The sequence below is a fragment of the Parambassis ranga genome, chromosome 14 (genome assembly GCF_900634625.1).
Source record: "Parambassis ranga chromosome 14, fParRan2.1, whole genome shotgun sequence".
Classification (NCBI taxonomy): Eukaryota; Metazoa; Chordata; class Actinopteri; family Ambassidae; genus Parambassis; species Parambassis ranga.
This window is the reverse complement of record NC_041034.1, coordinates 20,532,167-20,602,067: the sequence shown is the minus strand read 5'-3', so window position 1 is coordinate 20,602,067 and position 69,901 is coordinate 20,532,167. Positions and strand designations below refer to the sequence as shown.

General features: G+C 40.7%; 8 protein-coding genes, 1 long non-coding RNA gene and 1 other non-coding gene across 10 annotated transcripts; 5 read left to right on the top strand and 5 right to left on the bottom strand.

The window, feature by feature from the left end:
- Positions 1-21,287: 21,287 nt before the first annotated feature.
- Positions 21,288-24,162, top strand: lim2.1 (lens intrinsic membrane protein 2.1). The gene is made up of 4 exons (XM_028421873.1): positions 21,288-21,462; positions 22,631-22,780; positions 23,155-23,289; positions 24,101-24,162. Exons 1-4 carry the CDS (start codon positions 21,288-21,290, stop codon positions 24,160-24,162), a joined length of 522 nt encoding a protein of 173 aa, XP_028277674.1.
- Positions 24,163-26,291: 2,129 nt separating this feature from the next.
- On the top strand, positions 26,292-27,683 carry bsx (brain-specific homeobox). The gene is made up of 3 exons (XM_028422115.1): positions 26,292-26,535; positions 26,932-27,122; positions 27,441-27,683. Exons 1-3 carry the CDS (start codon positions 26,292-26,294, stop codon positions 27,681-27,683), a joined length of 678 nt encoding a protein of 225 aa, XP_028277916.1.
- A 3,859-nt stretch (positions 27,684-31,542) lies between these two features.
- Positions 31,543-45,059, bottom strand: jhy (junctional cadherin complex regulator). The gene is made up of 7 exons (XM_028422253.1): positions 44,710-45,059; positions 41,957-42,626; positions 36,314-36,711; positions 35,935-36,234; positions 33,406-33,484; positions 32,277-32,384; positions 31,543-31,810 (listed from the first exon to the last, which is right to left on the bottom strand). The coding sequence occupies exons 1-7, from the start codon at positions 45,057-45,059 to the stop codon at positions 31,601-31,603; spliced, it is 2,115 nt and encodes a 704-aa protein (XP_028278054.1). The 3' UTR covers positions 31,543-31,600.
- Positions 45,060-47,168: 2,109 nt separating this feature from the next.
- Positions 47,169-51,314, bottom strand: LOC114445644 (heat shock cognate 71 kDa protein). The gene is made up of 9 exons (XM_028420717.1): positions 51,189-51,314; positions 50,142-50,351; positions 49,630-49,835; positions 49,402-49,554; positions 48,757-49,312; positions 48,444-48,646; positions 48,055-48,253; positions 47,740-47,972; positions 47,169-47,613 (listed from the first exon to the last, which is right to left on the bottom strand). The coding sequence occupies exons 2-9, from the start codon at positions 50,344-50,346 to the stop codon at positions 47,416-47,418; spliced, it is 1,953 nt and encodes a 650-aa protein (XP_028276518.1). The 5' UTR covers positions 50,347-50,351; positions 51,189-51,314; the 3' UTR covers positions 47,169-47,415.
- On the bottom strand, positions 48,316-48,408 carry LOC114446766 (small nucleolar RNA SNORD14). The gene has a single exon (XR_003671782.1). It is a non-coding gene; the product is annotated as a small nucleolar RNA SNORD14 (small nucleolar RNA).
- On the top strand, positions 49,933-60,192 carry LOC114445647 (uncharacterized). Its single transcript, XR_003671696.1, has 3 exons — positions 49,933-49,998; positions 52,410-52,412; positions 60,181-60,192. It is a non-coding gene; the product is annotated as an uncharacterized LOC114445647 (long non-coding RNA).
- Positions 52,325-58,107, bottom strand: crtam (cytotoxic and regulatory T cell molecule). Its single transcript, XM_028420719.1, has 11 exons — positions 58,045-58,107; positions 56,638-56,778; positions 56,387-56,539; positions 56,160-56,279; positions 55,432-55,590; positions 54,866-55,069; positions 54,288-54,365; positions 54,082-54,147; positions 53,826-53,972; positions 53,561-53,647; positions 52,325-53,149 (listed from the first exon to the last, which is right to left on the bottom strand). Exons 1-11 carry the CDS (start codon positions 58,088-58,090, stop codon positions 52,974-52,976), a joined length of 1,377 nt encoding a protein of 458 aa, XP_028276520.1. The 5' UTR covers positions 58,091-58,107; the 3' UTR covers positions 52,325-52,973.
- Positions 60,193-62,726: 2,534 nt separating the features above from the next.
- LOC114445645 (heat shock cognate 71 kDa protein) lies at positions 62,727-65,374 on the top strand. Its single transcript, XM_028420718.1, has 8 exons — positions 62,727-62,938; positions 63,029-63,234; positions 63,356-63,508; positions 63,594-64,149; positions 64,229-64,431; positions 64,546-64,744; positions 64,809-65,041; positions 65,162-65,374. The coding sequence occupies exons 1-8, from the start codon at positions 62,734-62,736 to the stop codon at positions 65,357-65,359; spliced, it is 1,953 nt and encodes a 650-aa protein (XP_028276519.1). The 5' UTR covers positions 62,727-62,733; the 3' UTR covers positions 65,360-65,374.
- Positions 65,375-67,455: 2,081 nt separating this feature from the next.
- h2ax1 (H2A.X variant histone family member 1) lies at positions 67,456-68,366 on the bottom strand. Its single transcript, XM_028420715.1, has one exon. It carries the CDS (start codon positions 68,239-68,241, stop codon positions 67,855-67,857), a length of 387 nt encoding a protein of 128 aa, XP_028276516.1. The 5' UTR covers positions 68,242-68,366; the 3' UTR covers positions 67,456-67,854.
- Positions 68,367-68,493: 127 nt separating this feature from the next.
- On the top strand, positions 68,494-69,228 carry hist2h2l (histone 2, H2, like). The gene has a single exon (XM_028420716.1). The coding sequence runs from the start codon at positions 68,573-68,575 to the stop codon at positions 68,951-68,953; it is 381 nt and encodes a 126-aa protein (XP_028276517.1). The 5' UTR covers positions 68,494-68,572; the 3' UTR covers positions 68,954-69,228.
- The last annotated feature ends 673 nt before the right edge of the window (positions 69,229-69,901 follow it).

Here is a 69,901-nt window from a genome sequence, read left to right as displayed (position 1 = left end):
TTTGAGTATGATCATCTGTATACACAGAGTAAAATAGGCTGTTCTGAACTATTCAGCACGATGATCTTCACAGAAAATCCTTATAGAAAAATATTAATTGAAACTAACTGATGTAACTGATGTTATCAAGAAAGCTAAGAGTGTAGAGTGTAGTTTGATGAGTTTTAAACTAATATCTAAAAGCAGTGATGTCTGTTTTATCTACTTTGTTTACTGTCTATGCCCATATGTTGGCAAGCGCCCGATTTCAATGAGTGTGAAAAATATTGTTATATCTAGTTTGTCATTGAATGTGCCTGTAACACAACTATTCAATATAGGCATCATTTAGTCTTTTCCACAGAAAGTATGGTAACACCAAAACTCACGACTGACACTCAACATGATGGGGATGACAACCACTACTCATGTTCTGTTCATTGTGTGTCTTGTCATATGTCAATTTATAGCCTTATATTTAGATTACATTGTTTTACTTTTATCTTATTTATTTTATTTTATCTCATTTTATTTTAACCCATGCATGCTTCATATTGCATGTTAATTGTTTTATGTTTTATGTATGCACTGATCACAGTAATGTGACACCTCTTCACTTACATGGCAATAAACACAATTCTGATTCTGATGATGTAATGTCGATAAAATCTTACATATTTCTTATTCACAATAAATGCTAAAGAAAATTGTTATATCTACACTGAATAATTATTCTGAAGATTATTTTATTACATTTGGATCATGTAATTTGCAATTTCATTAATAATTAAAAATGGTATTATTATTAATATTGATAATAATAATAATAATAATAATAATAATAATAATAATAATAATAATAATAATAATAATAATAATAATAATAATAATAATAATGCAGGTCAGATTCAGGAGTTGAGCAACAGTAATTAGTCATAACATTGATTCTGCCCTTTGTTGGTTAAGAAATAGCCTACACTAACACTATGAGTTGGTATGTCGGTTTAATAGTACAGTTACAACTGTTGACTTGTGTACAACACACATTTTTTTTTTTTTTTTTTTTTTTTTTTTTTTTTTTTTTTTAGATATTGTATTAATCCCCAGAGGGAAATTCGTTACGGCTGCTGCACAAGCAGTGTCATACAATGACAATGAATGAACAATGAAATGAAAAATATTTAAATTCAAAACACAGCTGAATGTATTTTTTGTTTTGGAAAAGTAAGTGATTTTTGTCTAAATCTAGTCAAAAGCTTCTGTCATGCTTCTTTATTTTGCCTTAACGCTCTGTGTCCCTGTAGGGTAGGAGGCACAGAGCTGATTGGATGTCTGTGTGAAAGGGATAAGTCTGCAGGATGAGACGCCACCATAAACACATACTGTGTTGCAAGTCGCTGCTCCGATTTCAACAACCCTCTCTGTGTGACAGAGGCCAGAGTGTGTGTAAACATGCATTTAATAATAATGCCAGTAAGCTGTCCAGCCCTATAAAGCCTTGTTGTTGTTATTGTACTCATAAAGGAGCTAAATTAATGTATTTATGAAACAGCTGTATTTTCACTGAAGTAGTTTTTACATATTGTAGTATGTACCATCAGTGAATAGCTTGAATGGGCCCACTGCTTTCTCTCAACTGTGTAGCAGGTTGTCAGAGGACCATAGCAACCTATCTGCATCCTCCTTCAAAGCAAGAAACAATACATGCAAAAAGAAGCTGTGTTGTGAAGCGGAGGCAGACGGGGCTATGGTGGTGGAAGGGGGTCGTCTATGGTTTCGGTGGTGGGTTAGAGGTGCATTAGAGCAGACTAAGAGAGCACTTAACATTGCTGAGGGGGGCCAGTCTGAGTGAGGGCACAAAACTGTCTCAGAATAATAGCACGAAAGCAGGAGAAATGGTGTTTCAGTGCTGTTCCCTACCCTCCATGGTAAGACTTACAGGGCTTTTTTGTGAGATGGATGACATAAAATGATCTGTATCCAATGGGACCCATATGGACAAAGACATTTAAGGTGGAGGCAGGCTGTGTGTAGCCACAGTTAGCAGCACAGGTTTTAATCTCTGGCTTTTCCAGTGTACACCTATATCCCTTGGCCTCGCTCAAGGTGAGCATGGCTGAAGCTTCTTGGCCGAGCCACTCCAGTTTGTCCCATGACGGACAGCTCTGCTCATCCCCATCTGAGTGTCTGCTGCCTGTATTGACTCCCCTCCAATGCATAATTCCATTAATCAGTCCAATTTCCCTGTGGGCAGTGGTTTATTTCCGTCATCAAATGCCTGATGAAATCTTTAGACGCTGCGTATTAGGGAACAATCCCCACAAATAGCTGATAGTGTTAACCAGTCACAAGCTGCGCCGAGGCATCGCTCAGCTCTAATTTGAAAGGGAGTGAGGTGATAATGCGATGTGTCATCCTTTTGTGGGCGTGCATTAATGGCGCCAGCCAAGATGGCAATTGATGGCAAATCAACTTCTTCCAGCGGGAAGGGAACAGAGGAGGGAGGGGGCCTCGGGTTGGAGGAGAGCGAAAGAACATTGACTGGCAAACTGCAGAGCCACAGCGGCCTTTAATCCATTACTTCTCCTGATGGGGAAGGTTTAATGCATCTCAGCCGTAGATGGCATGTGCATTTAGTCTCTCTTTTCCCTCCAGCTCTCTCTCTTTCTCTGACTGAGCTGCCTGTTACTACAGTTACAGGGCTGTCTAGTATCCAGATAAATGCTCTTAATTCATTCTTGACTTGCTCATTTGATGTTTTTCTTAGTGCAGAGCTGCAGAAACCTCCAGACACAAACATTAAAGATGTATTCAGTTGGAAAATACTTCATTTTTTACGATACGTAAACAAATTTTGATATTTTTTTCAGTTTAAAAAAGTCAACAGATAAACCTACTAGAACCTTAATGTACAATTTCAACAATCAAACACAGACCCTCTAAAAGTATTAGAACAGTGAGGCTAATTCCTTTTTGCTATAGACTGAAAACATTTGGGTTTGGCATCTAAAGATGAATATAAGGCAAATGTTCAGCTTTTATTTCCAGGTATTTACATCTGGATCTGATGCACAGCTTAGAAGATAGCACCTTTTGTTTAAACCACACAGTTTTTATGGGAGCAAAAGTATTGGAACATGTGATTACATCGATTACTCAAACTCTCACTGAATGTCTACACCCAGTTTAAATGCTGTCGGACTGTCTATGGGTGAAAAACAAGCCGTTGTGAGGTGTGGAGGGGACTGTATCACTGCAAATGATTTGCATCATCAGACAGCTTCAGTGCCTGTCAGTACATACTGTCAATATGTCATTTGAACAAAATTCCAACACTGGTAACATCGTTGCAGCCGCAAACTGCATCAACATGACGGGTCAATAAATCAATATGAGTGATAACAGCATTGACCTGCTTCAGTACAGCAGAGTAACAAGAACCTGGATCTTGATTCTACTTGTAACTAACCAAGTGCTGCATTGTGCTAAACACTCATAGATTGCCTGTTATGTTTCACGATGGTCATTTTTAGAAGCCTAAATGAATGGCTTGGAATATTAAATTATGGAACATAGTGTACATGTTTATTTATATCTTACTTAATTTTTTTTTAACCCAACCAAATATACATTAGAAGACATAAGATTTCACATCCTTGACCCGCATTGCACCTCCATATATCAGCCACGTGTTTACACCATGAAACAATGTATTGTTGTTCCTTTGGTCTACAACAGCCCTCTAAAAGCTGGATTTCATCTCACACTGTGTAAACAATCACTAGTGATCTATGAAAGAGATTCCCTGATACTACCTGAGGCCGACATCTGTCAGCTCAGGGATACATTCAGTGTTTTGTTGTGTGGGCAGCATATCATTTTAAGTGATTCATACCTCTCCAAAGGCTCCTTATCTGCCAGCCACCCCCAAACACCCTCAATGGTGTTTTCATCATAACTCCTGGAGCAGCTGCCATCTGTCTGCTCAGTGTATCCCACTCCCAGCTGGGTCATCACACAGCGGGCGCACAGCAGTGACAGCGCATAGATAACAAATGGCTACATTTCTCGTCAGAAGCTATTGCCCTTGTTTCAACTGAAGTGAACCTGTTCATTACCTGATGATCTCCACTTTTGTCTTAATGTTGTACTACATTCATTTGCCATATTTTAAGCAATGCTATACATCGCTGGATCAGTGTGCTACAGGATAACTTGATGTAAAATGTTTGTATTCATAATTATTATTTACAATTATTATTGTTATTGTTGCCGCCCTTATGCTGTTTGACGCATTCAAAATATTTAATATGCCTGGAGTCTTAACTCTACTATTGTTTGCATAACCAAGTGGATAACAAGCAAAAAAAATCCAGGTCAATCCAATACATTTATTGTAGTTGGTGAAAAGTGGGCAGGGAGAGGCTGACGTCAACTGAAGCTGGATTTTCACCAAAGACAACATACAACATTTAACAGAAATGTGATTAATCTTTCTATTAATCTAACTTACATGCATTAAGGCATTCAGCAATGCATGTAAATGCAAAACAACAAGTCACTCATATACACAGACAAACAGCTGATGTCAGTAGAGCTGTGTGATGTGCTGCAGGTGAGTGGAGGAGAGGAGCTCACACCTGCAATGGATCCTGTACATACAGACTTGGTCAGACCAAGCTCCTCCTTCCTCCACAGCGAACTCCTGGTCTGGGCCCGCTCTTCATAACACTGTTTGTTACTGTGAATGGAGAGTTGACCACCTTTCTTTTGTCTCTGTCTGATCATTCTCACTGACCATTCCTCCAGCACACACAGCAAAGCAATGCACATAGCACTGAATACACAAAAAAACTGTAGACATGCAATAGGAAATATAAAATGTAAAGTTTAAAAGGCAAATGCCAATTGTCAATATTGCTTAACTCCACTATAATAATGCTCAAATATTCATTTTCTTAATTACAGAGACTATAAAAAGTTTGCTGTAGTAAAATAAGTAATTAAATTGGAGCGTTTTCAACTGTACTGTTAAAGAACTGCAGATAACAAGCATACAACAAGCATACTAGCATTGTTAAAATAACATTGCAACATTTTAAAGACTTCCACATACGTAACAAGCAAGTCTCCTCTGTTATGCTCATTTCAGGCTAATATCAGCCAATACTGCTTTGAAACTTGTGTTATCACATAAAACCTTTTGTAATGTGAAGACAATGCAATAAAAATAAACATCAAATCCTCACAAAAACAAACAAGCAAACAAACCCACATTTGGTAATTAATCTATGCCCCAGTTGTGACAAATGGATACCTTCATGCTTACAGAGCATTGGGATGTATTGGCCCATATGCAATGCTTACGGCACATATGATTGTTTTGTTAATGTTATGCAGTCATGGGAACAATGCAGCCACAAATGTCTGTGTGAGGTTATAGTAGGGTAGAGTTGTGGACGGTGTGGGGGACACACAACTTGGTAGGAGTTCCCACCCCTGACACAGTGAGCCGTTTCAGTTAAGTTTTGTTTCTTTTGAGTTACGGTACATTTTAAACTATTGGATTTGGCATTAGAAATACTAATTAGGATTACACATGTATTCATAACATTTAAACACATTTTACAAGCAAAACCGTTGGCATCCATTTTCAGCTACCATTGTAACAAAACCCCACCACCGTGAACAGGCAGATGCTGCAATGACATATGCACACATTATGTTTTAAAGGACTGAAATACCAACGTCATGTCACATTGTCCTGGTGAGGACGGGCTGAACATAAAACTCAATTCAATTCCTTACCTCTGAAATTAGATATTAGTTAAAGCACAACTATAAATTGTCAATACGTAAGGATTCTCCACAAGTTCTTATGTGATACTAATCTGTACTGAATTAAAAAACTAAAGAGATTAACAACAAGCTTGATAATACATGCAATAGGCCAATGCCTGTCACAGCTCAGTTACAAAGTACTTGCTCATTAATAACTGTAGGCACCCAGAGTCGATATAATACTAGATGCTATACAAATTTTCAGCATGCTTGGTTACAAAATACTTGACATGGCTGCCAGTGTGCTGATGAAATGAAGTATCATACATCTGTTCTTTGTGATTAGAATAGGACGAGTCCAATCACTGAGGAATGGGACAACAAACTCTCACTGCATCCAACGATTGGACCCTAATATCTGCATTAATGCATATACGTCGTCTTATCACTAGGCCCGCACTTCACACTGCTGTCTCCAGCCCTTCCAATGTATACACTGCCATCTTATTTCCCTACGAGAGCCGTCTTTATAATAGCCAATTGTTTCTCCATCACAACAAATTCACAAACCTCAGTCAATAAAGGAATCTATGAGTAACCCATGCACATTTCATCACACAGCTGCACTGAGTGTTCCACAGTATACCATCCCTGATAGGCAGGGTTCTGAGATGAAGAATGAAAGTAATATGCACAGGTCCTGCCCCTAATTTGTACATACATTCTTTTGCGTTTACACAAAAAGCAGGTGGGAGGAGGTGGGGTGGGGGCTTTGCTAAGATTCTCTTCTTTGCCAGCTCTACACTGAGAAAGGCAACAGCTGTTCATTTGATGCCGCCTGCACCTTTGTTGACCCCATTTCCGTCTGTGCGGTGGCTGAGACAGTGGAGAAATTAGTTGCATTATCCGCTCCCTACTGCAGCAGGTCTAGCTGTGATTCTGCCCAGATTCTGTCCATTACAGTGGCCCCTCTGTCTGATTAGCCCCAACACACTCACTAACATGCCAAATCACTGCTTCATTCAGCCACCACAAACCTCCACTCACCAGCAAACAGACGTAGAAAAACGGTGACTGAAGGCTGGCAGTGGTGCGGATGACAAATGTTCTTACTTAGAGCTCGCAGACAGAAAAATGAAGTCGCTTTGTCTTTTTGATTTGTTCTAGGAAAATGTCTGGAACACAATGAAAACAGATACATCTGAGGTTTAATTGACAGTATATTTGCAAATAAAAGAACATATTAAGACATTATTGTTTGTGGAATCTAACAGCTGCATCTCTTCTTTCAGGGTTTGAATTTTTATTATATAAAAAACTATTTCCACATCGTGAAAACTTGGCACCCAGAGATGTCACGAATCAACAAAACCAGATACATTAGAGTTTATTTATTCAGCACATCACAGGCACTGACAATGTAATATGAAATATTACGTTTACCTAGTTCCAACATAGCATACTGAACAATAAAGTGGGAACTGTTTATGTTTAGTGACTGAAACAATGCCATTAGACACCTTAAATGTATGTTCAGATTAACTCCAAGTCCTTTAATTAGTCACTCATTTCTTCAATTTTGAAGTCTCTTCATTAGCTCCCTGTAAACCTGGAAATAGACTTTAGAATTCTCTACATATACCAGGCCCTCAGTGATTACATGTCATTGTGTCTGAAGGACCTGATAGCACAGTGCTATCCCATAAGGGATGCTTCAATCTCAGAGTGCTGCTTTACTTACGGCTCCAGAATGGGAATTAAATAGTCATAATGTTAAATTGTCACGTACATTTAAATCACTTCATGCATGTGACACATTGTGTGTGTGTGTGAGTCATATTGTCATATTGTTTTGACAGCCAGCAGTTTGTAATGCCTAATGCCAAGTGGAGTGAAACATGTTACAGTTGCAACAGACATGAAGCTGGGTGGACGTGAACCTGGGATTCCTGAATAAAGGTCTGATGAAACAAAAGATTACATTACATGACTATTTCACATAAGATGAGACTGTTCTAATGTCTCTACTTTTAAAATGAGGTGTAAAACCTTTGTCTTCCTATGTAAGCTTACAGTTGTGTGGATAATTATTACATCCAAAGCTTTAGAACTAATATAGAACTGGTTATGCTTCTGTAAGTCTTGGATGCTGGAGGACTTTATGTGACCCACTAAGCATTTCTCCTCTAATTCTCCTCAACTGCAGATAACTGAGCAGTTCTTGTATCATGCTGCTATCATGCTCTCCAAATGTGCCTGCTGTATTTGCCCCATGTGTACTGTGTCCTGCTAGCTCCTGATCCTCTCCTCATCTATCATTCTCCCTCTTTTTTCTATGTATAGCTTTAAATATATCATATGAGTCTTGGCCTGCTAAATGTTTCTTGTCTCTGTCTCTCTCTTGTTTCTGTAAAATGTTTTCCTTGTCATTATTTTAGAGCTATGGAAATAAAATGTAATAAATAAGCTGTAACAACAACCAGACCGTTCGAACAGTACGTTACATTGTCAGTTCTGTTCCGTACTAGTCCAGTTAAAACAAAGGAAAGATATATATATATATATATATATATATATATATATATATATATATGTGTGTGTGTGTGTGTGTAGTCTTACTTTTTTACATTAGTTGTAACAGAAACGCACACACACACAAAGTGCACTGAGGTTGTCTCCACCATTGCAGCACGCTCTCCCAGTCAGTAATTTTGCATTTTCTGTGCAAAAAGAAAGAACACAAAGAAAAAAAAAAGAGACAAACATTGATAGAAAAGGTTGTGGGGATGTAGGAGGCATCATGCTGACTGCACATTATAAAAGCAGTTGTCATATTGTTCCTCGGTTGACATTATTCATACTACATTAATACCATTATTTCACCTCTTTTCACAAAACCTCACACAGATTCTGAAACTCACACAGGCCTGCAGCACAGAGTGCACACTTTCCAAGTCCGAGTCAACCCCCTATCCATTTTTATTGACTTTATGCACAGGAGACATTTTAACTGAAATACCCTTTTTAATATTCACTCCTAACACAACGGCAGCCAAGTCATATCGATTGTAGTTGAATTAAAAGTACCTGATGCAGGGCGTCTCTAATCCGCAGGGTCTTTTAAGAGTCACCTGGTCTGACAAATGGGCCCTTTTAAAGGAGTATAATGTGTTCTTAAATTATTTTATTGATGGGAGGGGGACAGCCACTCCAGGTACCCATACAAACTGACTTAACACGCTGTGAAAGGGTCAATTTGGCCTCCATTTTCCTTTTCTTCCTTATCTGCATTTAGCGCCATGCTGAGAGGCTCAACGTGAGCCGAGATAGGCTTTGAGAAGGTTTGGCAAATTTCAGCATTTGCTCGTATTTAATAAATTGTTCCATTGCATTTGATATTTAGTAACAGCTTGGGCTTTACCTCTGTTGTGGTTTATAGATGTTATGATTGCTTTGACTTCACATAATTGTCCCCTGCATGAATATATATCCATCTACGCATTATGTTTTCAAAAGGAAGGATAGGAAACATGTTTTGGCCTCAGTGCATATATGTAATGTTTGTTCTCTATGTTGGTTTCTAAATTATTTAAATGAGTCAATAAAAAGATAAATGGCACCTGTGACTTTTAAAGTCTTTCTTGACCTATTCAATAATGGCCCTCTTCATACAGCAGGCTAACACATGACACAAAGCTTTCAGCTCTCCACATGTACGTCCAACTAAATCCTCTCAAAGAAGGAGCCTCATGCAGCGACAGGCCAGAATGACATTTTGTCTTTCATAAGCCTGGCAATTTCCCCTGAAAATGACTGATTAACGTTGAATGGTGGAGAAAAGGTGTGTAACGCTTTTCAAACGAAGCAGGCTCTGTAAGTCGGAGAGTGCTAATTACATCGCTGTTTGTATGACCTCTGCTTAAGTGCATGAAAGCCTGCTGCAAACGTCAGGTGAAATTGCATTTTCAAGTAACATTTTAAAGGTCTGTGTGGGCCCTCTGCCTAATAAAGCCATTTGTAAATGACTCCTCTTTTAGACTCCATTAGGAAGTGGAGCGAGGCATATTTCGTCATAGGATTCAGAGTCAATAAGCATGTAATCAGGACGTCCAGAGCATGCAGCAACCAGTGAAGGGGATAATTAATAAGATTGCCTTATGAACTGCTTAATTACCAACTACTGGCCTCTTCAATTGTCCCTCCAAGTGCTGCATTTGTTCCCTTGTTGCCATTACGCCCCCTGACTGACAGAGGTGGCAACCATGGGACAGATTCAAGAAATCTAAGGGAGCATTAAGTGGCTATCTACAAATGGAAACTGGGCTGGTAATTACTGACAACAGTGATTAATACGTGTGAAGAATGAAGGTCAGGTTGCGGCAAAAAAGCTCTGCAGAGTAAACATGATGTAGGTGGACAATCATTTAATGAAACATCAACTTATGTGCAATTGATCTCACTCAGTGTAATGTTAGGATGTATTTAGTAGCTGCTAGGCAGGTTTTAAGAAAATGCAGCATGTTTAAATCTATTCCTCGATTATAAATATCTTGACAATATAACAAAATAAAATAATATAAGCAATTAGTAAATTTGAAAAGAAAAAATTACTAGACCTAAAGATGTATTAAAAATGTAAATTCATATAGTATCTTTGTTTATGAATAGGAAAACAAGCATATAGAGTAAGTGAACAATATAAATATAAAACAAAAAAAAATCAATGTAAATCCTTTAGTGACCTGACATATAGTGTATATGGTATAGTTTATGTAGTCTATATATTAAAGAGAAACAACTGTATGATTAGTGTATTATGATACAAATGATCAAAAGTCCTGTAATTAATATTACAGTAACATTGTATTGATGTATGGTGATATTACTAATCTAATGTAGATTATAAACTTGTTGATTTGGCATAACTCCCAGTAGGTAATGTTAAAAAAAATACACTGCATAATCAAAGGTATCACAATGTCCTCACACACACACACACACACACACACACACACACTTTCCTTCTTGTTGGGTTCTTGCTTAATACCCAGGGAAGGCTGTAAGACTTATCAGAGGGGTTAAAGGGGCTAAAAGCTTGTGAGAGTCAGAGGGGAAAACCACTCCCAGGTTTTAGAGTGTGAGTGCATTTGCAATGTGGATTTGGGGGGGGACCTGGGTTTCCGAACCACATAAGACCCCACACCTCCGGGGTTTACATCTAGTCCCCCTCCTTCTTACAGAAAGAAGAAAAAGACTGAAGATCACACTCTGCAGGGGAGAGAATCCCCCCCGCCCAACTCAACCATCAACGCACATGCACTGCTTGTTAACGGGTGTGTGTGTCCACTGACCCGTTATGACCTGTCCTTTCTGAAGGCAACAAAGGTGGGAGTGAAAGAGATGTGAGATCACACACATTTAAATCAACTGGATGAGTGCTCTTATTCATGCGATACCCACTGGGACAAATGCAGACAATGTCCTGCTTGTTCACTGCTCTGTATTGGTCCAGGACTGCTGAAGTGGCTGCAGTTACGGCCACACTGCTCATTAGATTAACTCATTGTTTTTACAATGCGGCCAGTCTCAGTATATAATTAGTTCAATACCTGTTGTGTACACTCAAATATTGACTAATGACCAGTACAGCTGTCCACCTCTTAAAATGAAAACTCTACATAATTACACATGGTGTTAAATGCAGAACAGGAAGTTAAAACTGTCCATTCAGAACTGGAGCTGTAGGTTATCAAGTGTTATATGCACGTTGAAGTTTTTTTACCTGTGTTTATATATATATATATATATATTTGTATATATAAAATATATATACATAACATATATTGTATTTAGGTTCAGTTATGAATTGTATTCTTGTATGTGTTACAATCAAAATAATCTCAAGGCACTTATAAATCCATTGTTATGCATATTAAATGTGTTAATTTAATGACAAATAAATGTAATAAATAAGTAAATAACTAAAATGATCAAAAGTAAATTGTAAATTGTTTTATCTTTTTTCATAAAATGAAAAAGGCAATTTTTTTTTTCAAATGCCTTAAAACTTCTAAGAATTATGAATACGGAGTATGATGCCATTATTGGATGACCTGTTTCTACAGTCTGCTGAAGGAACATATAGCCATATTCACCCTGGTCATATACATAAACATAGTCTATAGCATCATTTTCTAAACACTGGGTCAGGACCCACATCTCTGAGCCACAAAAAACTGTTTTGTACCAGTATATATGCTGTAAAGTTTAAAATTTGGTCTTTTGGGATTGACTCACTTTTGGACCCAGCCCCTATTGGACATTTGAGGAACTGTGATTTTACACTCAGCTACAGAACTGTCTGACTGGATTCCGGTCACATGATTGGATGTACACAACCACACATAGGCCTGTCAGAAGTTCAGGCGCTAGTGTCCACTCAGCAGTTTAACTGAATAAAAACAAACTTTACTGTACAAAGCTGCATCATTGTGGTATGACTTTAGTAAATATGTTCTTCCGAGTATACAGTAGTTATTACAGTAGTAATACAGTAATAACAATAATACAGTAGTACAGTAGTTATTATATATTTTCAACTCCTTGCCATCTTTGATTTTTGATTCTTGGTTCGATCTGCATGTTCAACAAAAATGTATTTCCACTCGGGGATAATTAAAGAAATTCTGATTCTGATGATGCCTCTAACACATTTGAATCGCTCACATTACCCACTATTGATATTTGCACTTGTCATAATAGCATTTATAAGATGATGAAGGTGATAATATAATATGACATCATTCCTAGTTATTCCAAGCATCTTTTTACTGTCTCAGTCTTTAGTACAGTAACGTTGTTTGTTTGTTTGTTTGTGTGTTTGTGTGTTTGTTTGTTTGCTTTAACTCATTTGGTACCTTTTTTGTCCAACTTGTTTGAAGATTGTAAACAGAACCAATTATTCATACAGTAGTTATTGTATGTAAACACGGTAACTTAATAATTGACCTGCTTTTACCGGTGTATCCATCAAATCTCCTGAAAGTCTGTTTAAATCTAGATAGGCACAAAGCACAGAGAACAAGATGTATTTTCACATTTATCCATATGACCGTGAACATTGCCTTATTTCTACTCTCCTAGTTTCAGAGGCAACCTTCCCAGAGACAGGAAGTGTCGGGACTCAGGGGGTGGTGTGATGCATGAATAGGAGCGTTTGCTCTTGGAGTTGCTGCCTGCATCCCCGCTGGAGCAGGGGAGCAGGCCTAAGCCCTTCTTTTCTTATTGCCTTCCCTGTGGATTAAATGGCTTTCGTTCGCCTCTTATTTCCTTCTCTTGCTGCCGACCCGAGTGGCATTTCACTTCCTCCCATGGCCTCAGCAGATGAGGCAGCAGTTTTCTGTTTTTATTCTTGTTCACTTGCAAGGAGCAAATGACCAGCAAGAACTCAATTAGCAACATGTCCCACCCAGTCAGGGGTCTTACTCACCGCTTGTTCATCCTACAGCAGAGCTCAAGCTGGCCTAACCTAAGTGAAGTGACAGCAAGTGAGAGAAAAGGGTAAACCAAGTGTGTGTGTGTCTGTGGGTGGGAGGGTGGATTGGGTGGCACCTGCCCCCATACAGATTTGCTTAATTGGGTTTGACTCCTACAATTACAGGGTAATAATGGCCTTTTCAGCCCAGCCACGTCGAAGTGAAAGGCAGTTGCTCCGCACACCCACATGCTGTCAGATGGTTTATAGCAGACAGCTAGCAGAAAGAGAGGGGAGACAGAGATGGGGGGAATTGGCAATGGACTTTGGTTAAGCAGTGGTTATTGAGTCTTTGATAGGACTCCAGGAGGCCAGGGCAGCAACAATGACAGAATTAATGGGCAAGGCACGATGAGAATGTCAGCTCAGTGGGGGGCTGCTGTGGCCTTTGAGCTGCCTTCTGATGCCTCTGTGATTGTGCTCTCCACAACACTGTGAAAAGCCTTGACCTGTATGTTGGTGGATCTGGTCTTGAATGCATTTTTTTTTACCAGCTATTGTGCTTATCTTGGCAAAAACCCTTGGAGCTGTCTCTGAACGAGTGAGGTCATGATCAAGTGGGGATGATTTTGCTAATGTGTGCACATACAGTTGTCAGGTAATTGCATGTTGTTACAGGTGGAATGGACTCAAGCAGTCCATGTTCTCAAACACTATTAAACAAACTGCTGCAAGAAGAGGTGGAACAGTAAACTAGTAAGGATTTAAGAGTGTATAGTCACTATACTATAGCATAATCACTGAAAAATATATTATCATAGTGTTATCATCAACCAGACATTTCTAAAATAACAGTGCAGTGCTATTTTATTTTATATTATTTATTTATTTTCAATTTCAATTATTATTATTATAATAATAATTTATTTATTTGGATTAATTAAATTGAATTAATTTATTTTATTTGGAGGTTTAAATGGAGGTAAACACAAGAAATATCTGGGGACTATCCCTGGCAGCTGGTGCTCCCAACAACTACAACTTCCCTTTGTATGCCACTGTATTTATTTAACTGCAACATAGCCACACATGTAGCACCTATAGCTAAAGGTGTTATTAACATCCTCATATTTTTTTTCATAGAAACTGGGATAGAAATATGAGTTGTTTTGATGTCATGTCCAGTTGTTAAAATGTAAAGCCAAAAAGTGGATCCATGTTATATATGAGGGATACAAAGATTCACTCCTCCCTGGAGCCTCAGTGAGTTTGTAACAGCACAGGAATAAAAACAAAATCCACAGCTCTGACACATGCACACACACAAAAAGTTTCCAGTGTGGGCCAACTTGTATGGACTTTAAAGCACCCTGCTGTCAGTCATGATTAGCCGTAACGATGGGCCCATTTTGACACTTCAGAATCAAGTCTTGGCAAATAGCCCTGGGAAGAGGAGCCACATGCTACGAGATGGCTTTTCCCTGATATAATTTGTGGCTGCAAATTACAAAACAGAGGCAGAAATAATGTGTAAAGTCAAGTTTGGTGAGGGAGAAAATGGAAAAATTTAGGGCTGTGTGCCACTCTAATGGATATCCTTGTGGCTGGGAGAAAATGGGACTCAATAATGTGTCCTTAATGTCTGCCAGCGCTGTTTCAGGGAACGTATCAGAAGAAATGTCCCCTGCCATTTCTGCAAGCAATCACTTAATGGGACGGGCAAATCTCAACAAAATGGATGCACTGATCTATTTCTGGGCTTGACAGATGGAGCGAATGTGTGGCTCTTCGAAGACAAAAAAGAAAAAGGTAGAAGGCGAAGAAAAGAACAAGCACAGATAACAACAAGCCTTTCAGCATTCATTCAGTTATGCAGCATGCCTGCAATGTTTGTGTGCGGCTTAAGTGCAGACACTGACAGGAATTTCAATTATTTAATTAGGGAGGGAAAATGAAAAGACTTAAGTGTTGTGATTTCTGCAGCCTTTCATAGATCAATCTAATGTGCGCTCACATTGGAAATCAACCAAGATGGAAGAGGGGCAAGTGAAGTAGCGTCTTCCTAAATCATGCAATTAAAATGGCAAATTAGTTTCTTGATATATTCATTTAAGTGGTTAAGTGGAAAGGTTTCTCTCCCCGTCCACACGGCTGTCTCATGGGTGGGTGTGGAGAGGCTCCACCATCCACATGCTCTTATGATTAGAGCCACCGTTCATTTGCTGAGAAAACGCTGAAAGCACTTGCTGCACAAATTAGCCATTTGAAGGCTTAAAAATTCAATTCCGAGGAGTTGATTTAAGCATTTAGGCAAAGCGTGCCTGGAACCTAAAGATTCAGAAACATTTTGCCCACTAATGCTGCTAACTTTCAGGGGCCATTACAGGTTGTTTGGTTTTTTTTGACCTTGTGCTTTGTGAACAGCACAGCTGGTGAGCAGCGTTCCTCACTTTTTGCCTTGTTTCCACCACCTTTTACTCATCTGTTCCTACACAATCTATAGGCTTGTTCCATTAGCGCAGAGAGAGATCGAAGCTCCTGATTGATGGGATGCGAGTGTGGCATTGAATTTAATGAATGTGTGGATATGTAGGTGAAATTTTGCTGGTACAATTTTCCAACAGTACATATTTCCAAGTCTTTGAAAAAACAAATGTTGGCAGTTTTCAGAAAAATAAATCACGATCATGCTTCCTCTTCAATCTGCAATCACAAAAGACTGTTCAACATGACATGATTGCATTCTTCTTTTATGAGTTTTGTTCATATTATTTTTCATATGTTGTTATACTGGCAATATCACAATATATAAACAGTCTGAATAAAAATGAGGTGCTGTAGTTTAACTTGCAATACTAAATTGCAACACCCGTATTTTATCTAATTATTTCTATTTTTGCTTTTTTGTATAAGTACTTGAAGGCCTTCCGTTGTTATCACATTTGAGCCTCATAAAGCCACATGACTGAAATGGTGTAAGCCATTCTAAGACACTGTATCCTTAGGTATTTAAAATCATGCATTGTCTGCACACATTGAAAACATGCAATACAATGCAATTATAAGCCATTGGTACATTGTGGCACTATATGAGTTATGTTGATGTTTTAAACTTGCCGTGATTGTTAAAGCACAAAGTTGGGCAGGTGAACTTTAATTTAAATGAACATAAGGGGGGTGATATTGGATACAGTTATTTCTGTGCTGATACATAATCAATCAGACTGTTATACCATAAAAGTATTCTTTTTGATCAGACCAGTGTTCTGTGTTTTTACCTTGACATGTTTCGACTGCTTCCTGCATACTCATGGTAAGAAGAATAAAAAGGTGAAGACCAAATGAATCTTCTTGAAATAATCAGACTGTTACCTGAGGATGTTCACATTACAAACTCTTAAGTAGCCTTTGTGCTATTGTGCATTTTTTTATTATCAATATATGATTTTACCAGTTATCTATATCCATAAATAATGATGACTTTCTACTGACACTCCATTAAAATTCTGTCTCTCCTGTGTTTTCTTCTGATCACCAATGTCTTTATAACATGAGTGCCACCCTTGTTAAGGGGATATAATTAATAGATTGTTGACTTAAATATACACATATAACATGACGTCAGTATTATTAACAATGGTTTTATTGTTACTAAAATGATCAAATACACCACAGAAACACATCCATTAATTTAATTTCTACATTTTAAATGGCATGGTAATGTTTTTGTTTGGTGTAATTCATGGATATCATTCCCTTTTTTTTACATCCTTTCCTTCTGTCCAATCTGCCTCCTCCTCCTCCTCCTCCTTCTCCTCCTCCTCCTCCTCCTCCTCCTCCTCCTCCTACCCAGCCAGCCATCAGCAGGAGGGCCTAAAAGCTTCTTCACTGTCACCCTATTGGCTTGTCAAGTTTGTGTAAAGTCTCAAGTTGTATCAAAAATACAGAATGTAAAGAAACTTTGAGCCGTAGGAGTCCCAGGGTCTGTGAGGAGGTCATCAGAAAAAACGTGCTTGTAAATTCCAGAATTTTTCTGCAATTTGTTAAATGTTATGAATTTATATTAAACTAAGCATTTGCATCATTGTTTTATATGTTTTTCTTTTTGAGTGTTTGCCTTTGAAAAGTGGAGTGACTTTCCATCTATAGGCACATTTTCAGGAATAAATAAGTGATCTTTTTTTGCTCACCTCACATAATTTAATATAGCAGTAGAGCCTTTAATCCTGTAAGCATGAAATGGAATGATGCTCTGTGAAACAAAGCTTTAAAGCAGCTCACAATGCAAAGACAGACCAGGTCATCGCGCTCGGACAGCAGGTGCACATGAACGAGGCCGTGTGCTGGAGGATTGCAGCCATGCCCATGAGGTTAGTGACTTTACCACAACAATGCGAGGACGTCAGGCACACACACTCTTTGTAATTACTTTTGTCACATTACCTTCCCTCCTTACCCAGAGATGATACCACATAAATGTAGACTTTCCATAACAAAATTAATCTCTCAAAAGCTGGATGGATTCAAGAAAACATGGATTTGCTCTTCTGTCACAGAGGCATATTGTCCACTTTGATGGTGCATGGGAGGATATCAAATGCCCTCCTGGCTGCCACACTCCAGATGGAAGAAAATAGGCTGTGGTCTATAAAAATGAAGTTAGATGTAAGTACAGCACTCAAATCTCGGGGAGAAAAAATGCTTTTTCTGGGGCATTTTGTTGTTGTCAATTGGTCTGAGCAACTTGCTGTAATGCAGGTAATGGAGCTACTCTTCTCCTTTCATCTTCGGGGTTTGTGTGCGTGTGTGTCAAAGCAAAAGGGAGGGTGTGTGTGTGTGTGGTGGTTGATGCTGCTGGATATGGGAAAGAGGCACAACAGGAGCAAATTCAGCCAGATGATGGTCAGAATGAAGGAAACATCATGACAGAGCACAGCGACAGGAGCCGAGCTGGTGTGAGACCCTGTTTTTTTTCAAACATCTGTCGGCTCCACTTACTAACAGAGCTGCCAACACTGAGAGGAGTTTCTATCAATTCTGAGGATTTCAGCAGGAGAACACAGTAGTAACATGAATGGGCTTCATTTGGAAGTCATCAGTGACAGCGACATGCATCTCATCACATTCATATTCTGTCCACTTACAGTGTTTACACTCGAGGGGGACTTCACCTTATTGCAACATTGTTCCAATACAGACGTGTCTGTTAACACATCCACACATACTCACTCTGTCTGAGAAAACCAGTGGAATGTAACCCTTATATATATATATTCTCACTTCTAACTAACTCTTAAAATATCTTGCTTTTTACACCTCCATGTATTTTTTTTTTTTTTTTTTTTTTTTTTAGATACTGTATTAATCCCCAGAGGGAAATTCGTTACGGCTGCTGCACAAGCAGTGTCATACAATGACTAGCAAGGCGCGCCACAGGCTAGGGTGAAGTGTCTTGCCCATGAACACACAACAGTGACTAGGGAGGAGTTGGGATCGAACCACCAACCTTCCGGTTATTGGACAACCCTGGACAACCCTGCTATCCCACTGTTGCCCCACGTGCTAGTCTCTGCTGTCTGCTGCTGACCAGGTAGATTAATAACTGTGGCTAATGAGACGAAAAATGACCTCTGGTTGTAACGGGAGTCAGGATCATCCAAAAGGTTCCAGGGCATCTCAGACAGAAGTGTGAAGGGTCAGAGATGTCAGGCTCTGTCCAATAAAGGCAAAAAGACAAAATAAAAACAAAAATAACAAAGGCACACATACCTAACTGCAGCTGCCCTTACTTACATACTTAAATGTTCAAACTGACAGACATCTCTCACTGTGAACTTTTACACATATGGAGCAATCAGCATAGAACACTCACTGTCTGCAGACCTGACAAAGGTCTGCATCACCAGGCAGCATGCAAACTGTTATATCTCATATCTACTTGCTTATTGTTTTTGTATATTTTGTACGAGTTCCTCCGTATGCAATTCATGTGTATATATCCAAACATTCCAGCGTTTATGGCACTTTAAATTATTGTAAACGTTTCCCATTTTGACAAAGATAAACTGGCCTAAAATGTGCTGTACATAGTAGAATATAATATTAATATTGAGCATTAACTCATACAAAGAAAGAAAGAGAAATAAAATGGAACTTCATAAAACACATGATCATGTGTTTTATGAAGTTCCATCTGCATCTATAAGTTGACTGAAAAACAGTACATATAATAGCAAAGAATATACATTCTCGGTAAAAACTCATATCTCATGCCAATGCAACTCTGCTGCAATAATGAACTCCTCTGAAATCACTTTAAATGAAATGCACAAATGAAAGTTAATAGGCATATTAAGAACAATGTGGCAATAATTACAGGTATAATTAAGCAAATATCAGAAGCTATGCAGCCAAAGATTGATTAAATGCCTGGCCTGTCCTGCACTAAAGCCAGTTCAGCCCTCTACTTTCAATTGAAACCATGCAGTCATCAGTATTACTTCAGCCTGCCAAGCTTTGGTCGTTTCTGTTTTTTCAGCAGATTCCCAAACCACAAAACTAGTGGGTGCTGATTGGCCCGTGGTCGGCCTCACCTATTGTCTCAGCACAGTGTTTGTTGTAGCACCAGTTTCCCTCTATTCACCCCTTCAAACGCTAGCACTATTAGCCAGCTGGAAACCTGCCTGTCCCGGCATTATAGGATCTTGTTGTATTTTGTCAGGCAGCCCTGTCTTCATAAGCGTCTTCATAAAAAGGGCTGATTAAGGTAAGATAAAACTACATGTCATCCAACAACTGTTTGCTGTTTGTTTGCTTGTTTTTTTATGTTATTTATTTATTTCTGTCATTGTGGAGATTCCACTGTGGGTCTGAGAGATCTGTGGACAATAGTTTTTTATTCTCTCTGTTAAAATGTCTTTATATAGAAGAGTCATGTGAGTTCAGGGGAGACAAATGTTTTCAATCACAACCAATTAGGAACAAATGAACAGCTTATGTGTGGATGTGTCTGCAGCGTGGAGAATAAAAACACAATAAGACCTGTCTTCTCTAGAGGCCCCCCCGCCCCGTCCCCCCCACTGGGTAACAAATGCAGAGAGAAAATGTGAATTCTAAAAGAAAAAGGGTTTGCATTAGGGAATGGTGAAACTCCGGATTTTTTTTAACTTGTCAGGTCAGTTTTCTAAGGTGTTTTACAGGAAGTGACTGCTGAGAAATCTCTGTTGAAAGTTTGAGCGATGTGATTGAGAGGAAAGAGTCAGCCTTGAGGTCAGTGCTATGCTCACTCAAGGCCTCCCCTGAATGAAAGGAAAATTAGCTTAACAGCTGGTTTTAGATGTGCTATCCTTTAAATCTGCCGGTCTGTCTTGTCTGATTTCTAAATCAAATATTACAATTTTCTAAAAGCCACATAACATTGACATTCTGAGACTATTTTCCTGTTTTATTTTTTTTTGCATGCTGGAGATCAAATGGATTTTAAAAGTGTTTTGATTTAGATTGAGACAGCTGCTGGAACTTGCCAAAGAGGATGCTCAGGAGGAAATGTGATCCAACAGAAATACAGAGCTCTTCAATGAATACACAGAGCTCTTCAATGAGCATCCCGTTCAGGTTTCAGACATAACAAGATATATCTATCTATCATCCTTTCCCCCCCCCCAAAAAAACCCATGACAGCTCTTCATGAGACAGAGAGGAGGGCTGCAGGATATTGCATCCAGGTGGAACAATGAGCAATAGATGTATCAAGTATCAAAGCTGGTCTCGATAGAGGCTGGACATGTGTGTGTGTGTGTGTGCTTTGGGGGTAGGGGTGTATGTAAAGTCCATCTTCAGGGACTGATCTCCTAGAGAACGAAGTGGAGCGTACACACATAGGTGACCCCACAGCTCAATCCAGCAGAAATAATATGTTCATTACAACGCAATTACTGACACTTAGACCCTCTCTCCCTGAAGTGGTGTGTGGTGTGAGGTGGAGAGAGGAAGGGGCCTCCTGCCTCTGACTGCTGATGCAAAGTGACCTTATGTTTCTGTCTGCAGGTGCAGGATGTACAGCTTTATGGGAGGAGGGTTGTTCTGTGCAGGCATGGGGAACATCCTCCTGATTGTTTCCACAGCAACCGATTACTGGATGCAATATCGGCAATCCAGCAACTACATGCACCAGGGCCTGTGGCGCTACTGTATGCCGGGGAAATGCTTCCCACACAATGACAGCATCGGTAGGTGTCAAGAGAGGATCTGCGGTGACTAGCTGGATTGCAGTTGTTAAGGGATCATTTAATGAACCTACTGACTGGTGAAGGTTTCAAAGGTGTAGCTGCATCATTCCAAAGGCTTTTACCTAGTGGCTATCAGTTGTAACTGCAGTTAACATTTCTTTGCTACGGATCATGGAAGGATTTCCATTATCAAACCTAATGGAATGATATTGTTTAATTTAAACAAAAGAAGTATGAAGAAGTTTTGATCAATGATGCATCCACGAAACCTAATGTTACCATCACCAGCTGTATTTATATCAGCTTTAGGTGCTGTTTTAAGAAAACGTTTGTATTGTATTTTTGAAGTTTATTTATGTTCTCATTTTGTACATTTTGTACTGGAAAACTCTACTTACTTCAGCATTTTTCGGAGTTTCACCATGTTTGGTAAATTTTGTAGAGATTTTGTGCAGATCAATTTTATGTATGACTTCTCCCCAGATTTTCTAAAATGTTTGTAGATTTACTGCAGATTATGTATCAGTTCCACTGATATTTATGGCTCAGTTACATTAAATTGTGTAAGATATTTTGTAGAGCTTTTTTCAGATTAGGACTGTACTGTGTTTTACCATATTTAGTAAAGATTTACTGCAGGTATATAAATATATACAAATCTGGTGCAAGTTAATTCAATATATGCACCACCATATGTGGTAAAATTGTATCAGTCTGTGTGAGCACATTTACCATCTTTATAATCATATTTTGTATTTAAAAAAAAAATATTTATTGCAGATTTCTTGTTCTCATGCACTGCAGTACAGAATGAGAAGCCTGGACGCTGGTGGAATTTAATGACGATGATAGTGACTGATTGACTATAGCTACCAAAACAGAAGGCAAAGGGATGTGGAAGTGTCTTTTCCTAATGCTACACAGACATTTTTCAAGAATACAAAAACATACGTACCTTACACCCTAAAAATAAGAATGCTATTTTCATACTGAACTGCAAATCACATTGAGGGTCAAACTGCTAACATCTTTGTCAGAATTAGTAGTTGATGTTTCCTCCTATTGGCTTGTTAACACGACCTGATGAGGGCAACTTTGGATCATCCACCTCTGCTGACCTGCACCAAACCCTCCGCTGACTCCTATTGACCTCTGACATTGTCCACAGCCCACTTAGATGCAACCCGTGCCTTCATGATCCTCTCCCTCCTGGCCTGTTTCATTGGTATCATCATTGGCATCATGGCCTTCATCCATTACTCCTCCTTCGACAGGTTCGACAAAACCTTTGCTGCAGGCATATTGTTTTTCATCTCATGTAAGTATTGTTTTTCTGCCTTCTTAATTTGAAATGTCTGACTGCAACCACCAACCGCTGAGACCGGGGCTTCTGAAAAATAATAACAATCATGTTTTAATTATTCCATTATCAGCACAATTTCACAACAAAGCACATCTGCTTGTTGTGTATATGAAAGCTCTCACTCATGAGTGAGAGCTTTCATTATGCTCCTGTTTTAGATGCTTTGTTTTGCCTAATTTGCCTGCATTCAATACAAATGATATAATTTGTTCTGCATGAGAATAAATTACAATTAAAAATACCCCCAAAAAATAAAACCCTCAGTTGTGTTTGTAGACCTTTTTCAGATTGTTGTCTTTACGTTTTTCCTTCCCTTTCCTCCTGCTCAGGCTTTTTAGTGTTTCTAGCAATGGCTGTGTACACTGGTGTGACTATTAACTACTATGGGAAACGCTATGGGAACTGGAGGTTCTCCTGGTCATATATCATTGGCTGGGTGTCAGTGGTCCTCACCTTCTTTTCAGGTAAACATCAACAGCATCAACGCCTTTTAGTATCCATACTCCATGTGCACAGTGACAGTCACAATACAAACCAGATGCGGGTTAACTATAGTTAAACAGCTGAATCAATGATGTGACATTATCAGTAAGTGATGCTTTTAGTAAGAGCTCATCTGTCATTCTACCAGCATGCTGTGCAGTACCTGCTGATCAGCAGGCTTTTCACTACACTGAATGTGAAAATGGTTCAGAGGGAAACAGCATCCAGTGTTTTAGCATTTTCTGAAATGAAAAACAAAGGAATATAGGTGAAAACTGTGTGTATGGGTAAATCCTTTTATGGACAAACAGCTTTTTTTCTGTTCCTTCAAAAATACAAACTGAAATATCTTAATCTCTGACTGCACTCCAATAGTGAGCTCAGACATAATTTTCTGCTACTTGCCTTTTCATTACAGTTTGTGATTTAAGCCTTTTCTCAATGCACTTGTATGTACTCACTGTATTTTAGGACCATCTAATAAAATTACTAATCATTCTAGCTCTTGATGGCTGCAGGTGTGCCAATGCTGCAGAAAGAAAAAGAAGAAAGAAAGATCTCTATAAAAATATGAATCTCTATGGGTTTTGCATTCGGTGTACATTGACTGAACACCACATTGACTGTAAAGATCACTTGTGCTCTTAACATAGACCTTAACATTTGTGTTCTCATCGTTAACTGTAAAGTGACAACATAATAGACAATGTATGTAATTGTAAATTAACAATCTCTGATTCATATTCAGTTAAATCTGAATACTTCATTTGAACCTATCTTCTTTTTTTCCAGGTATATTCTACATGTGCGCCTATCGGATGCATGAATGCCCAAGGAGCGCTACCTCTCATTAGAAGACACAAAGCATGATGGGAGCTGCATGAAGGCTGAGAGTAGATCATCATCATTATAACCATCGTATATATATATATATATATATATATATATATATATATATATATATATATATATATATATATATATATATATATATATATATATGGAAAACAAGGCTCTTCGTTTGTATCATTTTTATCCAAGATTGGTTGGTTGAATTTTGCGCTTAGTAGCCTATTATGTTAAAAACAAAATTTGAAAGATGGTGGACAGCGGTTGTTAGGTGTTGAAGGAAAATAAATAAATACATATGAAGGGAAAATATATGCCAAGTGTTTTTTTTATTATTATTTTGTTTTGTTTTGTTGTGTTTTTTGGAGATGTGCACACACTTTCGTTCTGCCACTGCATGTAGGAAGGTTATCCCCTCCTCGGCATCCCGTTATTCTTTTGTGTGCTAGCCTGCGAGGCTGCTTTGACAGCCATAAGCCAGGTATTAGTCGAAGTACTGCTGCACACCTCTTATCCAAACGTGCCACTTACGCGGTGACGCACTGCTACCCCGACTCAATTGTTTTTTACTTAATGAAATGGCTTCAAAAAGCCGCTTAACTGCGTCTCAAGAGCGGATCCTGAAGACGATTTTATCACCATTGGTTCCAATTAACTTTCTACTTTTCCGCTAAAAGCAACGTATTATCCATGTCTCAAAAAAGAAAAAGGAGGATTGACGCACAGTCAGGTGCAGCAAGGTTACCTCCATCCGCTTTGGTATCATCTTTAAAAGTTTTTTCTTGCAATAAAACATGTTAAATATGCATACAAATAGTGTACCCTGGCACATTAGGAATAGTCTCAGTCGTACGATTTGAGTGCATCTATTCTAATTTACATTATGGGCGTCCATTCAATACAAACCTATGCAAACGAATGCAGCAGAACAGCGCTTTCCACAGTAATTAATTTGTTCTCCCTCCATCTGATCAAATGGAAATCCTGTCCTCCAGCCCAAGGATTACAACTTCCGCTCTAACATCTGCCTTAATTGCCTAATAGCATTGCAGCGTGAATTCTGCCTACATTAAGACACTTTCACATTAACCGGGCTGATTGGAAATGTGATGACAACACCATATCAACAAATTATAGCGCACCGCTTTCTTTCATAAATGAGCAGAGGAGCGGCACTTGTACTCTCCCAGATTTTAATACCAACAATTACAGCCAATTTGAGCAGAATTGCTAGACAGACCTGCAGCAGCCTATCCTCCTGTGACACCGCTACATCACTTCAGTCACCGGCACGAAGAGCGCACAAGTTTCACGGAATTTTCTTGGACAATTGAAGTTGTATGCGCGTGTATGTGTGTGTGTGTGTGTGTGTGTGTGTGTGTGTGTGTGTGTGTGAAATGTAAGACTAATACCATAGTGACATAAACTCCATGTTATTTCCCTATTCTATTATTGTTTATTTTGAAAAACTTTATTTTTTATAGGACAAAATTACTTTATATGAGTATAACATTAACATGTACCAAGATTATAGCCTATAATATAATATATAATATTCATATCCCAAACACAACACAGACCAGAAATTCTGGCAGAGAATATTCTTAGACCCACGGCGAGCTCCCAAACACATCTTTAAACTGTTAAAAGTACCAAACTGAAGTTAAAGTATGATTAACTATATTTTGGGCTAAATAAGGAATAACTCTGTGTGGTTGCTAGGAGACCGGGTAAGCGCCTCTCTCTGCGGTGATACTGGGTTGGATTTTTAGTTGTTTCCAAACGAACTCTGGTGCGGTCGCAGGTGCTCTGTTTATGTGGAATTTGTTGTTTGCTTTTTTCCATCAGCTCCGAACGCCGACCAATCAGAGCGAAGAAGCGATTCCGCACAATCCCCCTCCACCCATCCAAGGCTCTTATTGGCTGAGGCGCAAATCCATTCCCTTCAACCCTCTACTCTCGCTGAATAAATACTTGTTGGAGATGTGCCCTCCCACCGATATCTGTGTAACACGTAGTGTCATTCACTGATCACACACAGAGACTGCATTTAAGCCTGGGACATTTTAGGAGGAAATAGGCAGATGCTGATGCAGGTTTAAAGGCAAGAAAATAACAAATCCAAACTAACACCATGAGTATGAACTACGCGTCTGCGGCGCCCACTCAGAGGTCCACGTCGTTTTTTATTGAGGACATTTTATTACACAAACCCAAACCGCTCAGAGAGGTCATCCCCTCGCCGTTCTGCAGCTCCCTGGCCTCCCGGATGCCCATCCTGGAGTATGGATACCCACTGATGCCAACCCCGATTCTGGCGCCCCATCCGCACCATCCTCTGCACAAGCCAGAACATCACCAGTACTTCTTCACGTCAGGTAAGCACGGAGAGCCTCTGTGGCAGAGGAAGGCCCGAGGGAAGCATGTGGCACACATTCAGGAGGAAAGACTTTGAATCAGCAAACCAATACAAATATTAATTCCCCTAACGTTTGCCTATAGTGAAGGGTGAATAAAGAAAAAAGAGGATAGCGGAGTGGTTGATGATTGGATCTCTGAAAAGTTGGATCCCTGTTTGATTTTTTTCTTAAACTTTTCTTCAGTTGCATTAAAATGATTAAATGTAGACTACACTTCTACACATGTGTCTGCTGCGTAAAATCAATCCGAACAGCGTTACATGTTGACGAAAATATAGACAAAACCTCAACCACCTGTTTACACTAATATTCAACACAGGAGAGTTTAATATCATCTTTAAAAATCACCCGCAGGGATGCAGATGCCGGCCTTGTTCCAGCACCACGCAGAGTTACCGGGTAAGCACTGCAGACGCAGGAAGGCCCGGACGGTGTTCTCCGACTCGCAGCTGTCCGGCCTGGAGAAGCGCTTTGAAATCCAGCGGTACCTGTCCACACCGGAGAGAGTGGAGCTGGCCACGGCGCTCAGCCTGTCCGAGACACAGGTAAGCACACACACACACACACACACACACCTGAAGCATGAGACAATAGGGTCACTTTGATTACGGTCTGGTGTCTCTCTAAAATACACTATGAATAAATAGTATAGGGTATTTTATCCACATGGAGAGGATAGTAATTTACTTAAACGGACCAATTGATTGTAATAAATATAATAAATACAAAAAAAATGTTTTTCATGTTTTCTCTAGTCTATTTAATATCTACAAAACACAAAAATAAATACTACTAATAAGAAGAAGAAGATAGATTGCATACATTGTCCCCATCTTTTAATCTTACCTTTCCCCCGCGCACAGGTGAAGACGTGGTTCCAGAACCGCAGGATGAAGCACAAGAAGCAGCTGAGGAAAGCGCAGGACGAGCGAAAGACCCCTGGGGAGCTGGAGCGGTGCGCGGAGAACTCCAGCGAGAGCGAACTGAACGATAAGAGCTCGGAGGAGCTGAAACAAGGCCTGGAGCCGGACTCGTACATGCTGGAGGAAAATGACGACGATGTGGATATCGAGGATGATATTTGCTCCCCGGATCATCTACTATAGTAGGCTGCATCCTTTTAAGCAGCGACCGTCACTGTATATGTATAGGTAGATAACACTGACTTTCTTTTTCTTCCATTATGAACGTTTTAAAATAAGGACATGGCTATACAGTGTTAATATTTATTATTCAAACATGCAAAATCCTTTTTTTACAATTGCCGATATCCTTATTTTTGTGTTATGTCTGACACAAATTATTATTATTATTATTATACCTGTCTTTTTTATTTGCTGACAGTTAATGTGTACAGATGACTATAAATACGCTCTTCGCTTTGTAATATAGACGCGTCGTGCTGCCCCATCCTTTTTGCACTTTTATCATAAAGGACATTTTCATGTTACTTTTTTTAATTTTCCAATGTGTCTACACTGCGGTTATCCATATTGTGTGAAATTTTGTAAATGAAGTTTTGGTCGAAGACATGTTCAGTGACTGCCATTGACATTTCTGTTTGTAAATACATACAGCCTATATATACATATATATACAGTAGCCCATAATGAATCTGTGCCGAGTCCGTCTGTTCTGTTGTTTTACCCTCACTATTCGTTTCCCCTCAGCGCAGCTTTACAAAGCCGTTTAAACAAATACAAAGCAGGTTTACTGTTCAAGAAGAACATGTGATCCTGTTACCACGGCCAGATGTTTGTATTAAGAAGCTCAGCTCTGCGTGTTTTCTGCTAAATCACCGCTCATGTTGCCCGCTGCGCGCAGAGAAGCGCGCTTAAAACGCATCTCCAGACTGCCGAACACCTCCTGTATTTTCACACATCAGGGATGTTAGGGAGATAGTCAGAGTGTTTCCAGTAAAATGGAAGGATTATAGTTTTTACAGGACAACTGTACACAAGTGTTTGCGCGCTTTATAGGCTATTTTCAGTGCGTTACAACACTGAACATATGAGGCTCTACAAACATAGAGTATTATCAGTGAGGCTCTACAGCCAGACAGAACAAAATTCATTTTTATTTATTTTTGATTTTATTTTATTTTTTTGAATTTTTGAGTTATAAAAAAATAAATAAATGACTACAACATATGTAAAAATATATAAGCAATTTCGCCCTGGGATCAATAAAGTATTTCTGATTCTGATTCTGATATGTTACAAGATAAGGATTTAGTCATAAATCTTAATTATTTATTTTTTTTGGTGCAGAAAATAGCGAGAGATTTACATTTTTTGTTTTATTTAACAAGTCCAAAGTCCCTTCATTACACTTCATTTTTATACTGTTAAAGAAACATATGTCAAAGAATTTTTAATAAAGATTGTGACAAAATGAGACAAAAACAAGCAGTATAGTTTTACACTTAATTCCTTACTTTGTATATGTGAAGTAAATTTGAATTATTTTAGCTCATCCTTGTGCGGCCTCAGGGTTTGAATTTGCAGCAGCAGGACTCCCAGTGTAGGAGTGGAAAGTCCTTTATCACTTTTGTTTCTTATTTATTCGTCTTATGGCTAAAATCACAAATGACGAATCTATTTGTACTTCTGTTGTGATGATAAAAAGGGCAGTTTTTCATGATTATTTCACTTATTCATATGTGTATGAGCTATTCATAGACCTGTCAAGACCTTAAACAGTCTTTATCGGGTTGGGAATGTGCATGACAACATGTAGATCTGGTCCTTTGTGCTGGACTCACCATCCTATCCTGCAATTCATGTCATCTTCAAAATGTGATTCTGATTAACACGCAGAGGGGGAAAAAAGAGCCTGTGGAGAACAGGCCATGCACAAGGTGATCAATTAAAAGATTAAGCGTTTTGCAACACATGGACGCATCTGCATTTGGGCCTAATAGCAGGGCCATCAGCTCATTTTCAGGAAGCCTGCCGCCTACTGAAAGCGTGCTTCTCACATCAAAGCATTCACGTCTGCCTTAGCTTCCCAATAGGCAGAAAGGGATGCTAATTTAGCCCCCTTCATGTATAGCGCTGAAAGACTCCTTCAATTAACTGGATTTCAATGGCAAAAAATGAGTAGGTGGGCCCAAAAAAAAAGATGCAAAGAGACTCGGTCTAGATAGGCAGTGATTCTCATTAAATTAAAAAGGGCTCAGCCATTTGTTTCCAACCACGCATCTGAGGACTTAACACTAAAAACACAGAGCTTCAAAGAGTCCATGATGGGTTAAATAGAGACTATAATCTAATTAAAATATTGCACAGTGGTAAATAGTGCTTTGATAATGATCTGAGGGTTCAATTAGTAAAATGAGCTGCTTGAGAGTGTTTTGTGTTGGGGTGGAGTTAGACATGGCTCTAACATGCAGGACGAGGAGCAGATCAGGTGAGCTTCAAAGTACCATCCTCTATCGAAGCAGTTTTAACTGTAACCCAGAGACAGAGAGAAAGGAGAGCGTGGATGAGTTTGTTGTTTTATTCTTATTTTATTATCCTGCCCCCATTGCCTAACAGTGTAACATCAGACTGGACAGATGGACTGAGCATGTAAATATAAAGAGGTTCAGCTACAAAAACCTTTACTAGGAGCAAGTGTTTAACGCCTTTCACTGCTCTTCAAAACCTGCTCCCCAGCTGTCTTAATATTTGCTTCAACATCCGTTAGATACAAATTTATTCTACAAGAATATATAAAAAATAAAAAAATGTACAAGGCAGCAGTTTAAATATATAGAAATTAAGAACCATTACTCAGAATTAAAGTCCAGCACTGTCTGATCATATCTATCACCACTGCTATGACCATCAACAAGGCAACCCACATTTTCCACTTAGCAAAAGCAGTGCTCGTTATCTGCAGCAGTGTTTGTATCAGTCTAACAAATACAACCATTTTCATCAGGTAAGGCAGGCTTAAAAATGGTCACCTCTTCTGTTGTCCTTCAGAAGCTTCTGCCCCTAGATCAGTTGGTTCCCATCCCAAGCTACCCAAGTTGCTAGTCTGTCACAGGACTAACATAAAGAGACAAACAACCATTCACTCAGTACCCACTTATCCAAACATGCACGTCTTTGGTGTGTGGGAGGAAGCTGGAGTACCCAGAGGAAAACCATGCAGGCATGAGGAGAACATGCAAACTTCACACAGAAAGGCCTTATTTTACCTGGGACCCTTCTTGCAGTGAGGTGGCACCAACGTGCAGCCCCCGTCCTAAGGTTCAAGACACTTTTTTTCATTCACAGATAAAACTGTAAAAAAAACACCACTTACTGTCCTTATTAGACTGGCTTACCACTCCTATACACAGAAACACCTGAGCTCAGCTGAACAGTGCCTGAAGTCCATTTAATTGTCTAGTGCTAGTTCAAAATAACCTCACACAATATTAACAACTGAAGTTTCTCATTAGAAAATGTTTTAAAAAGTTGATCATCTTTTATTCGCCTCTTAAATGTTGTTTTAAGTGACAAACAGTCAAAAAAATTTTGCAAAGGTATTTCTGGCGATTGCGTTGAAAAAAAATATTTTTTATGCATATTTTTTATTTGTGTTGTGTTTTGGAAGTTGTGTGGAAGATAAGCTATCCAGTAGGCCCCACACTCCTGCCTGAAGGTACAGAGAGTACACTGAGGAGCTTTCAGAAACAAAAAGCTTTTCCTGCTTAGCAAAAGTGCTCACTATATATATATATATATGTATATGTATGTACGTATAAAAGACATACTCACAAGGACAACATTAGTGTCAGGAAGCAATGTAATAATTATTACATTGTAGAAGTCATCAGACTGATATTCACAACAATATTAACAAATATCTCTGCTAACCTGAAAGTGGAAGGTTTGGAACTATCTGGTCAGTTTCTCTTTGCACCAATGCAACTGAAGCACAGTGTTAATGTTAGAAACGTCTGAGAATTTATGTAGCAATGATGTGGTTATGCTCGACCAGGATGAATCTGACTGGATGCCCTTTCCCGTAAACTGTGCATGTGGCCTCAGACAGCATGTACTTTCCTAAAGAGTGCCACAGCCTGCCTTTCTTCTTCATGCCGTTGTCTAAGGAGTTCCAGTGTGGCCAGCTGGGACATATCCAAGCCGTGCAAGAAAGGAGCATGCCCAGTGAAGTCTTCAGCCTGGTGTTTCTTTGTCTGCTTTGGTTTAGGCTGTACAGGTGGTTTGACTATGGTCTTGGCGTATTCCAAGGCCTGGGATTGAAAGAGGAAAGAAAGTTAAATACTGTATGCAAGCTGTGGTTTAAATGTTTCCTCCAGAAACTCCATAAAGACTAATGTGCTGCTGAAAAAATGTGGGTATGAAAAACATTTAAATATACATTAAAGTTGACCATGCCAAGTCTCTGCAGGTGTAGAATAATCACAAGGATTACATGACGTATTGGTCAGTCATTTATGTTGGAAAGTGGCAATGACTGAGGTAGACATGGTGGAGGAGATTCTTCCAATAACAGCTCAGAAGATCAAACTTCCATCCATAGGTTTTTGTAAAGAGCGGTTTTTCGGCTCTACATGCGAGCTTCTGGCTGCTGTTAGTCCACTTCTAACCTAGTCGATGTTTAGGCACAAAGGCGAAGCACTAGCACCTCCTTATCAGAAACACGCTTGTTTTGAAGCAGTGTTCACACCAACATGCACACAATGAAGACACACACACCTTCATCCTGGGAACTTTCATGTCATTGCCTTCCGGGTCCTTGGTTGGAGGAAAGGGAATCCTACTTATCGTTTTGTTCTGCTCACGGATCAGATTTGAATACAGCTTCTGTCGTTTCATTTTCTCAGCATGATGACGGTAAGAGAGAGAGAGAGAGAGAGAGAGAGAGAGAGGGAAACAGAAGCAGATTATAAAAGGGGTTTTAATTAACCAAACCATTTCTCCCTTAAGGCTCTTCTCTTTGTGTATCCCCTTGGTAGAGCCTCTCCATACAGCCGAACAAAACCAAACACAGCAAGCCATTCAGTGAGCCTATCAACATTTACACATATCATTCACTAATAGGCCTTGACCCTAGGGATGCACAGGGCTCAACCTAGTGTAAATTGGCCAAACATGCTCACTTTTTACAACCGAGGATTAACAAAAGACACTAAATATCAAAGCACAAAGAGCACTTAACTTCTTAGGGCGCCATTCATTTTCTTTGTAAATATAATGTTATCTCTGCGATAGCTTGAAAACCTTCAAATGATGAACTCAGTCAAATGAAAGAGGGTCATTAGTGAGCATCATCATAATCATTGTTATCCCAATAAACACTCATTTGTTTCCGTAAGAATCATTTCATACAGCTGATAATATAGCAACAAATGGCTACACTGATACTCTGTAATCCATTTTCCATATTTTGTTGTCCTGTACCATGTTCTCTTTTTGGGCTACAAAACTGATTAAAGGCCATAGAGGCTTTGAAAAAAAGCCGATGGATTTCTGTTTCATATTGGAGAAAGAAATCTGTAATTCCTCATAAGATGAATATAAGCATGTAAAAAAACAAGGCAGCCAACATGGCAGATGTGTCTCTGCTTGTTTCTATCTGCTACAAAGCAGTTTGGCAGGTGTGCGTCTGTATGTGAAGAATGTATATGTGAGGAAATTATTGTATCTTATGTTTGAATTAAAAGCTCTGAAATGAGTCACCTCGGTTAACATTTGTATTTGTTGTATTGGCAATAATAAAATATTTTTATGCACATTAAAACACTAACATTGTATCTATCTCTGCAGCTTTTGGATGAATGAACATGGTGTGAGTCAGTGGAGATGTCTTCTTATGAGTACTTACTGTCTTTTCCATGGCAGAGTAGTCAGGGCCTAAGCCTTGCAGTTTTATATCTGACCTCAGCTGTTTGTAGTCTTTCAAACTGTATGCCTGAAAGAGAGACGGAGAGACAGAGAGAGAGAGTTTTGAAAGCTGTCAGTAGCTGAAGCCTTGAGCTATTTGTGTAGGTGATGCATGGACTTCATTTGTTTTGATGGCTGTGAAGATAGCACCATGGCACAAACAATAAATCCTCTACTGCAATTTTACTCCATTTTGATTTCTCTCATTAGGTTCAAATGGTACATTGAGAAAAACACATCAAATGATAGAGAAATGCCTGGCAGTCCACACAACCAGACAGAGCCTCGATGTGAGTGACACTGTCTTTACCATATATTTTGTAAGACTACTTCTTTTTTCTTTGTTTGTGAACTTCACAAAGACATACAGACTTCCACTGCTGCTTATATACCACACAATAATGTGGTAGTCTACCCTCAATACAGCGTAGGTACTGGAGGTTACTCCATCCTTCTACAATGTGATCAAAAGGAGTATGTTGACCTATAATATGGAAAGTTCTTGACACAATAACACCTACTTTCCATTGCTTATCCATAAAACCCACGTATCACCTTTGGCATACTTTCAGTGTTGACATACTATATGTGTATAATATAAGCCACAGAGCCACACTGACCTCAACCCAGCCTATAGCAACCTATCCGACCAAGCTTGGACCTGAGCAAACAATTACTTTAACCAGTGGATGTTTCAGGCCAAATCCAGCTGCAATTAAAAGCTACTCAAAGTCCTTACTCCTTACTCAGACTTTTGTGGTTTGCACCACGTTTGGATGATGTTGAAAAATACATTCATATGTCAGGCAGGTTCATTATCGACCACGCGTTGGTCTGAGCACAACTTTCCAGACAGTAACAAGCCATTTGGAGCCTCAGGTTACATTGTGACTAACTAGGTCATGCTACCCAACTACCAAATAAACTCAGTACCCACACAAAACAGCAAAAAGAGTTGTACTGTCCTTGTTCTATTACACGCTGTGTCTACATGGGTACATGCAGTCTGCAGGCTGCCACAGACAAAAGGAGCTAATCACTCCAGATTGTACTGGCTGCTTTTTGGGAGAAAGATTTCAGTTTGCTTCAGCCATAAGCGATGGACACAACAGGGTACCTTTCTTTCTGAGCCCCTCTCTCTCTCCTCAGTCACGCTCATCTGCTTTCAGCCAGGCTGCTTTACAAATTGAGCCTGTAATCTTGTCAGACATGACGGGTAACATGGAGAGACAGACGGGAGGTCAAGAGGTGGGGAGTGGTGGGCACCACAGGAGGACGATGTGAAGGCTCCAGTGTTGGTACAACCCTAAGCACTTAATCATACTCTTTGTCCTTTCTTGTGTCCGTATAACTCAATAGTTACTTGTAAACTGGTATGAAACATTACTTTATGAGTCCACTCAGGTATTCATATTAGTCCTTGTTTTGATTAATGTTTTTACCAAAAGTACGATGCTTTGGTTATGTTTCATCACAGAGTTGGAGTGCTTCCATTCCATTGCTTATAAAACTCTCAGCATGGTAAGCAGCACATCCTAGCTAGTTGATTGCATTCTTATGAATAAAAGTAATAAACAATCACAATGTTTTTCTCTTATTCCAACTTTATGGGCAACGGTGTACTTTACTACCAGTTATTGGTATTGGTCTGATAAAATCCAATATCACTCAGCCTTCAGTTACTACTGTTTACATTTTAGTATGGAAACCCTTCTTAATAGCTGAATTAGTTTGTCTACGCAACTGCAGAAAAAAAACACAAGCATGGCTGAGTCACTACTCAGGACCCACCTGCACCGCGCAGCCTAACAAACCAGGACAACAACAGCCAAATCATTAAATGCAAATGGGCATCTTTAGTGGCCCTGCGCTTCACAGACTCTCTCCCTTTTAATCACCTTATCCTCTAACACATCTTCAAATGGCTTTTCAGGGCTTGCAGCTCTGTGGTTTATATAGTCATCATCTTATAGCAATTAAGTGTATCTTAGTGGAGCTAGACAATTAACCTGATGTTTTGTGCCCTCAGTCACCAGAACACTCCTGCTGGATTAAGCAGTCCCTGCTTGGAGACAGCTGAGGGGATTATTTGGGACTTCAAAGGGGCATTTATTTGTGTAACCTCTCGTGTACGTGGGGATTAAGGGGGGAATGCCACTCAATTGAAGAATTCATGTGTCACTTTTGTAAGGTGAAACTGCATAATGTGTCCTTTTTTTAAATTCAAATGTGATTATTCAGTATGTGTTGAGTGTGTGTGACCACTGTTTAACACAAGTGAATAAATTACATTTAATTTTTGTATATAGACAGCAGTGATAACAAGCTCTTGTTAGTCACTGAATGCTGGTGACTCAATAGTGTCTGGCTGTATATTGGTTAATGATGGGGGTGAATGAGATGTTACTATAATTTCAGTGCAATTTTTCCTTTAAAAATAAAACCAGAGTGGACAGTGCAGGCCACAGACATGCTAACCTTGTAAGTGACTCTTGCCTTCATTTGCTTCTCTTTCTTCATCTGACCCAGGTAGCCATCAAAGCTGCTTCTATGGATGTGCTCCACACTCTGACCGGAGGTCCCCTCCGGCCCTTTTCTCATCACTGACTTTCCTATGGGGGGCAGGACCAAGTTCGGTCTAGAGGGCTGCGATGAAGTGCTAGTGGGTGTCCTGAAGAGGTTTTGTGCAAACCGCTTGGTGTGAACCTCATTTTGTCTTCCGGTCTGATCCTCCCCTTCAGAGGCTGATGGCCACTGTGAGGCAGTTGTTCTGAAATACATAATTATTGGCACAAACAATGAAATATGTAACATCATTGTTTTAAAAAAAATCTGTGTAGTTGGCTCACCTTTGCCACTGTGCAGGGCTAAACTCTAGGATGTGATGTTGAAGTTGTGTGTGCATCCTGTCCGGGGAAATAAAGGAGGACTTTCTTGGAGATAGGGCAGCTTCAGAAGCAGGGCTCCAATGCCTATGACCATGTAGACCTGCTAAGTTGATGATGGCATCCTGGCCTGTCTGCTGGAGCAGTGGTAGGAAGTGGGATGGAGAATTAAGGTGGATGTTGAGGTGGATTGCAGGGGAAAAGGGTTGCAATGAAGTCACCACTGCTGGATTTCCTGCTAATGGGGAGCCCAGACGGTCTTCATGCTCAGTCTTGATCTCCGGGACAGGAGGCTGCTGCTTTCCAGAGGGGTTGGGGTATTCTTTCTGCTCGGCTTTCTTCCCTTTACTGACCTGACTGACCTGGAGCATAAATAGGATTAACATTTTAAGAATAAGTTTCATTGATGTTGGATGTCAAAGGAAAGGTCGGCCAGGAAGGGTTTACACAGTGTGCTGTGTTAAATCCCAAAATCTGACAACAACATGAAAACACAACTTAAGCCTGTTATTCATACACAAACACAAACACCTGCAGACTACACTCATCTGCATTTCTGGGAGATATGGTAACCTCTAAAGTATAGCTTGGCCTGTTTCTGAAGGTGGTGTGGAGGGCAAAGCATCAACTGAAAATCAACCCATTTACACCACCAAAACAACAAACATGAGCTGACTTGAGAGGCCCAATTTTTCCCCCAAGGGTAAGAGGGACTGTTGTGCGTCTTTGCATGATCTGACCAAATTATTCTTTGAGCGTGTGTCTCATGCATGTAATGCTGCTGATTTTGCAAACACCAGCTTTACCCATTCCAAAGGGAAATATTTACACTCCTGCTTGGCAATATTAGGGTGGCCACTTGAGTGCTCAAAATAATAATGTCAATGCAATCCAGTCCCTCCGTTTTACTACCAGCTATAGGAATAGCATTCATGGACATACTTACTGTTAGGTTTAGGTAAGGCTAGGATGGTTTTGACCAGTTGTCAGGTGTTTAAACTCTAACATTTTGTCATATAGTCACTGTCATCACAACTTTGCATAAAGAGAGGCACAACCAGAAGTCATCTTGAGGCGGTGTGATAATAAATACATATTTACACCTGCCTCTAGACACAATAGGGCAGAATTTTAGCTAATATTCAGTGTAACACAACTGAAATAACCGTGCTTTTGTTTCCTTACAGTAAAGGTAGAGTGAATTCTGCTAATGTGTGTGGTGTGTAATGTCAATACTTATGACATGTAAATGTCAACTTTATATTGAAAATATATATTAGTTTTCAATCACGTGAACATGAGCATTGGACCCTGTTTATCTGTTATTCATCTACATACAGTGAGTTCTCTGTATAGACATTTTATTGATCAACACCTTCAAGGCGAGTAGCTGTCATCAAAATAAAATCCAAGTTCAAAGATGGGTGTGGTCTGATCTGTGACTACTGAGTGGTATGTGAGACAGAATACGACAAAGCAATATGTTGACACAGGACTATACAGAGCCAGAGGATCTCTCCAAAATCCACTTAAAGCAACACCTTCTCAGCAGTATCAATACTGCATCCATTACTATCAATGCCTGTCCTCATCGACCACTTTGTATTACATCAATTTACTGTCTCAGTAAGTGTTAATGTACCATTTGTAGCGTAGAAATATGTTCTGTTAACGCTGTAATGAAAATCATTTAGTTAACTTTAGGACTCCCTCAGTGGCAGAGGACCATCTGGGTAGATCAATAGTATTGACAGGCTGAGGACTTTTTCACTGAATGCTGCTAATTCTGTGAGCATGAATAGGTGAAGGTCACAAAGAATGAGTGGATCCAGTTGTAACACATTCATCAATACTGTGTTTGTGATTGCATCTTACAGTCTGTGATGGCTTGCCTGCAGCTGTACTATTATACTAAAGAAAGAAAGACCCTTTTCAATATAAAAGGAATATTCACATTACATTCATTTGGCAGATGCTTGTGAAAACTGTGAGTAAATGGCAACCACCAGGGCTTAGAAATAAAGCCAACAGGAACTGTCAAAAGATGCCATTCTTCCTGTGGGTTCTGGGGTTTAACTCCAGAAGTTTTCCTGTTTCCTGGTATAATTGTATGTCTGTACTTATGCATAAAATATATAGACATAAAAAGCAAAAACATATATGTGCATATATTAAACTATTTTTACGCCCTATTAGAAATTAGAAAAAGTTCCCATATTGATACATATATCCATAAGCCGTTTAAATATGTATGTTTCTGTGTGTTAAAAGTATAGCATGTATAGAAATGGTCTTATTTCAAAAAAAAATTCTGCAGCATATGGCTACTTCTTCCTCAATAATAAGGTGTGGTTATAACCTTAACTTGCAAATTATAATCTACTTAATTATACTGTTGCAAATAAAAAAGTAACGAAAAAACAAACAGATATTTCAATATATGTTGATTTAAAACTTTGTCTATTGGTTTTCTATTTATTTAATAAACTAAGATATTTATACATCCAGAGACTGTATTCATGCCACACCAATCACCATCTAGGTAACATATGGCATGCATTGGATCTCTATATGGGAATGTGCTGTGCATGCAGGGGAAGCGGATTGTACAAAACTGTTGCAACACACTAGGGCCTTGTGGTATTTTGGGACCTCACGGATGATGTCAAGCAGGTATATAAGGACTCTGTGAGCTCATGTGTACCTTACTAACATTTTAAAGGCAAGATTAAAGAATACTATCACAGATCATACCCATTAGCTACACACCTATGACAATGGAGCCGTACTAGCCCTTTAAAAAGCCTGTTCAGTACTGTTTTGTGTTTACCTTTACACCAATAGTCATTATTTTGGTAAATGATGAAATGGGTTCTGTTACAGATGACAAACGAGCAGGTGTCAGTGACCACTGATGTTTCACACAAACACTTTGAACCTCTCACCTTTACCCACAGCCCCTTGCATTGCCTTTTGTCAGCCATTATAAAAATCCCAATCAGCTGGAACAAATGATCGAGTATGTATTGCATTTTAAGCATGGTAAGCTGTGTAATATCTTTTCTACTAAATTGGAAGGCCCGTAATTGCTTCTCTGAGAAGCGATGTCACAACAAAGTCTGGCAATTGCGGCTAGCTGTATTACCTCCTGTACCCAGGAAACATCTGCTTTTCGCAATGAAGACTTCAAAGGGGCTGTGGATCTTGAATTGCATTTAGCTGCTATTGTGGCCAGCCCAGGTAATCTTGATTAGGTGTTTAGACTGAGGCAGGGTATACAGTGGCAGAGAGCTCCCCAGAGCTTTGGTCTAAAGCTATTAAAAGATTGTACATTATGTTCCTCTGGCTTTGAAGTGAGGGCCTGCAAGAGGAGAGGGGACTCTGAGGGCTGAGTGCAATAGCAGAAGATTGATCTCCTACTTCTGTCTTTATCAAAGGAGGCCCGAGCCCCGATGAAGCCAATCATTGCTACCGCCGCTCTGCCACTTGGCCAGGCTAAACATTTGCTGCATTAGGAAATTGTGTACATTTAATAACACGTCTAATTATCACAAGCTGCCTTCAGATGGCCGCTTTCTTCAAAAGACCAAATGGGCTATTTTAAAAGGGCCCAGTAAGAACTAGCATGTCTGGTCTTGCATTGATTTATGAAACTGATGTGATTTGTACATAGAGCATTGCTATCTTTTACAAAGAGATCCTGACAGGGAGGGGGAAGAAGCGGGCAGAAGTTGAGCGCTTATAATAAATGTATATCTGTTACTATATTACATCTTCAGGCAGCATAGCAGTTCAGTAGTTAGCACTACCACCACACAGCAAGTAGGTTCAGATTTGGCTGGGGCCTTTCAGTTCAGCACATCTTCAGGCTGTCTGTGTGGGTACTCCTTCCACATACCAAAGACGTGCATGGGGACTATAAAATCGGCCATAGGTGTGAGTGTGCCCGGTTGTTTTACTCCCATGATTTGTCCGGGAGATACCTCTCACAGGACATAGTGGGTTAAAAATATGGACAGATGGATGGATTTGACAATTTCCAACAACCTAATGTTGAAGGTGGAAAATAGATGCTTATGTTTGATCTTCAGTATTCTATTGACTGTATGTGACCACAAGCATCTTCCTGAAATGACCACAAATGCTCTAAAGCTAAATGAGCTAAAATGACCGAGATGAAAGATTATGACACTGTACAAACATGTGTCTTCCTTTTTTGAGTGCTTCCCACAGAGTTACTTAATTAAATCTGTTTTTCAATAATCCTCTAAAGAAACCTCTTTACATTCATGTCAGCAAATCAAAATGTAAATCATGCAAATTTGGTGTTGATGTGTAAAATATTTTAAGTTCGACATGTCCTTATAAACACATCAATCACAGTTTTTATTTAGATCCCATATTACACCGTTTTATTTGCTTATTCATTCATTCATTTATTTATTTGCTTTAACTCTTATAAGCTTTGTTGATAAATGATACTGTTGTCATAACACACCCCAATTCAAGACTAATCCTTTGAAACAGGAAATAGACTTCATGCAAATTGCTGCCCTCTCTTTTATGCCCTGTGTCCCCCATTAAGTAAGACTCGTCTTTGGGGAGATAGGGCAATGGAAAACTAATAAGCGAATTCAGAGGGAAGATGACAAAACACAAGGGTTCAGGAGAGGGAAAGGCTCTGGCTCTGTTTACCATTGCACAAAGCTAACGGCTCTTGACTATGTAAATGGTGATGATATGAGACATTGTAGCGTGCTGGGGCTCAGATGGGTGAACAAGGTTGGGGGTATTATTGCCAGCAAACAGTCTTGTGGCCTGACAAATGGGGAATGTGGGCCATCCTGACCAATTATGCCACTGTGCCAGGTGCAGGGATGTCTAAGAGCCTATTGGTAACCATGCGTCTCTGATGTTCTTGTTGTACACATCAACCAATAATAAGCACTGCATAGCCAGACATGTCTCTTTTTATATGGTGGAGGAGAAGGCAGATACAAACCGCTATGCTTCTTTGCCAAATTAATTTTCCAGACTAGGTCAAAGGAAACAACACAGGATATTCTCTTGGCTTTTGTATACAATGACAATAAAAGACATACACTGAAGATACCAATAATATTACTAAATGAGCATAAGTTTAGCTGATGCAGAAAAAAGAGAAAAAAGAATCTTATTTTGCTTAGGGGAACAGCTGCATTCAGCTGCTGCCTAATATTGTCTGCAAGATTAGAATAACCTTTGAAGAGCAAATATGCTGCCCTTTGGCTGCTTCTCTTATTACATAAGTGCACGCTGAATACAGACCTATACAAATGTACACAGTGCACAGCACTACCTAGACCCTTTAGCAGGCCCCTGTGTTTAAACACATGTTTTAAATACAATATAACTAATGCATAAATGTTGCTTTTTGTCAACCCAGTTTGTTACTTCTGAATCATATTCTCCAGCCCATTCTAATCTCAGATCATGTGTAACAATGGCTTGATGGGGCAAAAAACATTATCAATGCTAGTGCAGCTCCTGGTGTCTGTTTCTATAACTGCAACCTGCAACTGAGTTTACTGAAAGATATCAGCTTTGCAGAGGAACTTCTATACAGACCTTTTTCACGTGGTGAGGAATCTCCTGCTTAAGTGCATGTGCCTTCAGATAGGAGCCAGATTTGGATGCGATGCGTCCCAAAGTTACTTTGTTGCGTTCCACGATGTCCTCCATCAGACTCTCTGGCTTTTTATTGGAAAAGGTCTTAGGACTCCTCAATGGGGATGTGCTCCTTTGCTGTGCTCCTTGTGTGTGTCTCAGTCGTTGCTGGGGATATTCTTGAATATGCATAGACTGTAAGCCCTCTGTCAGCTCAGGCCAGCCTGTATTCTCATCAGTTTTGTCACAGCTATTCTCACCCTTCTCTCTGAATGTCCTCTGCTGGGTTTTGTGACTTTCATCTTTAGTGGAACTGCTGCACGGCACTGAAACGTTAGCTTCTGCTGAACTAACTGCATCATTCTGTGGGTGTAAACAGTATGGGCGATCAGACTCAAAGCCGGCCAGATGAGGAGTCACCACAGGAGCCGGACTTGTCACAACGACGTAGCCTCCTTTTATAACCTGGCCCTTTCTGTCTCCATGTGACTGAGCGGATGTGTCTTTGGAGTTGTTGTAAAGTGCCTCAACAGAATTATATGGGCTCTCATTAAAGCGATGGGCTTCCTTCAGGTTGGTCCTCCAGTTGGGATCGTAGCGGAGGTCGGAATAGGCATCAGAGGACAGCAGGCTGGAAGATAAAACCAATAAAAATCAGAATCAATTCAACTAACAAGTGTCTACAACTATAAGCTTTTTAAGCACAAATTAATAATGTCCATAATTATTAGCATTTTAATAACATCCATATCCTTTTATACAGATGCCTGAAAGCCACATCGGCCTTCTCGAGAGGTCAAAGCAACAAGAGGCATTACACCATTATTAGAATGATGATGCCCTCAAACAAAGAGAGCTAGGCCTTAACAGAGACTTCTGAAATTGAAACAGATGAGGGAGATTATGAGCATGTATTTACAGATAATTTTCGTATTTTCACCTCCAGGCTCACTAATGAGAGTGTATTTGAGAGCTACTAGCGGGGGAATGGTTCACAAACGGCAATTTTCAGCTTATGAAATGGCTTGAAAATTGCAGACTAAAATGCTCTTTCTGATGGTGATGAAAAGATCTCATTAAAATAAATGGCAGAGAGCCTCTTTGTTGTGCTTACTGGGAGGACGAGGGGAGCCTAATTCTCCTGCCGTGATGTTGTGCATTGTGTGGGGGGGGGGGGGGGGGGGGTGCCTTGGTGTAGGGCCCTTCACTTCGATGAGGCCAAAAGGGTAAGGGATGTCTCTCTAATGACTCAGACTCAAACAAGTTGGAGAATGCATTATAGACAACATGCAGCTGGGTGTGATGCCTTTAACACTGGCAAAACACTGCAGCCTATTATTTCTTGGCCAAAATACAGACACAGGAATACAATAGCAAGTGAAATATTATGACAAACACTGAATGGGAAAATGAAAAAAGCGTTCATACAGACTCTACTCCAAAGTCCTTTGGTAATATTTCAAGTGAGATAGGTGTGAGATAAAGTGAAGAAGGATGAAAGGAGTTGCCTAAATAGAAATCTTTTGCTTGAATGAGGAATGGGCATTGGATTTGTAAACTATGCAGTGGCATTGTGTGAAAAGGATTACCCGCTTTGAGGAGGCAGCAGAGAGGACTGTGATGGGAATGGGACTGTGTCCACTGCCTCACCTCTATGAAATGGAGCCTTTTGTGAGAATATGTCATGGTCATTTTCCTCTGAAACAATGTACTTTGGAAGGCGACCCACACTTGCTGAGCATCAATCAGCGCGGGTTAATGACAGGAAAATTGAGAACGACCCTTTTCTATTTCAGAGGGAAATGACTATGTGTCAGTGTCTGAAGGAAAGAGAAACAGGCAGGAGAGCAAACTCAGCTGTGGCGTTGTCCTCACCAGAGATGCCTGCTCCCTCAAAAGAGAGAGATCTCCATTACAGCAACAATGATCCTTGTTAATGGAGCATGAGTGACCACTTATTGTGATCCACCCAAACAAAACAAAAATTTCCCTCAAATGAAAGCTGTTATTCTGAAAGCACCTGAATTAGGCCATTCCCGCAACATGTACCATCAGTGCCTGCATCTCATTAAATTACTGACACCGTTTTATTGTGAAGTGATGAATGAAGGCTATTTATCCTTTGTCATCCCTGTGCTGTTTCAAAGTAGAAGGCTTGATTGCTGCTGCTATTCTCCTTGTTGTGTTCCATCTAAGCAGCACTATTATCTGCTTAATTTTAATTAATTTGCCACAGACAGTGAAAGTGAGTTTGGTTCAATAGGAAAAATGAACAAGGTCAGGCATAAATCTCACACCGAGTGCTTTATATTATGACACCTTTATAGATTTATTGTGATATACAAGGTTTCACAGGCACTAATGTGAAGCTTTCACACTCTGTGTGAAAAACAAAATTGTCATTAAAAACTAGTTATTTTTGTTATTATTATTATTTTCACACAAAAAAATAAAACATTTCAGTTTAGCGGTTTCAGGTCTGTCCTAATACCAACAATTGCTGCCATCTACTGGCCAAACTGAATACATGACATACATGTATGTAAAATGTATGTCATGTTGTGCAGCTCTAGGGCAGCTTGGAAATGTGTGGTGTTTTTTATTTTTCCATTTTCTGGCCCAGACTGATGCCAGATATGCATAAGATGCTTTGGACACCATTTAATTGTAACATCATCTATTATTTATCAAACAAAGAAAATAGGTCAGCTTACCTTCTTCCTTCTCTTTCATCTCTTTGAGTTTCGGAATATTCAGTCTGCAAAAGGACAGGGTTCTTGTTCTTTGCATGGGTGTGTGTTCTTACTTCTAGACTATCATACATTTGAAGATCTTCAGTTTCCTCTTTCTTTGAACCTTCATCTAAACTATCAGCACTCTCATTCTGTAGGAAATCATAATGGCCATGGCGCTTATGGTGCGCTCTCTCCTGGGCCAAGCTCTCTGTGTCTGACTCCACAGAGCCCCACAGGTTGGCAAGGGCTGCTTGTCCTAATGGAGGGTGCCTCTGGTCCTCAGGTTTCAACAGACTGTGCATCTTTCCCTGTGTGAATCCTTTATCCATGTCCCTGTTGTGGGTGGACCGTCTGCTTCGTGGAGGTCTTATCTCTGTCATCAGAAATAAACAAGAGAAGGTTGGTAATATATCTGTTATCTGTAAGACTCATTGGCTTGACATCCATCATGAGGGATAACAGGGAAAACTCAGAAACAAGCCGTTTAAATGAACATGTTTAAGTGCTGCCTTGATAGGTACAGTCTCTGCTGTGACATGACACAGCAGAGACTGTACCATTGACAATGTTGGCCTACACTGTGTCACAGTGCAGAAAAAGGACCAGCAACAGGGGCAGGCACTGCAAGTAGAGCTGGGGCTGGCACTGGGAGTGCAGCTGGAGCTTTGGCTGTCTGACAACAACAATGTGCACCAGACCCCCGGCTGCGTGAGAGAGGTTAAAGCCTATAGGCGAGTCCCAACACAGTGACTCAAACTGAGGCAGACAGCAACACCCGTTTGTGCTCTTCAAGGCTTTCAAATGCAAACATGTTCTGGGTTCATGTCTTGGTCAGCTAGTTCTGTTAAGAGTTCAGTGCAAAAAGTGAGCTTAAAACACTAAATACACAAAGAAGTAACAAGACACAGGTAATCATGGCGAGGCAGGCAATCAACAAGGAGGTAAACACAACAGGAAGTGAAACACAGACACCAAGGGCAAACCAGACTTTCTAAATAAAACAGGAAATACAACCAAAACACAAACAGTGCTTTTCAAACAGAGCTCAAAAAGGCATCATGACACACTGTCACAGGTTTTTATAAACAGCAAGAACAGCATTTAAAAGGTTCCGCTCCTGAGTAACAAATTACTTTGGCTTCATAGTAACTTGGGAGAGTACACTGTTATTTACTGTTTTTCAGTTGAAAAGTCAAATGGCCTCCAGGTGTTTCTAATAACAGTAATACTACTACTGACATGTTAGAATGTTCGTGCTCATTTGAGAGTGTTTGAAAAATAATAGAATAATAATAGAAAAATAGATAGGCTACATTTCATTTAGGAATCCCACTAGAAGATCGCAGTATGAGCCACCGTGAACAATACGGGGGCCTCGAAAGTGAACACATAATAGAATTATACAGCCATCTTCCATTAGTTATACGTGCGTCAGAGCAGGAAAACACACTAATAGAGCCTATTTATTAGCGTGTTTTCAGGGATAGGCCTAAACATTGTTGCTCGGTCCCATTCATACGGCGGAACCTCAGTGACCTAACAACACTTTACACTACAGAGAACTGTCTGTGTATTTCTCCTGAGCTGCTGTACATCAGCTCCAACTCTGACAGCTGGCGCTGCAGTCGTCTGGTTTGCTTATAGTCGGGGAAATACTAAAACTTTTCAGTTTAACCCGAGTAAATGAATCTCCTGCCTTCCCCTGTATTTACAAAGCAAACTAAATCTATCTAAACTATTCAAATAACAGGTATAGGCAAAGTGGTTTAGATACTCACCCATTTTCCTCTGCTGCTACAACAATGTAACCATGGAAACACCGACGCACATATGTTGCCTTCAGGTGCTCAGCCTGCAGCTCCGACTTTGTAGTTACACGAACACTCGAACATTATTACGGTCAAACAGGCGTAATTAAAACACTGGCACCTAGTTGTTTGCATCTTAAGTAGATATCGGACCCCGCAGACACATTAATATGCCAACATGCGTTACCCGGCAAGGTCGTTAGTCTGTGCATTTTACAACACACGGATCATTTTAAATTGTCAAAATCATAAACTCTTAACTGCTTATGTATCTGTACTGCGAATTGTTTTATTACTGGCCCACATGCCTACAGATGTACATGATTTAAACCGCTCGTTGCTTAAAGACAAGCCATTTGGCCACTAGGTGTCGCATTGGGTCCTTCTAAGGAACAAAGCTTAACTGAAAAAAGCAACCTGCTTACACTTGACTTTCAGTTTTATAATTTGCAAGACCACTATTGTATTCTGCTTCTGTAACAATTTTCCCTGCCAGAGCAATAAAGTGTATCTTTGCACCATCTGTTATTGCTATACACTTTAACTAGGTCTAGGTCATCTCATGACCACAAACACCATTATTCTTTAACTAAAGGGTTCAGCAGAGCAAGGAAGAAAGACCAAGACCAGTAGAGGGTTAGAAGATTTATTGTCAAGGCAGTGACATTTCCGTATACAAAACATTTAACCATAACATGTGAAGTGACTGCTTAAATAAACCCACAACTGTTCCAGTTTTGTTGCAAACATTGCCATTGTTGTGATCCCTGAACCCTTTTTGTCATTAAATTACACTCTTAAGCGCGTTGTAACTTGTGCTATAAGAGGGTTACTTTCTTAAAACATCTCAGAGGTAGCAGCTGGAGTGATGCAATGTTTAATCGACCTCCTCAATGGTTGGTCCAGAGGAGCCACCACCAGGTGCAGCACCGCCAGCTCCAGGGAAGCCACCAGGCATACCGTCTGGCATACCACCAGGCATGCCACCTGCGCTCTGGTACAGTTTGGTGATGATGGGGTTGCACACCTTCTCCAGCTCCTTCTGTTGATGCTCATATTCATCCCTCTCGGCAGTCTGCCAAAGAAGAATGTTCATTTAGTTATGTCTGAGGATTCATGCAGGTTAGTCATGTCCAAGAGTTTAAAATTGAAACTTGACAAGTTGATCTTGCATAGAGTGAAAAAGTGACCCATCATTTACCTGGTTCTTGTCGAGCCAGCCGATGACCTCATTGCACTTGTCCAGGATCTTCTGCTTGTCATCATCACTGATCTTGCCAGCAAGCTTCTCATCCTCCACAGTGGACTTCATGTTGAAAGCATATGACTCCAGGCCATTCTTGGCAGACACTTTGTCACGCTGCACATCATCTTCTGCCTTGTACTTCTCAGCTTCCTGGACCATGCGCTCGATGTCCTCCTTGCTTAGACGACCTGTCAATTTTAGTGTTTAATCACGCATGCCTGAAATAACGGAATAATAATTCATATTTGAATCAGGTCACAGATGTCATACCCTTGTCATTGGTGATGGTGATCTTGTTCTCCTTGCCAGTGCTCTTATCAACTGCAGAGACATTCATGATGCCGTTAGCATCAATGTCGAATGTCACCTCAATCTGAGGAACACCACGAGGAGCAGGAGGGATGCCAGTCAGCTCAAACTTGCCGAGCAGATTGTTGTCCTTTGTCATGGCACGCTCACCCTCATAAACCTGAAAAGAATGCACCGTTAGCATACATTTGACTATGGATCTAGATTTGTGCCACTTATGCTTCGCTCAGACATCCAAGGAAGGATTAGGCCATCTTTGGTCTTTTGACCTCTGGTGGAAACTACGAATGGCAGGAATAAGCGTCATCACAGCAAAACCTCAGGAGGCCAGCAACTGATGTTATCCTCACCTGGATCAGCACACCAGGCTGGTTGTCCGAGTAGGTGGTGAAGGTCTGTGTCTGCTTTGTGGGAATGGTAGTGTTACGTTTGATCAGGACAGTCATGACACCTCCAGCAGTCTCAATACCCAGGGACAGAGGGGTGACATCCAGAAGCAGCAGATCTTGCACATTCTCAGACTTGTCTCCAGACAGGATGGCAGCCTGGACAGCTGTAAATACAAGATAAAAAAATTACGGTGATGAACGGCAAATTTAAATAATGCAAGTCATTAACTTAAGGAATGAAAAATGGTGCTGGAATTTAGATAAAATGCCTTACCAGCGCCGTAGGCCACAGCCTCATCTGGGTTGATGCTCTTGTTGAGCTCCTTTCCATTGAAGAAATCTTGAAGCAGCTTCTGGATCTTGGGGATACGGGTGGAGCCACCAACCAGTACAATGTCATGAATCTGAGCCTTGTCCATCTTGGCGTCACGCAGGGACTTCTCCACTGGTTCCAGGGTGCCACGGAAGAGGTCGTTGTTGAGCTCCTCAAAGCGAGCTCTGGTGATGGAGGTGTAGAAGTCGACTCCTTCGTACAAAGAGTCAATTTCAATGCTGGCCTGGGTGCTGGAAGACAGGGTGCGCTTTGCCCTCTCACAAGCAGTGCGCAGACGACGCACGGCCCTCTTGTTGTCGCTGATGTCCTTCTTATACTTGCGCTTGAACTCTGTGATGAAGTGGTTGACCATGCGGTTGTCGAAGTCCTCACCACCAAGGTGAGTGTCTCCAGCAGTGGACTTGACCTCAAAGATGCCATCCTCAATGGTCAGGATGGACACGTCGAAGGTACCACCACCAAGATCAAAGATGAGAACGTTCCTCTCTGAGCCAACCTAGAATTATAGGCAGTAATGCTTAATATTTAAGGCTAGCTCAAGGATCAACAGCCTCAGTTATAATGGAAGTGTTAGTTTTCACATACCTTCTTGTCCAACCCATAGGCAATGGCAGCTGCAGTTGGTTCATTGATAATACGGAGAACATTAAGCCCAGAGATTGTGCCAGCATCCTTTGTGGCCTGACGCTGAGAATCGTTGAAGTAGGCAGGTACTGTGATGACGGCATTGTTGACAGTCTGAAAGGGAATCAGCAAAACACTTGTATCTTTTTCAAATCATAAGTGTTTAATCCATCGGGCAGTTAAGAATACCTTTCCAAGGTAGGCCTCAGCAATCTCCTTCATCTTTGTCAGCACCATGGAAGAGATCTCTTCTGGGTAGAAGGACTTTGATTCACCCTTGTACTCAACTTGAACCTTAGGACGAGTGTTATCATTGATGACATTAAAAGGCCAGTGCTTCATATCAGACTGCACAACTGAGTCGTCAAACCTGCGGCCGATCAGTCGCTTGGCATCTGCAAAAGAGAGCAGGTTTCTTTAAACAAAAGAAAAAAAAACAGAAGTGTATGAGCTGGCATTGGGAATCACTCAGACATCCAAGGAAGGATCTGTGCCATCTTTGGTCTTTTGACCTCTGGTGGAAACTACGAATGGCAGGAGTAAGTGTCATCACAGTGAGTGTGCTTTAACAATCAGAAAATCTAATGTCAGTCTTATTCTTGTGTCAAGTTTATAGTGTGACATAAGATGCCAACTTCATTTTAGCTGGCAGGTCTGACAAGAATGCAAACATTGTTGAACACCAAATTCTACATTCTTACCAAAGACTGTGTTGGTGGGGTTCATGGCAACCTGATTCTTGGCAGCATCACCAATCAGCCTCTCGCTATCTGTAAAGGCCACATAGCTGGGTGTGGTCCTGTTTCCCTGATCGTTGGCAATGATCTCAACTTTGCCATGCTGGAACACACCAACACAGGAGTAGGTGGTTCCAAGGTCGATGCCAACTGCTGGTCCCTTTGACATGGTTTCTGAAACAAAACAAAAAAAAAAAAAAAAAAATCATAAGATGGGTCACATCAATTACAAAAATTCCAACATAAGTTCAGTTTTACTTCCAATCACATAAACTTGTAACAGTAAAGCATCAACGAGTGTATCACATTTATAAACTACTAGACATCTATCAAAAGTATCTAATTAAACCGCCTTAGTCTATAATACATTGTTTTATACTACAACTCTGTAGCACTAAACCGAAAGGCAGACAATGCGGCAAAGAAAATCTAAGGGCGCATGGCGTTGGGCCGAACACGTGATCATGACGCATCAAGTTTGCGACACGGTGTCGGGGTAGGACCGGAAATACACAATTAACTAAATCTACTATATACGCACTGACCATTTATAATAAAAATCTTATTAGAAAGAGGAGATTAAACATTGTAAATTATCAACGTCTGGCAACAAGAGGATTTCCAATTCAATGTATCTGCAAAGACAAAGAGACTTTTGTTCTGAAAAACAACCGGAAGTCACTTTGTTCCGGGTAGCTTCACAGCGATTGTTCGAGAACATTCTGGAACGTCTCACAATCCCAACCCCCACCTTCCGCACTCCAAGTAGCGACCGGTAACATATGCACCATCTGAGCCCATTTTTCACAGCCCAGAACAAGTATAACCGTGTGTCGTTATTTACGTCATTACAGGTCAGCTACATCACATAAATAAGATAACCCAAGATATAGGTCCTCTTATTAAAGCGCCAAGAAATGGTTTTCCGAAACGAACCTTGATGAGCGCGAATATTTGTTTCCAGATACACTATTATTACACTCGCCTTTGACGCATTCAAAACTTACTTACCGATTTGATGAACCGAGGTTGACTAGAAGTGCGGGGTTGGAATGGACAACGGCGAGGGAGGATCAACCTTGCCGGAATGAGAAGGGAAGGGAAGACAAACGTCTAATGGAGCTTTATATATAACCGGCACCGCAGCCAATCGGCGTCGAGTGTTTGAGTCTTTCCGCAAAAGTACACCAATCAAGCTTAAGTATTTTTGATGACGCTAATGTCGGTTCACTTTACTTCCTCCTTTCTGTGTTTCATAATCGCCATGAATGACCGCATGGCCGTTTGCTCTCGTTTGAAGAGAAACACGTTATTAAACGCGTCTCACGAAGAGATTTAAAGACAAACGATTTGCTTGTTCTCTACTTCTCATTTGGCTTCTACAGAACGTATTTCAAGTTATGCACACATACATTCTAGAGTGAGAATTACATTATGTCAAAACGACTGCTCTTGTACAGTGTTTTCATATTTTTATGAATACATAATACAATTATTATAAAACACACACATATTAATGGAAACATAATGGATTGTTTTACACATCTTGATCTGTGTCTTATCCTGAGTTTGGTCATATGCAGAATTTGGTATCATTTCTTTTAAGTTATCTCTTGATATCTCTTAGTTTTACTTTTTTTTCTTTTTTTTGGCCAGCAGAGTATTTAAAGAGAGAGAGAGAGAGAAGGTTTAGTTTAGGAATGATCTAAGAGCAAAGCTGCTCTGAACACGAGGGAACATAAAGTATAAACAGGTATTAAGTGTGACACATTCTTGTAATTGTGATTGGTTCACCAGAGAGAAATCAAAACTGAAAGTGATCTTAACACTAAGATGTATAAATAACCTTTCTTTACAAGTATCTAGTCCTAAATTCAAAAGGATATTGTTTTTATTCTAAGAAATAGAATAGAATTGCCTTACTAAGAGCAGCTCTTTGTACTGATAGCTTCATATATCCCCAGGTTTCTACAGTATTATATACATCCAGTTTCTTCAAACTAGGGCATGGCCTTAATTATGTTTCTGATACTATAAAGAGCTGTGAGTGTAAACATGTCTACCAAAATAATCTTTATTTTTATAATAATACAAAGTACAAACATAAAAAATACATACACACACATATATATATACAGTACAGTACTACGGTTTCAATAATGTGTTGCCACTATTCTGTGTATACACATATACATTCACATTATTAGAACACATTCCTTTTCATACAATCAGCCAGTCATGTGGCAGCAGTGCAATGCAGAAACCCTGCAGACACAGGTCAGGAGCTTTAGGTAATGTTCACATCAGAATAAGGACATAGGACACCATCAGTGACTGTGACATGACTGTTGGTGACAGGCCGGCTGCTGAGGACCATTGGAGACTGAAAAAAATAGCCTGATCTTATGAACCTCCATTTATGCTGAGGCTGAGGACGGAAGGCTCAGAATTTGGCATCACCAGCATGGATCTATAAATGTGTTGTGTTTCATCAGTCCAGACTGGTGCTGCTGCTTTGACCTTTAGTAATGGTTCACCGAGCAATGAATGCCACAGCCTGTTTGAATATTATTTATGACACTGTGTGCATGAACTCACAGTCACAGTTCACCACATTCATATCACTACTACTTCCAGCAGGATAATGGACCATGACAGTGAGCTTAGCAGGCTGCGGCGGCCAGAGAGAGAGCTGCAGAGCAGTTAGCACGGTGTTCCACTAATGAATGAGGACTACTCTTCACTGTGTGTAAGCAGCGCAGTGAATAAAGTTCATCTGAGAGCCTGATGACACTGTTAGAGTGATGTCTCCTTTATGTTACTTTTGTCCGAAGGCTGTGCTGGCCCTCGAGGATGAGAGGCCTGCTCTCTGTTTACACTCTCTGCTGCTGTCAGTGCAGCTGTGTTTGACACTGAAGTTATCACTGCTGGTTCTTCAATAACATACTGAGTGAAAGCTGTGCTGATGTTCCCTGAAAAGAGAGACAGAGAGGGAGGGTTACATTTCATGCTGCTCTGTTACATACAGCTCTGTTTCTGAGGAAAAAAGAAAACACTGTTATGAATTCTAAGAAATTAATCACTTTAAACAATAAAAAACATATCAAATGAACCATGGTGTAGCTATTGCTAAACCCCGAAGTATAACATTTGGTGGGCGTGGTGGGTAGGTAACCATAGAAGAATAGTAATACAGAGTATAATCAGAGTGGGTTGAAAGTTTAATCAACTCAATTTTATTAGTAATAAAATCACATTTATTCAGTAAATACAAGCAAATTAATGCATGTTTTCCTGTCACTGGCACCTTTATTCTGTGGTTGGTAATAATGAAAATGATTTAGTGACCTGCAGGTATGTAACAAGAAGATTTTTCTACATACCTCTTCGTCTTTGTCCTTGGGAGTTCTTCTCCTCCTGGCTTGACTTGGATTTACTGCTGTCCTCCGATGGATCAGAATCTTCATTTTCTGTAACAATAAAAACTGTCATGGTTTTTAAGTACACTAAAATAAAAAGAAAACACAATGGTCTTTTTGAGTAGCTGAAAATGCGACATATACTGTATGTTTCTCAGCTCAAGATAACAGCCTGTTCTGTATGTTTTTTGTGTAGAAAATTGTGTGGTAGGTTGTGTGCTCTCCTTACCTCTCTTCCAGGCCATGTGTGCTCTTCTCAGCTTGATAGCAAAAAAGATAACCACCACCAGAAGGCAGAAGATCAGACATGTCACCAGGAAGACCAGCAATGATGAGTTTCCTTGACTTCCGCTGTGCCTGTTTGAGTCAAAGGTCTCTGGAAATGGACAGAATCCAAAATCTTGGTCACTTATCTCAATCATTTTCGTACAAGAGCTACTGAATGTCTCTTACATGCAGATATTGGTGTCGCAGTGTGAATTTACCTGTTTTGTTTCTCTCTGTACCATTATAAAAAGTGGTGTCCTCTGTCGCAGACACTGATGTCCAGCCTTTAAGGAATAAGACAACAATTAATACAAGATGAACTATTCAAGCTGCTGAAGCAATCAAAATGGAAGTTGCAGTTGTCCAGAAATACCACTAGATGGCCTCAGTGGATCCAGTGTGATCTGACATCCTGTTCTCATACCTGCTGTGCTTGTTGCTGTACTGTTGGTGTCATTGTTCATCTGTGTGGAGCCTGGTACTGCAGAGGTTCCTGAGTCATCTACAAAAAAATGACGTTTAAAAAAAAACCCTCACAGGAAAACAGATGTTTTGATTTTTACAGTGAATATAACAGATGTTCACAGCTGGAAGGCCAATGTGCACATTTATCTTGGAACAGATTCACTGTTCCGTCCACAGAATTTATGAATAGCCTACATCTAAGATGATAGTTTCACATCATAGTCTGAGATCGCTATCACAGGAAACACAACGCGTCACATCACAACCACAGCGGTAGTTAAGCCTGTACTGTGTGTGTGTGTACTGTTGTGTGTTTCCATCCCACGGGCTCACAGACACATGGTGTAACATACATCTATTGTAACATAGTGTCACATTGTGGCTGGCCTATTTTATAAAGTACAGTTTACCCCTGCTTGATCTTATTAGATTGATTTAGTTTCTTAGGGTGGGTTCTTTTGTGTGTGGTCTAATATGTTATTAATTATGTAACTGTGGCATGATAACTGCAAAAAAAATGAGCATAGCTTCACTCACCACTGGTGTTGAGATGCGAGCCTGTGGATGTATCAGCAGGGAATCTAGTAGGTGCTGTAACAGTCGTCTGGTCATAAGAGGAAGGGGGCTGGTCAGAGGTAACAGGCCTGTTGGTTGTTTTATCATGCCTGTACACACTGGTTGTTGACCCCTGAGGTTGAACTGTGGGAGAACTTGTGGTGGTTGTGCCGTGGAATCTTCTTACTGTGAAGGATGGAGGGTTTATGTTATTTAAGAAGAAACAACACAGTTAAAGTGGAAATTTATTCTGACATATGAATCATGTTTTTTTGTCTCTTATAATACAGGAAACCAGACTACAACACAGGAAAGAGGAAGTGACATGGGGCTGTCTTGTTTTGGTCACTTAGTTTCACATGGCTGCTTTGGACAGTGTCATGGAGATAAAAAAAACTCCAGTGCTTTCCCTGGTTTGTGATGACACTACTATGCGGTCACTGTTCCTCAAATAGGACTTGTTATGTGGAAGAAGGTCATTTAAGGTAATTTCAACAAGTGTCGGTTACTTTTTCCCTGTTGCTGGATATTTGATGAAATACACTCACCGTCTTGGCCAATTTTGACAAAGTTCATCAGGTGCTGTGAGTGCAGGGCGGGGTGGCGAACAAGACATTTCACCGTGACTCTGTTCACCACTGACAGAACCTGCAGCATGCCCATGGAGATGAATTTTTTACCCTCTTGATAGACATGAGGAGTTTGTCCTGTGGAGAAAAAAGACAGCATTATAGCATCTGTGAGTCATCCAAAAAAGAAGCTTCTTTTTAAGTGATTAAAAAAACTTCTTATGTGTGTAAAATGAAAGAAATGAGTGTATGTCTGTTAAAGTGTTGAGCCCCCTCATTAGAAGACAAACTTAAAGAACGTCTAAATGTCACAGTTGTTATAATCCAGCCCACAAGTGCGAACAAAGACAACAGTGAGTCTTATTTTAATACACCTACAACAGCATCAAAGCATTTTCTGGAAATGAAAGATCAGATTTGTTGGTGGTTGATTCTTGATGTATTCTTATCAAACAGAAGTCTTTACAAGACCCAGATGTTGTCAGTTATTATTTGTCTTAGTTACAAATACAAGGCCATATTCTTATGGTTCATCCCTTTACAAGTAATCTGTGATTATTGTGTTATACAATTATTAAAATACAGAATACTGTTTCAGAAAGGGAGCAGTCTACATATACAGTAGAATAAACACCTTCCTGCCTCTTCCTTAATCACAATTATTTATCTATATTAGTGAAGTTAGCAGCCATTTCCTTCAAACTTACCAAGAAATTCATGCTGGTCATTGAATTTCCAGGAGATCTGTGGGGGGAAGTGGTTCCCTTCAGCTGTGCATTTTACGATAGTCTTTCCTTCATGCTTCACTACGGACATTTTAGGATAGCCTTTAAAAAAAACAGAGCAAATGTTAGCTGAAATATTGGACAACTAAAGATGTAGCTGTGATATTAATGTTACTGAACCACTGTCAGTGGTGCAACATCACACTCACCCAGCACCGTCACCTCCACTTTCCTTTCTCTTGTGCGGCGCCCGTAGCGGGTACATGTGTAATTGCCTCCGTCCTTGAAGGTGAAGTTAGAAATGCTGATGGAAAATTCTGAGTTGGACAGTTTATTGATGCTGTAGCGTTCGTCCTTTAGTGCTGAAAAGATATACAAATATGTCTAAGTTCATTCACAAGTCTGCCTATACATATGTGTATTATGTATATATATATACAGTAAAGCACAAGACCTCTACCTTGGTTTCCATTGAAGAACATGATAAACCCATTAGGGTTCTTCCAGTCCACATGGGTCTTCTGAGCGTTAGTAATAGGGCAGCTAAGGTTAAGTGTTTGACCTTTCATCACAGTCACACGCTGCCACACAGCAAGCGAAACTGCAAAAAAAAAAGGAACCTTGATTTCACTGAAAATGTACAATAGCAGCACAAAACAACACATGTAACAAAACATCAATCATCTGTTGGAATCATGAAGTCAGTGGAAGAATGTTTCCCTCCCTCACACAGAGGTGTCCAAACAGAGGTTCACACTTTGACTCATCTATTCTTTTCTCTGCCACGGGCCTATCACTACAGTGTGTGTGTGTGTGTGTGGAGGTAGTGAAGGGAAAAAAACAGTCTTCACTGTATGCAGCTACAAAATCAGCAGCCCCCCTATAAGCATATTATGCATCTGTGGCAGGAAGCACTGTGGTCAGTCATTTGATGGTGAAAGTATCTCGAGTGTGAGAAAGTATCTGCTGTAGGCTGGTTATGGGGGCTTCGGGTGCTTTTTCTTTCCTGCTGTGTGTGAATGACGAGGTGTTTGGAAAACACATATGTGGGGGCATATTCACACCATCGCCAAGGTCAGTGGGTTTAAAGCAGCAAGACTTTTCATACACAGCTTAGCTAAAAATTTGAATACCACAGGAAATGTAATGATATTTTAATTTGTAGGAACTTGAGAAACTTCTTCAGAAATGTCTTCAGACTTTGGTTATTCAGTCTGAGATATCTGCTTTTAATGCTTGATGTACTAGAAGTACATTATGCAACGTATAATACAGCCTATGGATAAATGTATTCAGTATACCGATACATGCATACATGTACATGCCTTCAAGCACTGACAAGTTGAATTTTAGTCTTTTTGGATATAAAATTTGGATAAAATTCAAATGCTAAAGTGGCAAAAACCTTACTTTAACTTACTAATATTCTTTTGGAAGGACTGCGCACACACACACACAAACAACCTGGTTTACAGCTATCTTTGTGAGGACATTCACCTAATGCATTCCCTAGCTCTAACCCTATCTGTAACCAAAACAACTAAGTCCCTCACCCTAACTCTACTCATAATTGTAAACTAAACCTCATATTAAATTATACCCTAAAGTCTTAACTTTTAAATATCCATTTAAAAAAGTGAGGAGAGGCCAAAACGCCCCCACACACAGATAAAATACAGCAAAATAAACTGATGACTGAAATAAGCCAAAATAAATGTGAAGAAAGTAAAATAAAATATAAACAGAAACATGCCAAAAGTCATTAAAACACAGAAATAATGAAAAATGTGTCAATCTTCATCTTTACTGCAGCATTCTCCACTTTCACACAAACTCTGTCGACGAATATCAAAAGTAAAGTACTCACCCTGTACGAACAGTGTAAACATGCAGAGCGGCAGCTTCACTTCCATCTCTCTCACTGTCAGTGGCTCTCTGACTTTGCTTCATTTCCTCATCTCTGCATGTATTTGTACTGCACAGAGGGACCTTCCATGACATCACAGCTTTGTGGTTTCCCCCAGACTTTTTGATTTGAAGGATTCTCATGTGATTCCTGTAGTAAAAAGCACAGGGTGAGTAGTTCAGGTTTCACACATATTTCCTAAATATGAATTCCTTTAGTACTGATATGCTCATTTATAAGTAAATGTGGTTAATTTTTCTAACAGAAATCTTACAGTAAAGCTACATCAATAAGTTGTGTGTGTTATATGTTATATTTTCTCATTTTTTCACAAGTCACCATTAAAAGCAGTGAAGGAGCTTTGTCAGACAACTAACCATCATAATGGTTTTGATCTTTGACCTTAAAGGTAAGGAGGCTGTGGGCTAATTATAAGAACCACGCATACTGTCACTGAGGTATATTTTTACAGGGCTGTGGCTTCCTGAGGAGAGGTCTGCTTTGTAAACACCTTCTGGAAAGTCTGACAGAGGTGTCAAGTGGGGTGATGAAAGCAAGGAAACTATCTTAACTGGTCCTAAGAGAAAACGTAAAACAAACTCATCTGATCGTAGAGGGTCCAAGTGTCTCAGTAGAAACACCTCATACACACTGTACAGCTCAGTGGTAAATGATTTGGACACCTTGCAGTCATTGTATTCTAGAGACAAAGGTGAGACCATCTGTCTAAGAGTTCAAGTTTGGTGGAACCTGGTTCATACAACAGAACAATGATCCAAAGCATTTCAGAATGACTGAAAAATAAGAACAGACCAGTCAAAGTCCAGACCACAACTCAGTTCACATGCTGTGGTGGAACCTAAGAGGTCTCTGTGTTAGTGAATGTCCAAAAATCTCAATGAACTGAATCAATGCAGTGAAGAAGAATAAACCAAAATTCCTCCACTGATAAAGTCATAGAGGAAACCATGACTCCAACTTATCGCTGCTAAAGGTGGAACTACAACATACTGAATCATGAGGTATGATAGCATCAAGGACAGTAGGCAGTCTTATCACAGTGCTAACATCATCTTATCATGTTTGATGCACTGGTGTGGTCTGTGGTGCGCTGCAACATATAAAAAGAACTGCAACATGATAATAATTCTGATGCAGCCACAGTGCAGTGGAAGTTTGACTGGTGATTATTATTAAAGGAAAAGAAAAGATATATGCTCCATATGTTTGTATGAAATAATACTGTCAGGGTTTGTGAGGGTGAAGCGGACACAGATGCAGAATCACAGGGCGGTCACGGGGCAAAACAAAGTCTTTATTACAGGCCGGGAGGGCAAAAAGCAAAAATAACAAACTCGTGACGAGGCAAACAGAGTAATGCTGAACAGGTGTCGAGGCATGGCAACGTAACCTGAACCACATACAGAGTCCAGGCACAGCATGAAAACAATCCTCACACGACGAGACACAAACTCCATGAAGGACGATGAGACAAACTGGCAGGGAGTGCAGGGAAGACAAGGACTAAATACACAAGGGCCAGGGAAGACGACGAGACACAGGTGACACACAGAGGGCAGGGCAGGCTATCAAACAAGGAGGGAAACCACAGGAAGGAAAACTCAAGACAATGCACAGGGGGGCAGGACTACCAAAGTAAAACAGGAAGCACAAGACAAGACAAACAAGACAAGAACTAAACAAAAGGCCTAACAGCTACCTGGACTATCACAATAACTAAACACAGATTAAACTAACAACCCAAAACAAGGAAAACAAAACCAGGAATAAACACCAGGTCATGACAAATACATGGCAGCAGTTCAGATGAAACCTCTCTATAGTAAAATAATGCATTGGAAGACTTCCTCTAAATTACACTGTCACAGAAAGAACGAATTACAATGGTCGGTTTATTTCAGATTTCAGACTCCATCCCTGTCAAACCTGCAGCTGATTTGATCAGGTGCAGGGTTCTGGTACTTTCTGTTTCCTGCACTGAACCCACACCTTTGTGATGAGGGAAGCCCTCGAACTTTCCTTCTCCATCTATTTCTGTCTCTAATCTCCCCGTGTGTGCTCTAATCCTTCTCAGAGGGATTTTTTACCGCTCCTTTCAGCCAATCAGAGGACGCAGAAGAAAGAATGTGCTGGAAACTCGCTGCTGTTCTGCAAGCTGATTGGCTCACGGCTCCACTGGGTTTGTGTACAGAAGCAGCGGCCGGCATCTTTTGGCTGCAGTCAGCTAGTTGAGGACAGAGTGGGACGGCATCTTCCCCGGGCCACAGCTTCAGCCAGGTAGGGACCAGACATGCCTCTCTGCCATATGTAGGACAGCCCTGTAGCGTTGGTTTATTTACCTTCGATTTGTTTGTGACAACTATTTTTATTCCTGCTATCTATACCGGTATTTGCATTGCAAAAGTACATTACAACGGTGTGACACACTGGGAATATTCGCCTTAGTGACTCGCATCCTCTCAACTTTGCGCATAGATGCGGGACCTGCCGCGCACTGCAGCAGGGGCAACTTTGCCCTGCGCTCACAGACGGCGGGGGGAAGGGGAGGGAGGGGAGCGCCTGTCGCTCCCAGATGGTCCATGGATCAGCAGTTTGTGGCATGATGCGGCAGAATAGAAGGACGCACACACAGTCTGCAGTCCACACAAAGGGCTGCAGTAGGGGCGAGATCCCAAAGCGACATTTGGCATGCCTCGCTGGCTGAAGTGGTGTGCCTGGCTGTTTTGGTGGCATGTGGCGATCTAAAAGTAAATGTGCCAATGTAGAGTTGTTTATAATTCAATTCAATTCAGTTTTATTTATATAGCGCATTTTACAATCAGAAATAGTCTCAGAGCTCGCTTCATAACATGATATAGTATTCTGTTAATATTGTAGGTTTAGGTTTGTTAGACAATAATATTTTATTTAGTTAGTAAAAGCTGGCACGCCACTGTCTGTGAGCGGACAAGCAGACAGGCAGCTGCACAGCAGCTTGTGGGCAGCAGTGGCTCAGTGGTAGAGCCAATAACCGGAAGGTTTTTGGTTCGATCCCAACTCCTCCCTAGTCACTGTTGTGTGTCCGTGGTACTCACTGGTGTTTGGTGCTCTTTGCTGGCAATTTCCCCTTGTGGAACTAATAAAGGTTTCTTAATTAATTTAATTTAACTAAAACAGCAACAGTACATATGATTGCTACATGCACTGAGTGATACAACACACTAGAGCAAACTGATGAAGTCCAAAACGGGCATTAAATGGCCCAAAACATCCCCAAAACTGTGGCATGGAGCAACGAAGTGGCACATACCACTAAAACAGCCAGCGCTGACACAAACACCAAACGTGAGTGGTACATTTAATGCTTGAGCAGACTGTCTAAGCGATAAAGTCCTGCCATCAAAACATCCCCCAACAAAATGACATGTTGCTTAAAAACAGAGGCATGTAACCCACCCATTGCCACATACCACTAAAACAGTCAGGCATGACGCTTTAAGATCGGCACATGTAAAGGCATGCCAAATGCCGCTTTGGGATCTCGCCACAGTGCTGATTATGCAGTAATGCATGAAACCCATCCTCAATTCTGCAACTGTAAAAAAAGTAAGACTTCACCCCTGCGTGTCACATGATCCATGCCAGACACTGACCTATTCTGTTACAGCACACTGGTTACCTGAGAGGCCACAGAGGCCATTGCATATACAACAGAGAAAACGTCAGGCTGATGTAGGCTGGTGCAAAATCGTATCGTGTGCAATTACTCGTCAGAAAAACTGTCACCGATTAATATTTGCCACTTATCGATTACGGCGATTAGTGCCTCGTCATGATGACGCATTTTTGTGTGAGACGTACTCTCACCATCACCCTCAAGCGCGCACATGTCCAGCAGATATTGGAAAGACTTCCACTCAGCCGAGAATCCGCGATACGTTTAGTCATTGTGCTCCTTACGACCAAACTAAGCGCTGGAAGAACGTAGGTTGATTTGCACAGACACACATTTAAATGTGGAACTGTCCGGTTTGTTTGTTTGTTTTTTCTGCTGCTGTTCTACAGTATGAGTGAAAACATGCACTAGTGTGGGACATATTCCAGTCACAGGTTCATTTGCACAGACACATTTTTTTTAACTTTAATAATCACTGATGTGACTTTTCTGAACTTATTTGTCCTGTTTAATGTTAATGTTGACATGCACTGCTCTGTGACTTAAGATAAGAACATTTGAAGGACAAAGTTACTTTAAATGTTTGCTTCATTATTACTTTGAAGCAGTTTGTGCCTCAATATTATCAATACATATTTCAAACATGGTTGGTGCCTAATCACTACTCACCAGCTTAACCTGTTAGAATGAAGGAGTTAACTTGACTGATGATTTGTCAGTATCAATTCAGAACAATGTGATGATTTAGAGTCAAAAACATGTAAGTGCAATTGTCATCAATTAATTGTCAAATGAATCGTTATCGGCTAAATGCCACAATTAATCGTGATTAATTTTTTTGCCAATATCGCCCAACCCTAGGCTCATATACTTTACTCTTATAAGAAGTACATTTTTTCTTAATCAGATACAGTATACAGACTTTACAGGGCTATTATAATAACCAAAAGCTGTCTGTTTCTGTTAGAACAATCATGTCGAAAGGGGCAGCAGTTGGAATCGACCTCGGAACCACCTACTCCTGTGTTGGTGTGTTCCAGCATGGCAAAGTTGAGATCATTGCCAATGATCAGGGAAACAGGACCACACCCAGCTATGTGGCCTTTACAGATACCGAGAGGCTGATTGGAGATGCTGCCAAGAATCAGGTTGCCATGAACCCCACCAACACAGTCTTTGGTATGGTTACAACAGGGTTATGAAATATTCATTCATCCCCATTACACAGATAACTCAACCATTTCTCCTATTTCTTCCTGGAAACTGCAGATGCCAAACGTTTAATTGGCAGACGATTTGAGGATCCAGTGGTCCAGTCAGACATGAAACACTGGCCATTCACTGTCGTTAGCGATAGTGGACGCCCCAAAATGGAGGTGGAATACAAAGGTGAAACCAAAACCTTCTACCCTGAGGAGATTTCCTCCATGGTGCTGACCAAGATGAAGGAAATTGCTGAAGCCTATCTTGGGAAAGTAGGTTTATGTGATAACAGATATTACTGATAACGGCCTTTAACAAACATACAATAAATTGTATCAGTCAGGCACTTCTATTTTGCAACCATTCACTGTTCAAACATGTCTTATTTTTCAGTCTGTGTCGAATGCTGTGATCACAGTGCCTGCATACTTCAATGACTCTCAGCGTCAGGCCACCAAAGACGCTGGAACTATCTCTGGTCTAAATGTGTTAAGAATCATCAATGAGCCCACAGCAGCAGCTATTGCTTACGGTTTGGACAAGAAGGTGGAATTTAATACAGTAGTGAATGTACAATGATTTGTCTCCAAACACCTTTACAGATTGTGCCTAAGTGTCCCTTCTTTTGTAGGTTGGTTCAGAGAGGAACGTTCTCATCTTTGATCTTGGTGGTGGTACCTTCGACGTGTCCATCCTGACCATTGAGGATGGCATCTTTGAGGTCAAGTCCACTGCTGGAGACACTCACCTTGGTGGTGAGGACTTCGACAACCGCATGGTCAACCACTTCATCACAGAGTTCAAGCGCAAGTATAAGAAGGACATCAGCGACAACAAGAGGGCCGTGCGTCGTCTGCGCACTGCTTGTGAGAGGGCAAAGCGCACCCTGTCTTCCAGCACCCAGGCCAGCATTGAAATTGACTCTTTGTACGAAGGAGTCGACTTCTACACCTCCATCACCAGAGCTCGCTTTGAGGAGCTCAATGCTGACCTCTTCCGTGGCACCCTGGACCCTGTAGAAAAGTCCCTGCGTGACGCCAAGATGGACAAGGCTCAGATTCATGACATTGTACTGGTTGGTGGCTCCACCCGTATCCCCAAGATCCAGAAGCTGCTTCAAGATTTCTTCAATGGAAAGGAACTTAACAAGAGCATCAACCCAGATGAGGCTGTGGCCTACGGAGCTGGTAAGAGTCTCTCACACACTTACCTACCTGGACATGAAAAATATCCCACTGGACCTTTTAAATATTGCCTAATTTACAGCTGTCCAGGCTGCCATCCTGTGTGGAGACAAGTCTGAGAATGTGCAGGATCTGCTGCTTCTGGATGTCACCCCTCTGTCCCTGGGTATTGAGACTGCTGGAGGTGTCATGACTGTCCTGATCAAACGTAACACTACCATTCCCACAAAGCAGACACAGACCTTCACCACCTACTCGGACAACCAGCCTGGTGTGCTGATCCAGGTGAGGATGGCAGATATTAAGTTGTTTTAGTAGTTGACAGATCTAACAGGTATCAAGCCTATTTCTGGGGTGTGTGTGTAGCTGAGGTAACATTTAATTCTGTATGACCAACAGGTTTATGAGGGTGAGCGTGCCATGACAAAGGACAATAATCTGCTCGGCAAGTTTGAGTTGACTGGCATCCCTCCTGCTCCTCGTGGTGTTCCTCAGATTGAGGTCACATTTGACATTGATGCTAACGGAATTCTTAATGTCTCTGCTGTTGATAAGAGCACCGGCAAGGAGAACAAGATCACCATCACCAATGACAAGGGTGAGTTTTGCACAGACTTGAGTAAAGCCTTAGGGTCAGTTTCTGAATTACAGTTTTCTTTCAGGTCGTCTAAGCAAGGAGGACATCGAGCGCATGGTCCAGGAAGCTGAGAAGTACAAGGCAGAAGATGATGTGCAGCGTGACAAAGTGTCTGCCAAGAACGGCCTGGAGTCATATGCTTTCAACATGAAGTCCACTGTGGAGGATGAGAAGCTTGCTGGCAAGATCAGTGATGATGACAAGCAGAAGATCCTGGACAAGTGCAATGAGGTCATCGGCTGGCTCGACAAGAACCAGGTGAGGATTGGAGCTGATCTATTAAAGCAACAGCAACCATTTGTGTATAATAGATATTTCAGGTGTTTGAATTAAATGTTTAAAAAAAATGTGAAAATAAATGAACTGTCTTTGCATTAGACTGCTGAGAAGGATGAGTATGAACATCAGCAGCAGGAGCTGGAAAAGGTGTGCAACCCCATCATCACTAAGCTGTACCAGAGCGCAGGTGGCATGCCTGGCGGGATGCCTGGTGGAATGCCCGGTGGCTTCCCTGGAGCTGGCGGCGCTCCCACAGGCGGAGGATCCTCTGGACCAACCATCGAGGAAGTTGATTAATCTCCTTTAAATCTCTCAGTAAATAACAAGCATGAACATTCCCAGAGACCCAACACATAAAGTCAAACATATCACAAAGTCTCAAAGCAAACACTGATCCCGTGTCTTATGTCATGTTTGAGCCCAGTATAATAAACTTATGGCAGAGACATGCACGTCGGGATGAGTTGTTGTTTCTTGTTGTTCTTGTTGGGTTCTGCTCAAGTACTGAACACACAGTTAACCAGTGATGAAGTTATTATTTTAACATAAGGAATATTTCCTGTGAGATCAATAGTCTTAACTTAACCTCCCAAAACGTTCTGATGGTCCTTAAATACACCATAAAAACTTGAAACCATGATATTTCACCGAAAAGAAAGAACTATAAAAACTGGTTTGTATAGTTGCAAAGCAAATAAATTAATAAAATAAATAAATAAAGCATCTTGCAGCTTGCTCCAGCTTCCTTCCACATTCTAAAGATGTGCTTGTTAGGTTAATTGGTGACTCTAAATTGCCCATAGGTGTAAGTGTGAGTGGTTGTTTGTGTGTTGCCCTGTGATGGACTGGTGACCTGTCCAGGGTGGACCCCTCCTCTCACCCGTAGATAGCTGGGATAGGCTCCAGCCCCCCATGACCCTGCACTGCAGGACAGAGCGGGTTCAGATGATGGATGGATGATAACTTTTTTTTCTAAGATTTGTAACACTTGGACGACTGTTGAATATACTTATTCCACTTTATCGACACATCAGCAACTATAGAAATTCATTTTATTGGCTTTGTAGTTGTGTGATGCTAAAGGTAATGTTTTAGGTCTGCCGTTTCGTAGCCACGATTATGCCGTCTCTATAGAAGTGCAGGACTTTGCCTTAAGAGATAAAGCAGTAGTTCATTCATAGTTTCAGTGCAGCCTCATAGTAATGCTTTATTATAGTGATGTTTTTCTACAGTAATATGTAAAAGAGGATTAAAATGAATGTTATGCGGATATAAACAGAGACTTTGCTGCTGGAAGTGAACATCTTTAAAACTTGCTCTTGTTTCCCTATGCTCTGATCCCCCCTACAGGCAGACAGAAGGTCAGTGAAGCAGTATGGTCACACATGATGTCAATCTGACAGAACATTTTCTACAGTATCTCTAACCATAGTCTCATCAAATTTGGAAAAAGGCAATTCTCAATACAGAGTTAAAGAGATGCTGAGACAGCAAATGAGATAATGTAGGTTGTAGGATTTAAGTGTGTAATGTGTTTATTACCTGATACAGCATACATACAGTGAACATGTGTAGAGCTCAGAGCAGCAGACACGTAACTAGAATCACATTATTTTTTTTCAAAGTAATGTTGGTGGAATAAAAATCATCAAAAAGGACATTTCTCATGTAAAGTCCACTCCAAGGTTAGTGACAAATAAAGGAATGAATGTGTCATAAAAGACATACATTTATTTTAATTTAAAGCCATCGCTAGCTTTTTATCCTACATGTTGTAAATTTAGGAACACTGAACACCCTGTGTGTACTCATTGCATAAATTATACACAGAATTACCTGATGTAATTCTAATGTATAACGGAGGGAGCAGGCAGAAACAATCACAGGAGCATGAAGGTGATGTTTGTACTTGATGCCTGATATTACAGCGATTTTGTTGCTATTTATTTAAACCTGAATAATCAGCACATTCGAACAATGACCCACATCTGGATGTGCATGTTTAGCCATGACTGTTTGGCAGATTTGAATTGAATAAACCGAAGTATCCACAAAAGCAATACATTTTTCAGGTCACAAACATTTCAGCAAGACCAGGTCAAACTCCTCAGAATATTCTGTAACCAAATCCCTTCATTTCTTCATGGCTTCTAAACATTAGGACGAATGAATCCTCAGTGAGACCTGACCTGACCCCGCCAGTGAAGGCATCACTCACTGTGATAACACACTGAACCCCTCCTGATAGGGACACACTGAGCCTGATGTGTTAAATGAAATGACATGAACGCGTCCAGCACCACACACCGCTGTGGACGTCAGAGGCTGCAGCCCCTCCGTGCGCCTCTGTGCCCTTTATCCTATCACAAAGACCCGTATGACAACACAGCAGACTGGGTGTATGCGCCTTGTGCCAGAAGGCTTCAGAACATTTATTGAAACAGGAAAACATAAACATTACAACAATTTTGCAGGTTTTGTAGCAGCATTACGAGACTAACCCCCTCCCTTCAGAATTGGTCCATATTAAGTAGTGATTTTTTTCCACGGCCGTCATCATCCCCAGCCTTCAGAGAGCGCCTCCATTTTCCCGTGTCAAGAGCGCTATAGCGGCGACTGAGCAGTCTATTAATAGTCCCGATGAGAAGCGAACATTATTATTGTAAAAACACCAACACCAAACACTGTCCTTCATTTGTTTATCCAAAAAACGAACACTGATATGAAAAGATGGCTGGTTCCGACGGGAGCCTTTTGTCCCTCGGCTGAGGCCGGGTCTGTCGGGGAGTCTTTTACTTGCTCTTGGCCGGCTTCTCCGTCTTTTTGGGAAGGAGAACAGCCTGGATGTTTGGCAACACTCCTCCCTGAGCGATGGTCACACCACCAAGCAGCTTGTTCAGCTCTTCGTCGTTGCGCACAGCCAGCTGGAGATGCCTGGGGATGATCCTGGTCTTCTTATTGTCCCTGGCTGCGTTGCCTGCCAGCTCCAGGATCTCAGCGGTCAGATACTCCAAAACGGCCGCCAGATACACCGGAGCTCCGGCGCCGACGCGCTCCGCATAGTTGCCTTTGCGCAGAAGCCTGTGGACACGACCCACCGGGAACTGGAGTCCTGCCCGGGAGGAGCGAGACTTGGCCTTTGCTCTGGCTTTGCCTCCGGTTTTTCCTCTGCCTGACATGTCTGCTAAAAATGTGTCTCTGGATATGAAGGAAAATAACAACCAGCGGCCGAACGAGCTTAAATCTTACGTAATGTAGTTGCTAGTAAAGAGTTATAAACTGCGGAGGCTTCTCCGATTGGACGAGTGAAACTGAAACGCATGAACCAATAGCTACACACGTCCTGCTGAATTATTCAGCGTCTGGACAGCAACGCTCCAATCTCCGAGCAGGAATGGCACAGGCTTATTTGCAAAGCCATGTTATTAGTATGGGAGTGGGGTTGGGGCGGTATCGTGAGCTGCGCCGCGTCTCTGCTGCTCCGCTGACGTCCACACGAGAGAGAAAAACATGCCTGATCCCGCAAAATCAGCTCCTGCGCCCAAGAAGGGCTCCAAAAAAGCCGTGACTAAAACACAGAAGAAGGGAGACAAGAAGCGCCGCAAGACCAGGAAGGAGAGCTACGCTATTTACGTGTACAAGGTTCTGAAACAGGTGCACCCAGATACGGGGATCTCTTCCAAGGCCATGGGCATCATGAACTCGTTTGTCAACGATATCTTCGAGCGTATCGCGGGGGAGGCGTCGCGCCTGGCGCACTACAACAAGAGATCCACCATCACCTCCAGGGAGATCCAGACCGCCGTGCGCCTGCTGCTGCCCGGTGAGCTGGCCAAACACGCCGTGTCAGAAGGGACCAAGGCCGTGACCAAGTACACCAGCTCCAAATAGAGGCGAACAGAGGCGGGGATAGGAAGGGGGCAACAGTCAACACATCACCACCAAGACGGTGTTGCAACCCCTGTCTCCATGGCAGGTGTTTACTTTGCCTTGTGCATCTTCGCTGGATGTGGAAGAGAATGTCCTTTGAACCCAGGCCTTATGTTTAATGTCTTGATCCCCTGGAACTGCAGCCTGCCATTTTGTTTTAAGTCAGTGTTTCTTATTTATACAATGAGCCGTTTGTAACGAATCATTTAATAAATTCAGAAGAAATGAAAGTCTCAGACTACACAAATGTTTCTGCTCTGCATCGTTTCACTACTCATATGTGTACACGCACATTCGACAGCAGTTTGTGCAAATAGCACGGTTGTAAAATTAAACCTGAGTTGCAACCAGTGCGTATTTTTTATTTCTATCCATCATGTGATCTTCATTAACCAGTGGAGCATCTGGGAAAAAAATACAGTTTATACTGCGACACAGCGACACCTGATGGTAGTTGGAGGTGTATAGAGCTGAACCACTCCCACTCATATAACATTTGTCTCCAATAGGATTATAATGTGTTATGTCTGGCCAGAAATTATGGACACAATGGCTGATATTGGCAGCATGATCAGAAGAATGTTTACAACCCGTCTCTATAGTGCAGTGTAAGCATTAATAAATGCAAGAATTATACTAACTTAGACTAGAACAATATCAAACTGTACTTTACTTGTCTAAATTCTGACTAGAAACCACAGCAACAGCTGGCTGTAATTTAATTCTGCTAGGCTAGAAAAGCAGCTGCTCATGCCTAGAATATCACTCAAAGATTTTGTGAAATATATTTGATCCTAAATCATCTGATCAGCAACATACAGCTTTTCCACTGTGACATTATTTGTTTAGCACAAATGAAGATGATGATTCTACAATATATTCATCACAAACTTCAATAGTGGAACTTAA

Excerpts from the sequence above, each read along its gene's own strand:
- jhy (XM_028422253.1), bottom strand. The coding sequence starts at position 45,059 with ATGGATAAAGGATTCACACAGGGAAAGATGCACAGTCTGTTGAAACCT. Across the intron at positions 42,627-44,709 it reads GATGAAAGAGAAGGAAGAAG|CCTGCTGTCCTCTGATGCCT; the intron begins GTAAGCTGACCT and ends TTTATCTTCCAG. Across the intron at positions 33,485-35,934 it reads GTCACTTACAAGGTTAGCAT|TTTGAAAGACTACAAACAGC; the intron begins GTCTGTGGCCTG and ends TCAGGCATACAG.
- bsx (XM_028422115.1), top strand. The coding sequence starts at position 26,292 with ATGAGTATGAACTACGCGTCTGCGGCGCCCACTCAGAGGTCCACGTCG. Across the intron at positions 26,536-26,931 it reads CCAGTACTTCTTCACGTCAG|GGATGCAGATGCCGGCCTTG; the intron begins GTAAGCACGGAG and ends AATCACCCGCAG. Across the intron at positions 27,123-27,440 it reads TCAGCCTGTCCGAGACACAG|GTGAAGACGTGGTTCCAGAA; the intron begins GTAAGCACACAC and ends CCCCGCGCACAG.
- LOC114445644 (XM_028420717.1), bottom strand. The coding sequence starts at position 50,346 with ATGTCAAAGGGACCAGCAGTTGGCATCGACCTTGGAACCACCTACTCC. Across the intron at positions 49,836-50,141 it reads CCCCACCAACACAGTCTTTG|ATGCCAAGCGACTGATCGGC; the intron begins GTAAGAATGTAG and ends TCTCTTTTGCAG. Across the intron at positions 49,313-49,401 it reads CCTATGGGTTGGACAAGAAG|GTTGGCTCAGAGAGGAACGT; the intron begins GTATGTGAAAAC and ends CTATAATTCTAG.
- lim2.1 (XM_028421873.1), top strand. The coding sequence starts at position 21,288 with ATGTACAGCTTTATGGGAGGAGGGTTGTTCTGTGCAGGCATGGGGAAC. Across the intron at positions 21,463-22,630 it reads CCCACACAATGACAGCATCG|CCCACTTAGATGCAACCCGT; the intron begins GTAGGTGTCAAG and ends CATTGTCCACAG. Across the intron at positions 22,781-23,154 it reads CATATTGTTTTTCATCTCAT|GCTTTTTAGTGTTTCTAGCA; the intron begins GTAAGTATTGTT and ends CCTCCTGCTCAG.
- LOC114445645 (XM_028420718.1), top strand. The coding sequence starts at position 62,734 with ATGTCGAAAGGGGCAGCAGTTGGAATCGACCTCGGAACCACCTACTCC. Across the intron at positions 64,150-64,228 it reads GGCTGTGGCCTACGGAGCTG|CTGTCCAGGCTGCCATCCTG; the intron begins GTAAGAGTCTCT and ends CCTAATTTACAG. Across the intron at positions 64,745-64,808 it reads CACCATCACCAATGACAAGG|GTCGTCTAAGCAAGGAGGAC; the intron begins GTGAGTTTTGCA and ends GTTTTCTTTCAG.
- h2ax1 (XM_028420715.1), bottom strand. The coding sequence starts at position 68,241 with ATGTCAGGCAGAGGAAAAACCGGAGGCAAAGCCAGAGCAAAGGCCAAG.
- hist2h2l (XM_028420716.1), top strand. The coding sequence starts at position 68,573 with ATGCCTGATCCCGCAAAATCAGCTCCTGCGCCCAAGAAGGGCTCCAAA.
- crtam (XM_028420719.1), bottom strand. The coding sequence starts at position 58,090 with ATGGAAGTGAAGCTGCCGCTCTGCATGTTTACACTGTTCGTACAGG. Across the intron at positions 55,070-55,431 it reads TGTCAAAATTGGCCAAGACG|TAAGAAGATTCCACGGCACA; the intron begins GTGAGTGTATTT and ends CATCCTTCACAG. Across the intron at positions 53,973-54,081 it reads TACAGAGAGAAACAAAACAG|AGACCTTTGACTCAAACAGG; the intron begins GTAAATTCACAC and ends GTCCATTTCCAG.